Source organism: Ostrea edulis, chromosome 4 (assembly GCF_947568905.1).
Source record: "Ostrea edulis chromosome 4, xbOstEdul1.1, whole genome shotgun sequence".
NCBI classification, from domain to species: Eukaryota; Metazoa; Mollusca; class Bivalvia; order Ostreida; family Ostreidae; genus Ostrea; species Ostrea edulis.
Window position 1 is genome coordinate 52,640,888 of NC_079167.1, and position 51,093 is coordinate 52,691,980.

The following is a 51,093-nucleotide window of genomic DNA, read 5'->3' on the forward strand; positions in this document are numbered from 1 at the left end:
ACCCGCTGTGATCCCTATATCTTGATCAGGTAAACGGAGTTATCCGTAGTCAAAATCAGTGCGCCAAAAACGGCCTTACAATCGACATGAAACACGTCAGACAGCATTTGACCCAATGATAGGTCGTATTGGCAAACTAGATCGTTATAATAACCATATAATTTGCGAAATGCTGATTTTAAACGAGACTGTTGGAACCCCTACATCATCAACTTGTTTGCCCTGAGTAGCCTGCTACGATATTTTCATAAAATGAAAGACATTTCTTAAAGAAACGACCAAATGCAGCATTACAGAAAACAGACTCTGACGAGGAAAATCATGTGTCTGCAAAAATGCACTATAGTATCCCCTTTTCCTTGTCATTATCAGCCTCCGGGAGGCAGTCGATTATATCTGTTATGGTTTAGAAAGACGACCGTGACTTACTGCTGGCCTACGTTATGAAATAATAAACTTAATAATCATCCAAAGCCACCATCATTTGATTATTCTATTGAATTGAATTATCAAGTTTATGATGGTAATGCATTCAAAACTGCTACTGTAGTAAAAATAAAAAGTACAGCCAAATCACAGATATAACGTGAAAGTACGGTCATATTTCGTGCGAGTAACCAGGGGCGAGTTTTACAAAAGAACTTACGACCAAATTTACCAGTTTATTGTAAGATCATTCACTCCAAGTGCAATTTTTTTAAAACAAAAATGTTGAAAATTAAGCCTTAGAAAAGTTTTACTTCATTCATTCAAAGTAATAACTGTGTAATGAAATTTAAGACTTGCGACTTTGTCGTAAGTTGTTTTGTAAAACGGAATTTGGAGTCCCAGCACTTATCTAGTAGGCCTAGCATAGCTAAAGGTCTCAAAATGGATCCTGCTACGGGGGTTGAAAAAAAAAAGTAACAGAAGTAGGCTAGTTATGTTTTGAAAATGTCATCAAGATGATTGGATTCATCAATCCTGAGTTATCATGCAATAGACATGTCTGTTATTTTAATAATCCACTACCTGCAAAATTTCATACGGTATTTTATATTAAGCACCTTGCCACTGCCGCTTGTGTGATTAACTTACCTTGACAAGTTGAATATACTGACACTTCTCAATTCACTTTCTTTTGAAGTTAAACAAGTCCGCAGGTACCCGAGCCCGACTTCGCGGTATTCTAACGATTCGGCCCAATGACAATTCGGTCCGATACCAATAGTAATTACACCACAGGCGCTCGACGATTTAAATATCTATAATTAAAAAATTGTCTTCTTGTAAACATAATATTCACGTTTACAAGAAGACAATTTTTTTTTATTATAGATATTTAAAACGTCGAGTGCCTGTGAAACACACCCATGATGCTAAATGATAAATAAACAGAGAGCAAGCGTGAAGTGCATATAGTACGACCCGTGGTGTAACACCACCACCACCACCACCACCATCCTTCAATATCTTGACAAATGAAGTCTTAAAAGTTAATCAAATATACAAATTCTATTTCTTTCCTCTGATACAGAAAATGATGCCAGAGTTAAAATGCTATGAAAATCAAATCTCATAAAGTTCTATGTAAACTTTCGACGTCTGTCTGTTTGTGAACCTGTGTGGCCGACATCGTTTTTAGAATCGTGGACTTGGATGAAAGTACCCAGAAATGATTCCACGACAGGTCAAAATTAGGTCGTAACACAGGGTCAATATACAAGATAATTTTTTTTACAAAGCATCCGATTGGCAGCTAGAATTTTAATTATTCTAGACTATTTCCATGGAAACACTCAGAAATTGTGTAATATTGAGAACATTCTAAATTATGATAAACACACTATTTAAATTTTGAAGGAAAGCTATTTACATGTTATATTACTATACATAAATGCAGGTGGTTAGAAGTTCAAGTCATTTGTATGTAAAACTTATACGGTACCAATTTTGATGCACCAGATGCGCATTTCGACAAATAATGTCTCTTCAGTGATGCTCAACCAAAATGTTTGAAATCCGAAATAACAATGAAGTTTTAGAGCTAAATATAGCCAAAAACAGCGTGCCAAAAAAGTGGAGCCAAAAAAGTGGAGCCAAATTCGTCTAAGGATAAGAGCTATGCATGAGGGAGATAATCCTTAATTTTGAAACGAATTTCTAAATTTTATAACAGCAATTAAATATACATCCGTATTTTCAAGCTAGTAACACTGGGCTGTAGAGACCCTCGGGGACTAACAGTCCACCAGCAGAAGCCTCGACCCAGGGGTCATAATGTAAAACTTATACGGTACCAATTTTGATGCACGTGAAAATTAAAACATATCATCAAGAAACTTTGTATGTACTTTTTATAAACTTCAGGTCTCTTTGGTGTGCTTATCGCTGACGGGGATTTAATTAAAGGGACTGGTTCACGATTTTTGATAAAAATATTTTTCATTTTTGATGTTAAACATTAGAAATATAACTCATTTAATGTTGGCAGCCAAAATTTTGACCTTCTGAATGCAAGAATGAAAGCAATATTTTAGCCTTAAATATGTGTTATGTAAACAGTCTTTTTATGTAAACAAACAAGTGAAATATTGATTTTGTAATATAATGCATCTTAATTTAGCATAGTCACAAATTTTAACTTTTAGATGACACATTTCACCCCAAAAATTATTGAAATGTGAAAGATTGATATACTAATACTTAGATCGATATCCATTTCTTTTGAAAATTTCGTAAACAATAGCATACCGCAATCTTTGTTTACAAAACAAATAATAAACTCTCTAAAATGAGTTTCTGTGATGATGTATAACCTTAATTTTCATGTGAAATCTTTCAAACACATTAGACAGTAGATTTTGATCATTAAAAGTGAAAAACCAAATTTTGGATCAAATCGAGAATCAGTCCTTTTAAGGTGGGCCTAGGTGGCGCCCCCCCCCCCCCCCTAAAATTTTCAAGTGTTCCATGTAACATTTATCAGGATACAATTTCAATTCTCAGTTGGAATATGGAATAAATGCATTTAAATAACATAAATAATATCGATTATTTCTTCAAATCGAATTTTTCATCTCACCGGTTATATGTCGGTTTGGGTTTCAATATTGGTTATCGATGTGACCTGTTAAAACTTCAGCTGGACTTAAAATGAATCATTTTAAAGTCAGCAGGTATACCTTAAAAGATCTTTACACTTACAAATACTAGAACATGTATGTCGAGGGAGTTCAGCGAAAACATCAACACTGATAAAATTCATACATATACAGGGGCGGATCCAGGAATTGTGGTTACGGGGGGCGATGAGGCATTGGGTCCAGGGCGAAGCCCTGGTAGGGGTTCAGGGGGGGCGAATCCCCTGGATTTTTACAGATTTTATGGGGCTTGAAATATTTCTCCTTTCATTTGTACTATTTTCTATCAATTTAATAAGGTTAAATTAATAAAACGACACAAATTTTAAGGGTTTTTTTGGAAAAAATTAAGTTCTCCGAATAAAGTAATTCAAGAAATCAAAGGATTTTGTCATTTATTTTCCCGGGAGTCGAAGAAATCATTGCTTCTTTTATCGTTTAGTACATTTTCCGAAACAAGACCGCGATTTAACTTAAATTTGAAAATTTTAGGGGGGGGGGCGCCGGCTGCGCCCCCTCTAAATCCGCCACTGATGTACAAAGTAGCAGTCTCCATTAACATTCGTGCAGATGAACTAGCACTATGGGCCTATCTAGCTAGTGAACAAAATTGCTTGGATTGAGAAAAATCAACGACAACCTCCCATCCATCCCCAACCCCACTGCACTTGAGTCTGATCTGTGTTTGTCAATCATGCGTTCAACGTTTATTTTAACAGGTAGGCTACATATACATTTTACTTACGGGCTAGGGGAAAGAACCCAGAATGACATTCGCAAGTAAATCTGTCGAGTATTTGTCTCCGAAAAGTTATCGTGAAGACTGATGTAGATATCATGGCACACGGGTGAATACATTAATGAATATGATCACAAGATGTATGCGTCCATCCTCGATAACACTTTATTTGATGTCCATTAGAGAGATGCATAAATGGATTATTTTTCCTGTATTTTCAACCTTTCGGTATATCGGTAAAAATTTGGACGTCGTGCAAGTCTACATGTTTATGAAAAAGATGCTATACACAGAAAGCCTGCAGCGTTATCAAATATGGTTGGGTGAAATTTAAAAATTATTATTTATTCCCAAATTAGATTACGGCAAGTGTGCTTGAAAATTCTATTGGTTTTACGCCAGATTACGATAAAACACGGGACGTTGTGGAGCATGAATGGTGGGGTGATATACCCTTGTCTCACACCAGGTGTTATTAGAAACAAGTCAGATGTTGATCCTTCGTTTCTCACTGTGCATCGGAATCAATTATTCAGGTCTTTATGATGCCTATAATCTCTTTTTTTTGGTATTCCATTCCCTCCATTATTTACCACAGCGTGACCTGATGATGCTGTCAAACGCCTTTTCAAAGTCTATAAAATTAATGCACAATGGGGATAGCCATTCCAAACTCTGCTCAATGATCTTCCTCAGGCAAAAGATGCTGTCTACACATGACCTCTTCCTTCTGAATCGACTTTGCTCCTTCCTCAAGATGACATCTACTTCATTCTTAATTCCTCTACAGTATAATGCGGCATAGGACCTTCCCTGGGACAGGCAGTAAAGTAATTCCCCTCTAGTTGTTGCATAGCATAGGTCTCAATTCTTTGGTAATCTGATGATGGTTTCTTCTTTCCATTGTTTCAGAACCCTTCCTTCAGTCCATATCCTGTTGAACAGTGTGAATAGCACGTCAACAGTGGTGTTCTCGCACACCTTCATCATTCAGCCTGATGTTGTCAGTCCCTGCTGCCTTGTTGTTCTTCAGTTTCTTTATTGCAAGCCTGATATCATCCCTTGTAATGTCTAAAGTGTCGATATCCAGCTCCTGTTGTTGACCTCCTTCTACTTCCGTTATTTCTTCCGGGGTCTCTCTGTTTAATACATTACTGAAGTGCTCCTTCCACCCTTTTGCTTGTTCCTTCTCAGTATACAGGATGTTATCATTCCTGTCTTTAATGTGTGAATTACAGGTGACCATCTTCCCAAACAACTTCTTGGTGATGTTATGCAGAGTCCTTAAATCTCCGCTATACGATGCTGTTTCTGCCTTCTCTGCGTGTTCCTCAATGTATACCCTTTTTGTCCTCTTTTGCACTTGCCTTCACTTTCTTGTCTATTTCAGTGTGAATTCTTCCTCTCTATTCCCTATCTGCGTCGTCTCTACAAGCGTGTATTTGTTGTCACATCTCCATCCTTTCCTCAACAAGTTTCCACGTTCTGTTAGATACCCATTCTTTCCTTGTGGTGTTTCGGTATCCTAACACAGTCTGGGATGTGTCTGTGTATGCATCCCTGCTGTTCGTCCATTGTTCATACGCCTTCTCCTAGATTTCCTAACATCTGGAATCTATTCTGAAGCTCTACACAGAAAATTCTCTTCACATCTTCATCATCGAGTCTCCTGATGTCGAACATTTTCAGAGCTGACTTCCCTCTAGTCCTCCCCGTCTTCAGTCTGTTCTTACCAATCACAAGATAGTGGTCACTGTTCAAGTCTGGCCCTCGTATCACTTTAACACCCTGTAATGTTGTTCTCCACTCCATGTTTATCATGATATGATCTATCTGATTTTTAACTCTGCCATTTGGTGAGGTCCATGTTAAAGTATGAACTCCACCAAGGACGGCCCCAAGCCCGGCTGAAAAAGAAGGGTTGAGCATGGGGACAGGCACTCCACCTTGTAAAAGAAATTCAACAGAAACGCCTAAGAGAGACAAAGACACCTTATTCCTAAGAAGAAATGGTTTTTCATCAAGAAGAAGCATGATGCCGTGGGGTGCAAACCTAAAAGCTACAAGACGGACCATAATTCTCTCCACCAGAGCGACCAACATTGGAGCATGGAACGTGAGAACCATGTATGATGGAGGCAAGACAGCGCAAGTGGCTGTAGGGATGCGGAACTACACGCTAACCCTGCAAGGACTCAGCGAAACGCGATGGATAGAGTCCTGACAGAAAAGACTCGTGCGGGTGAAACGCTACTGTACTCAGGACATGAGGAAGAAGATGAACCACACACCCAAGGAGTTTCCCTGATGCTGTCAAAAAGAGCTCAGAGAGCATTAGTCGGAAGGGAAGCTCATGGCCCAAGGATCATTCGACATCTTTCTGGACAACGAAGAAAAAGATTAATGTACCGGTAGTGCAATGCTCCTACAAACGACAGCAGTGATGATGTTTAAGATCGGTTCTACATTATACTGCAGACCATTCTTGAAAGTTTCTCAGATAGACGTGTCAAAATCCGGATGGGAGACTTCAAAGCGAAAGTATGAAATGATAACACTGGGTGTGAAAAGGTGATGGGAGTTTGTAGACTTGGCGACATGAATGAAAATGGGGGAAGGTTTGCTAACATGTGCGCTCTCATCAATCTAATGATCGGAGGCAGCATCTAAGAACAAAGGAAGATACACAATGCAACTTGGGTTTCACTAGACGGCTGCACTGAAAACCATATATTCGGATTTCAAACATTTTGGTTGAGCATCACTGAAGAGACATTATTTGTCGAAATGCGCATCTGGTGCATCAAAATTGGTACCGTATACGTTTTACATTATGACCCCTAAGTCGAGGCCTCTGCTGGTGGACTATTAGTCTTGGGGGGTATCTACAGCCCAGTAGCTAAGTACTTCGTTATTAGCTTGAAAATACGGATGTATATTTAATTGCTGTGATAAAATCTAGAAATTCATTTCAAAATTAAGGATTATCTCCCTCACGCATAGCTCTTATCCTTAGACAAATTCGACTCCACTTTTTTGGCACTCTGTTTTCCCCTAAAATAGCTCTATAAGTTTATTGTTATTTCGGATTTCAAACATTTTGGTTGAGCATCACTGAAGAGACATTATTTGTCGAAATGCGCATCTGGTGCATCAAAATTGGTACCGCATAAGTTTTACATATACCATGTCTGTATTTTTAAGAAGTTCAGAAGGTCTCTACATGATGTCAGAGTGAAGCGAGGAGCTGACGTCGGATCAGAATACCACCTACTGGTAGCTCGTCTCAAACTAAAGCTAAAGAAGGATTGCATGGGACCAGCAATACAAAGACACAAGTACAACACGTTCTTTGAGGGATGTACAGAAGAGAGAGAGGAATACAAAGTGGTTCTGAAAAACAAGTTCCGGGTGCTGCATGAACTGATAGAAGAAGGAGAGACTATCGACAGCAAGTGGAATAAAGTAAATGAAACAGCGACAGAGACTTGTAGTGACATGCTAGGGTCCATTAGGTACCAGCATAAAGAATGGCTGTCAGCAGAGACGATGAAGAAGATCCAAGATAGAGGGAGAAGAAAACAATAGTAAATAACAGTAGAACCAGAGCTGAAAAAAACAACAACAAGAGCACAAGAGGAATGCACTCACGCAAATATGACAGTAAAGAAAAGCACAAGAGATGATAAAATAAGTTACATCGACAGTCTGGCATCAGAAGCAGCGAGAAACGGAAACATAAAGGACTTGTACAATACCACAAAGAAATTGACCGAAAAGTTTAGCAAGCCAGAAAGGCCAGTGAAAAGCAAAGATGGGAAGACATTTATAGGAGAGGAACAACAATGCAACCGATGGAAAGAACACTTTCAAGAGCTGCTGAATAGACCACCACCACCAAATTTGCCAGACATACCACCAACAGAGGAACATCTCCCCCATAGACAGCAACACGCCCACCAGACAGGAAAAGGCAATAAAGCAGACGAAGAACGGCAAAGCAGCAGGTCCTGACAACATTCCAACAGAAGCATTAAAGGCGGACCTAGACACCAACGTATATATGTTGTTTCCATTGTTAGAAAAGATGTAGTAGGAGGAGCAGATACCACCAGACTGGAAGGAGGGATACCTTATTAAAGGGACTGATTCACGATTTTCCTCAAAATTTAGTTTTTCACTTTAAATGATCAAAATCTACAGTCCAATATATGTAGGTTTCACACACAAAATTAAAGTTATTCATCATGACAGAGGCTCATTATAGAGAGTTTATTATTTGTTTTGAAAACAAAGATTGAGGTGTGTTATTGATTACGGTGTTTTCAAAATAAATGGATATTGGCCAAGTTTATATATATACATCACATCTCAAGTATACTTTAGGTAAAATGTGTCATTTAAAAGTTAAAATTTGTGATTGTACAAAATGAAGATGCTTTAAATAACAAAATTAACGTTTCACTGGTTTGTTTGTTTACATAAAAAGACTCGAGTCTTTGTTTATATAAAACAGAATCAAAGGCAAAATATTGCTCGTATCCTTGCATTCAGACGGTCCAAATTTTGGTTGTCAACATTAAATGAGCTATATTTTTAATTTTTAACATAAAAAATGAAAAACATTTCTTTTGAAAAACGTGAACCAGTCCCTTTAAAATAGCTAAGAAGGGTTCCTCTGTAAATGTACCAACTACGGAGGGATTACACTCCTGTATATACCGGGGAAAGTGTTCAAAAGGATAACCTTGAACAGAATTTAAGACCAAGTAGATGCTCACTCAAGGAACCAGCAAGCAGACTTCCGTAAAGACAGATCCGCACATATAAGATAGCTACCCTCCATATCATTGTTAGCAGTCCTTGGAATGGAATTCGCCGCTCTACATCAACTTTGTAGACTATGAGTTGTAAGGCTTTCAATAGTCTGGACAGGAAAACCCTCTGGAACCTACCCCGGCACTATGGGGTGCCATGTTAGATAGTTAACATAATCAAGAACTCGTATGAGAGGATGACCTGCAGAGTAGTCCATGGAGGCCAGTTTACAGAGGCCTTCGAGATGAAAACCGGAGTTTGTCAAAGGAGCTTGCTCTCCCCTTTTCTCTTCTTGCTTGCTATCGACTGGATAACGAAGACATCGACGGTTAACACAACAACAGGAATCTAGTGGACACCTTTTAAGCAGCTTGACGATCTCGACTTTGCAGACGACCTGGCACTACTGCCCCATACCCGACAACAAACATAGGAGAAGACCAACAACATGGCTTCCACCTCAGCGCAAGTAGGCCTAAACATCTACAAAGGGAAGACCAAGATCCCCAAGGTCAACACCGTCAGCAGCGAACCAATCAAGCTGGAAGACGAGGCACTAGAAGAGGTGGAGCCTTTCACATACGTGGGAAGTGTCATCGACAAACTGGATGGAACTGATGCTGATGTTAGAGCCAGAATAGGAAAATCTAGAGCAGCATTCCTACACCTGACGAACATATGTAATTCCAAAGAGCTGACTCTGCAAACCAAGATAAGGCTATTCAACTCAGACGTCAAGTTAGTTTTTCTCTACGTGGCTGAAGCCTGGAGGACAACAGTAAAAAAGGTCCAGACTTTTATAAATTCTTGTTTGCGAAGGATGCTCCAAATCCGCTGACCGAAAACTATCAGCAACAGAGACCTTTGGCGAACCAACCAACTCCCTGCAGAAGACGAGATTCTGGGACGATGCTGGAGATGAATTGGTCACACATTCCGTAAGCCAGCGTGAAACATCACAAGACAAGCACTGACCTGGAATCCCCAATGCAAGAGGAACAGAGGCCGACCGAGAAACACGTGGCGCCGAGACCTCGATGCCGACACCAAGAAAGTGGGATACACTTGGAGACAGCTTGAGCAGGAGGCCCAGGATCGAGATGCCTGGATATCTCTTGTCGGTGGCCTATGCCCCGGGAGGGGTAGCAGGCATATATGAAAGAAAAATGTTAAAGTATGAATTTCCTTATGCTTGAAAATTGTCCCTCCAATTACTAGACTATTGAGCATACAGAAATCTACCAGCCTCTCTCCGTTGTCATTCCTCACACCCTTGCCCTGACAACCATTAAGTATTTCATGCCGATGTTGTCCTCACATACTTTTGCATTCATGTCTCCCATCACGATCAAGGTATCATGCTTGGGATTAGATACTGTAATTCCATTTAATTTCTCACAAAACTCATCCTTTTCCTCCTCTTTGTCGTCGTTGATAGGTGAATAGCATTGCATCACTGTGAGGTAGCTATGATTGGATTTCAAGATCGTATTGATCGCTGATGGTCCCCTTTCCACAAGAGATTTGCTTGTTGTCTTGCTTAAGATAACTGCCACCCCTCCATGATGTAATCCATCATTTCTTCCGGACCAACACATCACTGCTCCTGTATTGTGAACGAGTTTTCCACCTCCTGTCCATCTACATTCAATGATGCCTAAATATTTATGCCACACTGGTCCATTTCACGTACCACTTGTGATAGCCTACCCATCCCTTACAATGTAAGTACATTCCAACATCCAAAAACGAACTGATGCACACATTGAATGAACTATTACTCTCTTCCATTGAATTATAGCGCTCAACAACTCAATTGTTGACAGCATCAATTCTTTTGAAGTGAGCAACAATTCAATATTATAGCGCTCATCAACTCAGTAAAATAGTTAATGCTTTCAACCATTCAATTAGAGCGCGCAATAGTTTCAGAATTGAAGATATCGTCAATCACTGGGAAGAGATCTTTAATTAAATCGTTGCGCGCAAATAATTAAAAATATCTTCAATTATTTGAGTTTATGTTAATTTGGTGCTCCGTATAAGTAAGCAAAGAATTTTGTAGATACGAGTTAAAAATTGAACTTCTGATCACAATCAAATCGTTTGTTTTGCTTCACAATGCACAAGATTGAGCGATATCGGCTGGGGAAAAAGTGCAGTAGAATATTCACGAGAAGATGGGGTGGGGGCGGGGTGTGTGTGTGTGTGTGCTACAGACATGTATGGAAATTATTTGAGAAAGATTTTATTTAACATTTAATTAATGCATAGCCTTTTAAAGTGATCATAAAAAAAACATGCAAATGTACAACGATATGAGAAGGAAATAGTTCCTATCTGTAAAATACAAAATGAATTTGTGATATCTGTATGTTGCTGTTCACGTTGGAAAAATCTACGTTTTTACATAGAAAATATAAATTAAAGATCTCTCTGGTCTTTATATACTTCCAAACTTAAAAACGTTCAGTGAATTTGACTACTGATAATTCCGTTTACCCGATCAAGATATAGGGCTCACGGAGGGTGAGGCCGGTTGGCAGGGGATGCTTACTCCTCCCAGGCACCTGATCCCACCTCTGGTATACCCAGGGGTCCGTGTTTCCCCAACTCTCTATTTTGTATTGCTTATAGGAGTTGTGAGATTGATCACTGTTCGTAATCGTCACCTTTCATCAAATCAGTGGAGGGGGTCTTTATTTCATAATTAGGTCAACTATATCAATGTTAGTAAGTATAGCTTCATTAAATAAAAAAACCCAACAACAATAACGTATAAAAAAGAATTGAAGTAGATCATTTGCTATGGAATGAAAATACTAGATAAATATTTAAACATCCCGGGTTGAAAAGAACATAGGGCGAAATCTATTACATTTAAATCTACCCAGAGTTGTCCTTCCTTTAAAACGCTAGCCACGCCATTTTGGATTTTGCAGTATTCTCTTTGCCAATTTGGAGTAAAAATATAGGTCCTTGGCGAATTTATGGTAAATGCGTCACTACAGATTTAGATATGAGTGAAAACGGCGAGGTAAGGATTATTTCAATCATATATTACTGAGTGAAAAATACTATAAAGACTACCAAAAGGCGTAATTTAGTATCTTCGGATATTTTGTGTGGGGCGGGAATTTCCCCGAAAGTTGTATCTCATTCTTAGAAATCTAAATTCGTACATGATATAGGGGTGGTACATGAGTAAGATATATTGTTTGTTATGACGGAAATATACGTTGATTGATTAGGTTTGAATTATTGCTGGAGCGAAACAATTAAATCGCAAGTGCTGCTAGGAAATAACTTGTATTCACATTTTGGTTGACCATTAGAAATACGTTTGTTAAGCATTGTAAACAATAAAAATGGAAAAATAGAATTTTCTGCTCAAATTGTGTCCATGTCCCTTTACATGTAAGATGACAGTACACAGATATAGTCTACTCCTCTTATATATTGAACTATCTGTTATTTAAGAAATAAACAACACTTTTGAGCTGTTCATGGTCAATATGAACGGATTTGGATTTGAGGCAAATTCTTTGTTTACATTGCTTCTATAAGTTGTTGCATAAAACAAACTCCTATAAAGATCCACCTATTTCACAGTCATATTTTGACGTACGTCAAAACATAGACATGACGTCACACTTTGTCTTAACCCGCCTTTTATCAACATTGCATGGTGCACTGTATTTTGGAGCTAGGAGACCACAAGATTGGGATGATAATCCTCATAACTTGATAAGATCAGTCTTCATCCGAGGTGTGACTTTGCGAGATCTTTATAACACGTATTTTTTCAAATCATTAAGCTGTTTTATAGTTCATAGTCAATATGAACAGATTGTGTTGTGTGCTGAAATTGGTTGGTGCATAGAGGGAAATGCGATTTGTAAGATAAATATATTGAAGTGAAAAATAAATCCCCAGTAACATTCAAATACTTCACAACAGTTACATTGAACTTTGGGTATAATGAACAATTGGCTCAGGTCAATCCCCCGAATTAAAATATATTCAGAGTAGACTATATTAGGCATTGAAGTGTTCTCTCACTCAATTCCAACAATAGTCAGAGATGAGATGTTCCACTGTGAAAATGGGTATTCAGGGCTCGAAATTAACATATGCCCATCAGTCGGTGACTGGTTAAAAGTCTGGCGGACTGACATAGTCATAAATTTGTTTTAGTCAGTCCAGTGGGACTGGTTAATTTTCTAAAGCATGAAAGGTGAAGACAACGAACAGTGATCAATTCCATAAATTCCATAAGTAATACAAAATAGATAATTGGGCAAACACTGACCTCTGGACACACCAGAGGTGGGATCAGGTGCTTAGGAGGAGTAAGCATCCCATGTCAACTGGTCACACCCGCCGTGAGCCCTATATCTTCATCAGGTAAACAGAGTTATCCGTAGTCACAATCAGTGTGCCAAGAATGGCCTAACAATCGGTATGAAACACGACAGACAGCATTTGACCCAATGATAGGTTGTATTGGCAGACTAGATTGTTATAACGACCATAGAATTTGCGAAATGCTGACTTCAATCGAGACTGTTGAAACCCCTGTACCATCAACTTGTTTGTCAGTAGCTTGCCTCAATTTAAAAACAGAACAAGCTCTTGCATATCAAATCAGTTGAGAGATATAAACACCATATGCAGTTGATAATGGAATATTGCTACATAGATAAGGGAAGTTGACGATTGACAATCATTTTGGAAAATATACTTATGGAATCTTATGTATGCATTTGGCATTCCTCTGTAAATATCAGAAACCCGCTTAGTAAATATAAATCTCACATAAATGTTACAATATTGTCTGAGGCATATTGAGTTGGATTTCATTTAATAACATTAACGAAAAATGCTTAATTACTTCTGGAAAACTCTGATGGACTGGTAAATAATTCTGCGAACTGGTTGAAATTATACCCTGTCAGTCTGGCTGGACTGGTGACATAAATAGTTAGTTTCAAGCCCTGGTATTGGTGGAGTAAAATATGAGGCCTATGTATTATCTCTATATTAAATTATGTTTCTTCTATTTTATAATTATCATGAATTTATGTTGTAACTACTCTTTTGCAGCTAAGAATGTCACGATCACATTCACGGGAGTCAGAGGGGTCTCGTAAGTCTGATGCCACTTACTCGCACTCTAGGTCACCATCTAATGACAAAGGTTCACCAAAATCCAGAGATTCCAGATCCAAATCAGGATCCAAGTCTCCATATCGACGCTCTTCACGACATTATTCTGCTTCCAGATCCAGGTCAAGATCACACTCAAGAGGCCATAAAAGGTCAATCCTTATTACTTGTACATGTATTTTAGTCCTGTACGTTAGGAAAGTACAAGATCATTAAATCTTGCCAGCCACTGAAACTTTAATCTGGCTAATAAATTTGCAAGTACTTTCCCTTCAGCCCCCATATTTAGCAGGTGTATCCTCGTTGATTAATACAGATGCCCCTGCATATTAAGCTCAGAGTGGTGTATTGCAAATTTCGAAATTGTATGTTTAAAGATTTAATATTTTTTGTCATTTGCTTTAATTAAGAGGTGCATATCTTGTAATTTAAATTTTTTGAATGCTAAAACTTATGATCAGACTGTTTCAATATATATTTATAATTATGATGCAGATGTGGGGCATATGTGCACATCACATTTCTGATTTGCTTTTACAAAACCCATTTTCTAGAATTAAAACAAGGATTTATGAAATCGGTCTGCTAACATAAAAGTCCTCATATTTTTTAGGCCGCAGATATTGCGAAATAAGTATGTATAGAGTATGTCTCAGTTTGAATGAGCCCTGCGTGAGTTGATATTAATTTTGGCAGTTTAAGCAAAGCTAGTTTGTTGTCTGTTTAGATTTACTTCTGTACACTGGGCATTTGATAGATGAGCTGCTATAAACAAATGAATTGCTATGAGGACTTTGTTCTTTGAAATACATACAACTGGAGCAGAAACAAATTCATAAATTGGAATTACTTTACTGGTTCCAAAGAACTAAAGTAGGGTGCTACCAAAGGCGACTTCTGTTTATATACATATATATATATAAATGAAATCATGTAATGGTTAGTGGTAATATTTGTTTTTGCATATGCAGTTCTCACTTGTATCATGCTTGCAATAATGAAATTAGAAATTTATGCTACATGTATGTGGAACTTTATTTAAAGAACACTGATGCACTTCATGGCAAAAAGAGTGTCAGTAGTAGAAATGAATGAAAGATGTTTTACAGTTTATATATATACGTATCTGTATTACAGGTCTAGAAGCAGGTCCTATCACAGAGATCGCTATTCCAGGTCACGATCCAGGAGCTACCACAAAAGATCTCGCTAGTAAGTTGATTCAGCTGATCGTGAAATATTAACATCCTGCAATTGTGTTTGCTTACTTTGTATGTAAAACAAAAATGTAGTAAATTTTAGTTTGATATTAATACTCAATTAATTTTGATATTTTTCAGTTCAAGAAGCAGAAGGTAAGGCTACAGCTGCAAAAAATATATGTAGAACTATTAAAGGTCTTCACTTTGAATGTCGAATTATCACAAAAAATCTATGTAGAACAACTAAAGGTCTTCACTTTGAATGTCAAATTATCACCAAAAAAATCTATTTAGAACTACTAAAGGTCTTCACTTTCAATGTCAAATTATCAGATATTCCTTCTTTTTTTATATAAAAAAGACAACTTGCAGATTTCATCTGTTTTACTCCAGTTTTCAATTTTGTATGTTTATTTTTTTACATGTTAGTCGTGGAAGGTCTCCGTATTACAAAGAAAGCCGGGATAATTACAGTCGTGAGAGCCGCAGCAGTCGATACAGAAGTCGCAGCAGGTCTCCAGGATATTCTAGACGGAGGAGGGGAAAGGTAAGGAACCAATCAGAATATCATTCTTTTTAAATAATTTGATTGGGTGAAACTTTCGATGTCCAACAGTAAGATAAGCCATCCTATTAGTCATGAATAAATAACACAATCACAAACTATCTAGCATGCAAAAAGTATGTCAAGCTTTTCCTTCTTGCAAAAAGTTAATACTGAATAACCAGCATTTGACTTTGAAGTTGATTAAGATGCATGCAATGTAAGATTCCTCGTTCATATTGTAGGAAACATCTCCTATGTCCAACAGACGCAGACACACTGGAAATAGAGTATGTGATCGAACTAGAATTAGATTGTTCTTGTCCAGGTAGTGTGAGTAGAAAATAGAGTATGTGATGGAACTAGAATTAGATTGTTCTTGTCCAGGCAGTGTGAGTAGAAAATAGAGTATGTGATCAAACTAGAATTAGATTGTTCTTGTCCAGGTAGTGTGAGTAGAAAATAGAGTATGTGATCAAACTAGAATTAGATTGTTCTTGTCCAGGTAGTGTGAGTAGAAAATAGAGTATGTGATCGAACTAGAATTAGATTGTTCTTGTCCAGGCAGTGTGAGTAGAAAATAGAGTATGTGATCGAACTAGAATTAGATTGTTCTTGTCCAGGCAGTGTGAGTAGAGAGGGTGCAGTTCAGTTTTACAAGCAGTTAACAAGTTCTTGTGCTACAGAATACAAATCCTTTTAAGAAATCCAGTGTGACTTATTTCACTGTGCACATTAAACATCTTGAGGCTTTCAAGAAGAGCCAGTAATATGACCCAACTCAAAATAGGATATAAGGTACAACCAAACTAGATTATGTTTTATTAGTTGTATATGATATAAATAGATGAACACTTACAACATTAAGTTTAAAATTTATTCTTTTTGAGACAGCAAACAAGTTTCGAATACAGTTTTTATTGATATCTCTTACCAGCTTGGATATTAGTGTGAAGAGGTAATAAATTAGCTTGGGAGGAAACTCATATATCCGAGTGCGCTATCGCGTTTCTCTATAATATACTGTGCAACCACTGCCAATCCTGAGGATTGAACATGGGTCACAGTATTGAGAAACAAGTGCATTAACGTGTCACTATGCCACACTGACACAAACAGGAATCACAACTGTTCTAAGCTTTGTTTATTCAGAGAGATCAAAACATCAGTGTGCAGAATGAAAGCAGAATTTGTCCTTGGTCTGTGATGTTTCTCATTTACATCATTTTAATTGTTGCATACTGGGTAATTTCCTGCGAGTTCTAACTGTTTGCACGCACCTAGATAAACAAATTATTCAAAACAATGATGGTATTATATATTAAAGCACATTCAATGCAAGAATAATAAGTAAATATTCAAGGTACTTCTGTAGATCGCTGCACCAAAATTTTATTTAATGAAGTATGATTTCAACATCAAAAAAGTGGTACAATATCTCAATAAATTTATACATATATAAATTTTTTGTGTTTGTTACGGAATAAAAAGTTGGTTAGCAAGTAAGAGGTTTTAAGGAGTCCAAAGTTTACTCTGATTTAATGCATGTTATGAATGTCTAAAAAAAAAAAAAAAAAAAAACATCTCTAAGACTCAAGATGGGTGCTCTGATTTCTATTCTAACACTGTAATTATGATATAACACAGTGACATAGAGAGTAATTGAAACCTGACATTCAAAGGATGTTTAATACATGTAACAGTGTACTAGAATCTAGTGTAGCTGTGATACAATACATGTAACAGTGTACTAGAATCTAGTGTAGCTGTGATACAATACATGTAACAGTTACTATAATCTAGTGTAGCTGTGATACAATACATGTAACAGTTACTAGAATCTAGTGTAGCTGTGATACAATACATGTAACAGTTACTATAATCTAGTGTAGCTGTGATACAATACATGTAACAGTTACTAGAATCTAGTGTAGCTGTGATACAATACATGTAACAGTGTACTAGAATCTAGTGTAGCTGTGATACAATACATGTAACAGTGTACTAGAATCTAGTGTAGCTGTGATACAATACATGTAACAGTTACTAGAATCTAGTGTAGCTGTGATACAATACATGTAACAAGTGTACTAGAATCTAGTGTAGCTGTGATACAATACGTGTAACAGTGTACTAGAATCTAGTGTAGCTGTGATACAATACATGTAAGTGTACTAGAATCTAGTGTAGCTGTGATACAATATCTTGAAAGCTTTCTACATACAGTTTTCATATTTTACAGAACAGTACAACTGTAGTTGTTTATTAAAGGAAGACACTTGTTGATTTTTGGGATCTGTCCATCAGTCTGTCCGTTGGTCTATCATCATTTTCATTTTGACTTGATATCATAAAACAGTTTTCAACAAAATGGTTTTCAAATTATATACAAAGGTAGTTGATCATTAAAGGAAGACACCAATGTGTCTATATTTTGATCATGAGATCAAAGGTGAAGGTTAAAGCAAAGCTTCCCATTAAGTTTACTACACTTGGATCTTTCATATGTGTATTTTATGTAAGGGTAGTTGATCCTGCTTAAACATGGAAATGCAAGCTTGGAAAAAAAACAACTTAATCACTCCAGTGTCATTATAAACCTTAATGGAATCTCCTACATGTGTACTAGTGTATTTAATATATACATACTGAGGCTGAGTCAGTTTTCTAGTTTAAAACTATATGCACAAATGCCAGTATCACATGAGGTTAATGCAATGTATCTGCATGTACTCTGCAATAGTGACAAGATGTTTCACTGTTTTAAATATTTTCTTTTTAAGGATAATCCAGAGCCAACCAAATGCCTTGGGATTTTTGGTTTAAGTTTGTATACACAGGAACGGGACCTCAGAGAAATCTTTGGTCGATTTGGACCAGTGGAAGATGTACAAGTTGTGTATGATAGACAGGTATATAGACATTTCATCTGTTCATTGTTGTCCTAATTATGTTATTCTTTTAACTGCAAACTATTTCTTCAGTAAGTAATGTGTGAAACATAAATGAATAAGTCTGGCAATTGTCACATCTGGCCCTAAAATTTAAACATTCTTTGATTTCTGTTAAATTCAGTCATTTCCATAGTAAAGATGTTAGAAACAAAGATTAAAATGATATCCTTCCAAAACCTATCCAACTTTTGGAATGTATCTCAAAGATGGTGAATGTTTGGTTTACCTTGGATATTGTCAAAAATGTCAACATTTCAATTAATCATTAGATCAGAAATTGTGGACCACACTCATCGATCAAAAATATGTTGCATATTTACAACATTAAGATATAAAGATTAACGTGTCAGTTTTATCATGATCGAATTGACGTATCTTGCTTTTTAAAGAACAAATTTATGCAAAGTGTATTACTTTTCTGATCAGAGTTTGTCCATTGTCTTCTCTGTGCAAACCTTTTATATCTCAGTCTTGTTCTTCAGACCAAAATGTATCATTGGGTAAAGGGAGTTCAGGTATAATCAAATGAAGGGCAATGATGCCCACTTTTAAGGGGAGTTAATTAAGAAGAAGTGATGATAAGTTTGGGTGTTTAAAAGATATTTAGAACCACAGAACCAGAAAGTCAAAAACTTATTTGAAATCTCTTATATAATGAAGATTCATATTTATTCAAACTATGACTCCTTGGGTCATGGTGGACTGTAATAGAAATTGAAAGTTTTACATAGGAGCATATCAGAAAAATTCTTAAAAATCTTTTTAAGAATCATAAGGTTACTATTTGTCAAATTGATATTCAAATATCCTTTAATGTGTAATGAAGATTTAGTTCATAGGGTTGGGCCACAACACAGGTTCAAAGTTTTACATAGGAATATATAGTAAAATTCCTTAAAGATCTTAACAGCCACAAAGAAGGATATCTATAGTTAAATTTCTAGTATTCTCATTAGTGTAGATTCAACTTTGTTCACACAATGACTATTGGGGCCATGCTCAGTCACAGATGGAATTTTATATGGGGGGGGGGGGGGAAACCTAGTTGCTCAGGTGATCTATCTGCCCATGGGGCTGGGCCTCTGTTATTTCTGTAAGAAATAAATTAATTCACATCATGAAGTATGCTGATATGAAGCATTGCAGTTTATACCCATATGTATTTTCAAAATTAAACTTTTATTATTTGCATTTTACTTTTATTTCATTCCCATCTATTAAAGCTGTATGGTCCGAATTACAATATCTTTTTTCCATCATGTAAAAACGCTTTTAAATCATTGCATGTATGTACGGTATATACTCGCCTATAAGTCGGTTTTTTTGGTAGTCAATTTTTGGTCCAAAACTCTATGTCCGACATATAGACGCGTCCTAAGAAGATTGGTATTTTTCAGGGCGGCGTAATGTAGTGTTTTTTAAATATCTAGACGTATTGTTTATGTATTTTAAAATCATGTATAAAATACAAGTATTTACATATTTTTATCTAGTTTAAAATTATTTACATACCCGTAACTAGCTGCAATAATGTAGCCCTCTGATTTTTTTTTTTTTTTTTTTTTTTTTTTTTTTTTATTATTATTATTATAGGGAGAGAGCTACAACTCCTTAGAATCTCCGTAATGGTGCAAATGTGGGAGTGATTCACTCCCGCAACATTTGCGCTCATTCTAAACATTTCGCTGACTTTCTTTACGTATATAAAATGATATTCTATGTTTCTTAGTCTATAGATAAATTTACAACCTGCAACTTTAGATTTGTGAGGCTCTATTCTACCGTTTTCAACAATTTCGATAAATTCCAATTCCTCGATTCATATTCGTGCGCCATGTTTGATGTACTGAAGTTTCAACTTTCGATTGTCAAGTCATTTGCATATGCCATATAAGGTTGTATTTACATCAATGGACAAGTATGGAGGCGAAAGCTATTTCGTCGGTATTGAAAAGGTTTGAATTAGATATCAAGTTAAAAACTGAACAGCAGAGTGTAAATTCTTTCTGCAACAATATGATTTTCCTTTCTTTGTCGAAGTTGCTCGAGTAACTATATTTTCGCGCTGATTGTCAATGTTTAGGCTTTCATTAGATCCACCTACGAGATCTCGCGATAACAAGCATGGCGGAGCAGACGAAGAATTTTGCATGCTGTACATTATATTTAATGAAAAACACCTTTATTAGACATGCCCGAGCACAAAGTTGGTACTCCTTTTGGTGTAAACAACATTTGGGACTAATACACAGAGTTTATTATCGGGTTATTCATAAAATTATTTTGCACCATTACGGAGATCCTATGGAATTGTAGCCCTATCCCGAAAACGTCAGAATAAAAAAAAATTGGATAGGGCTACATTATTGCAGCTAACCCGTAACTAATACTTTCAATTCAATTTCAATTCGTTTATCGGTAAAATTGAATTACGAACCCGATTTAATATTGAAATATTCATATATATACCGGCTGAAATATATTTCTTAAAAGATTGAATATTGTTAACAGATAATTTAGATCATCATTCTTGACTCTTAAAAACTCTATTGTTGATACAATGAATTATACCGGAATCCCACAATAACAGTTTTCGCGACTAATTAAACACAGTGTCAGGTACTGGTCATTAGGAGACCATAATTGCTTAGGTAATCAAGGGATCATGGTCCATAATAGATCAAGGGATGCATTTAAACCCCAAACGGATATGGCTTGGATATTTAGCACCTCGTAATTATTAATTTCTCAAAATATTTTTTGAAACATAGGTAAAAACACTAGAGCATTGACTTGAAATTGTCAACCTATTCTGACAAAAATTTGTACCGACTTGTAGCGGGTCAATGACAAATTCCTACAAAATAACCTTAAAAAATACAACCGACTTATAGGCGGACCGACTTATAGGCGAGTATATACGGTAGTTATGAGGCTGTATGACATATCATACATTATTTCACCTGTTTTAACCAAAATTATTTGATTTTAAATCAAATGTTTACAAATAACTGCTCCACTCAAGTGACTGTCAAGTGACCAGTTCAAACTTTCAGATCATCGGTGGTCTTATCTGTGTAAAGCTGTGTATTTTGTTTCAACAGTACAGTGCCATAAGTTTAATAGAAATAAAAATATCAAATACCTCTTAGTAATTCATTGTTTTACGCTCTTTCAGCCTTAAAACTAGACAGTTGTGTATGAGTTAATACACCATGTTGGGATTCCCCTGACGCGCGTGGATCTATTTATAGACGTCTAACACTGCAAAATTTATGGGATAATTTAAATATGTACCACACTATATTTACTTTCTAAATGATATTCTCACTGTTTTCTTTTACATGCTGATGTTTTCAAGCATGTAATTAAGGGAATGTTAATAACTTTATAAAGTAATTATTCTGCTTTAAGGTAAGTATGTACAAAAATTATATATGAACATCGGGTCATACAGCTTTAAAGTAGATGTACTATATTTATCAGGATTCATATGTGCATTAATATTGCTGCACAGTTCATGAGGAAATGGCTATCATTACAATTTGTAAAGAAGTCAGATGTGTAAAAAAAAAAAAAATAAATAAATAAAATTCAAATAAGGGCTAAATTAGACTTAAAGAAGAGTAATTGAATAACAAATTTAAGCACGTTTTATATATTATTAGGATTGGAAACTTATTTCAGCAACTTATTAGGTCTAATTTATTTTTTCAGACTGGAAGATCAAGAGGCTTTGCTTTCATCCATTTCAGAAATATTGAAGATTCAATTGAGGTAATATAAGAATTGATTTTACAGAAATGTACATCACTCATAGCTGTCAACCTTTTAGTACTGCAATGAGGGAATTTCACTTTCCATCTGTCATGAGTGCTTTATCAAATTGAAAATTCTCATAAAAGAAACTTTGATTTTACACCTAGAGTAATGTGCAACAGTGCTGAAGTTTTCAATACTTATAAATGTTAAAGTTAAGCAACTGATCCAAGATTGAAAAGATACACATATGATAAGGATGTAATTTTATGATAACAAATATGTGAAAATTTTCAAGATTTAAATTAGGATGAAATCCTAATTCTTGTTTGACAAAACCTTGAAAAATATTCATGCCTAGTTTTGTGTCGTTTCTTGTCGCATTACAATATTGTCTACTGTGGTCATTATCAATAAAATCGTCACTCTTTGTGCTTGTTCTGATTTCAAAATCATGGAGAACATGTATTTTTCTTCCATTTTTCTATCTTGAGAGACGTGGATAAACAATGTAAATTGTTCTCCATTACTTTTTATACGCCCGTCTTAAGACGGGACGTATTATGGTATGGCGTTCATGTCCGTCCGTCTGTTAGCTTTTTCGTGTCCGACTCGTAACTTAAATACTACAAGGCTTAGAATCATCAAACTTTGTCTGTAGATACATCTTGGGTAGAAGGTGTGTCGCACATTAAAACCAGGTCACTGTGACTTTTCATTAAGAAGATATGGCCATATATGGCAAAAACTTGTCCGGCTCATAACTTGAAAACTATTAGACCTAGAATCACCAAAATTGGTCAACTAATGCATCTTAGGTAGAAGGTGTGTCGCATCCTACTTTAAGGTCACTGTGACATTTAATTAAGGTGATATAAAAAAAAATGTTTTAATGGGTACAATCTATACTGTTAACAATATGTGACGGGCGTATCATGTGCCGTGGCGGTGCACTTTATTGAGAAAAGGAAGGGAAATAGGACAGGGCAATAATATCAATATTCTGGTGTATTGCAATGTTGTCCTAAATATATTGCATCACAATATTTTGCAATATTGGTTAGGATCATGGTCAGACTGTTTTGACCCTAAACCAAGATCATTTGGTCATCATGAAGGACACTGGTTAAAATGTTGGACATATTTGTTGCATAACAGCATTCCATAACTTCATAATGCAGAGACTTTGAAAGTTTGTATTTAACAATAAGATTGCCCCTATCCTTAAGTTACAGATATTTGTTTAATCCACAAGTTTGTAATGGAGAAACATCAGAGGAATTGGATATCCTTTTTGACTTGAAAATTCTGCCAGAGGACACTCATTCCATCTAATTGATGTTCTATATTGGTGTGAAAATGAGTTGACTGTTAAAGCTCATGGGCAGGCCTCTTGTTTCATGTATTGTGCATACAATTTTCATCAAAATCAAGTAACTTTGCTTGAAAAAATTTAATGACATTTTAGTAGGTTATATTAGGCTTATATTGTTCATAGTCCTTTTTGTTTCATAAAATGCATTTATTATTATAATAAGGGAATGATTGAATTGTTTGCAGGCAAAAGACAGGGGTCCTGGGATGGAGATAGATGGGAGAAGAATAAGAGTGGATTTCTCCATCACAACCCGAGCACACACTCCTACACCTGGAATATATCTCGGCAAACCTACCACGTATGTGACATAATGTCTGTTAATCACTAATATCTCATTATTAAATGCTTCTCATGTCTGACAGTACAAGAGATAGCATGTCTATGTGTTGCATACCGTAATGTGTTCTGTGCTGTTCTTTAGCTAGATCAGCGAGTTTTCTGATTGAAGTTTGTCTGTGTGAAGGATGTTTGCCATGGTCCTCTAGTTTTAATTAATTCACTAGTTCTTTTAAAACTATGTATGATTAACAAATTTAATAAAAGTCAGAATTCTGTGTCATTTATAAAAAAATATTAGAAGATAAAGTTTAGTTAAGTTATCTCTTCTAACAATAAGCAGTGATATCCCAGTACAAGAAGAACATGCAACTTTGCTTCATGAATACAAGACAATAGGCTGCAAGGAAGGCTGTTCTCATAATAAGAATGTAAAATGTTATCTGAACAAATTGATATATAATTTAATACAACTGCATTTGATAAAGAAATGCAAAAATTTAAATGTTCTTAATCGCTGTCAAATTCTAGCACACCATCATCTACTTTAAAGCATTCGTATTTTGGACATCTAAGTAGTCACCTAACATCAGCAGTTAATTATCGTCATGTTGTAATCCAGGAAGGTTTTTCAATGAAATTTCTATGCCATAAAAGTTACCTTCTTTCCTTCCAATCACCATGTTACACCACATACTCCTTTGTTCAAGTTTCATTTCTAAATATATCGTTTTCTTTACTTTTTAGCTCAAGTGAGCTTTCTGATCAGCTGTTGTCCGTCGTCTGTCTGTCTAAACTTTTCACATTTTCGACTTCTTCTCCAGAACCACTGGACCAATTTCAACTAAACTTAGCAAAAAGCATCCTTAGGTGAAGGGCGTTCAAGTTTTTTCAAATGAAATTTAAAGGGGAGATAATCACAAAAATGCAAAAATAGGATGGGGTCACTTAAAAATCTTCTCAAGAACCATTGGATCAGAAGAACTGAAATTTACATGAAAGCTTCCTGACATAGTGGAAATTCAAGTTTAATAAAATCATGGCCCCCAGGGGTAGGATGGGGCCAAAATAGGGGATCAAAGTTTTACATGTGAATATATAGGGAAAATCTTTAAAAATCTTCTCAAGAACCATTGGGCTAGGAAAGTACAAATTTACATGAAAGCTTCCTGACATAGTGCAGATTCAAGTTTGTAAATATCATGGCCCCTGGGGGTAGGTTGGGGCCACAATAGGGGATCAAAGTTTTACATAGAAATATATAGGGAAAATCTTTAAAACTCTTCTTCTCAAGAACCACTGGGCCAGAAAAGTTTACATTTACGTGAAAGCTTCCTGGCATAGTGCAGATTCAAGTTTGTAAAATTCATAACCCTGGGGGTAGGTTGGGGCTACAATAGGGATCAAAGTTTACATGCGAATATATAGGAAAAATCTTTAAAAATGGGCCAAGGTGACTCAGATTAGCAATGTGGCCCATGGGCCTCTTGTTTTTATCACATTTTGTCTGCCATATTTGGCAATGGATATAGATCAGATATCTCTCAATGCAGTTCTATCCAACAAGACTGAAAAAATTCTTATATGTAATGGAATATTAAAGTAAAGACATTTTTCTTAGCGGACCAATGTACTGGTCTGTCTTGTCGTAAGGGTTAGATCATAAGTGGTCACTATTGTCTCCTAAATGTTTCAATTTAGCTTTAATACTGTAGACGTTGTATATTTGAGTTTTATTTTATAGGTCCAGTTACAGAAGGAGATCTGCATCACCTTACAATAAAGGGAGTTACAGCCGTGGCAGCCGATATTCCAGATCCCGGTCAAGGTCAAGGTCATACAGCCCCAGTAAGTAGTTTCGAAACTCCGAGACCTACTGCTGCTTAATAGTTCCCTCCTGCTTCATGTCAATATGGGTTCATATCATTCATTGAATTCATTAACAATTATATTTCCTATAGACTTTGAACCCCAATTGTGGCCCAAGGGGTGAAGGTAGACACTAAACATTTTAAAATTTAATTTGAGCTAAAAAAGAAAAGAAAAACAACACCTTATATTGATAAGCCGGTAACCAAATCCGAGCAAATTTTATTCATCATGTGCATAAAATGATTTTTGTAAATACTTAAATTCATTGCAATTTTGCTATGTACATGTTCTGTTTTAATTGCAATTTGTGACTAAAAATGCAAGTTCTATTCTCAGAGAAAATCATGTTAAATGTGAATCAAGCATAGAAAAACAGAGTTGCAAATAAGCTCAATAACTTTAGTAGCCAAGAGGGCTACTGAAATTGTAACATTCAGGAGCTTACACTTGTTTTCAGAAGCTTCTATGACACAATTTAAGAATTTTAACAAGTAAGAAATGTAATTGTTGTTATTGACAGTTACTGATACTTTTAACAAAATATGACTTGTTTCCATCCATTTCTTTGAAAAACTTCTCAAACATTTGCTTTCGTAGTTATGAAAATAATCACTTTTGAAGTGCTTTTGTTGGGGTTTGTTCCCCCAGATATGTAACATCACCAAAACTATGATTTGTAATGGATAATTCCAAATAAAAAATCTGCTTGTTAAGTGGGTGGGAGAAATTAGACTTTTGATCACCCACTGCCAAATTTAGTAGCATTGGCGAGTGCTTATTTGCAACCCTGAAAAAAACCCAGATTTCTCTATTTAGGACATCATTTTAGTATAAAACCATGACTAGTCTTTGTGTGAAGTGCCATTCATTTGAGATATTTGAATGATAGATTGAAAAGGCATATTAAAATTGAAAACCTAGTTCTTATCGGCCTGTCATTCTAAATTTTGTTACTTTGTACATACCTATTGCTTAATTTTTTTTTATAACATACCTATAGCTCAAAATGTTTACAAGGATTGGGAAAATTGACAAAAATGTATACTGGAATGTTAAACTAGCATGTTTTTGTGAATCCTATTTCATGGTTTTGTCTGGAGTATACCTAAGTTCACATTACAGGTATTATTTTGTCTCTCATTTTTAATTTACAAACATGTTTCATGCAGGTCACTTTCTTCATGATTTCATTTTATCATTCATGTCATTATATCATATTCTAGAAGGGATTCATTTCCTGCTACAATGTTAAATGTTGGTGTTTTGTTCTTTTGCCAGGGGGAGGAGGTTATTATTGAGGAGGTATACTGGAGAGTCAAAAAATGATCAAATATGGAGATGTTCAAGTAGATAAATGCAATTAGCATCTTGCAAATTGCTTCATCAAACAATAGAATTTATTTAAAAAAAGAAAAAAGAAAAAAATAAATAAAAGAGAGAGGAAAAAGAAATTGAATCTTTAAACTTTGATCCTACATGTTGCTTTTACTTTTGTATGGTGTTGAACATTTGATAATTTCGAGGCTACATACACTTATTGAATAGTCTATGATTTCTAAGGCGACATATTTGAAATTTGAAGAAAATCAGATATGCATAAATAGGTACATATACTATTGAAAAGTTTATATTGTGTATGAAGTCTCAACTTTTGTGTGGAAAAATACGAGTTCTTGGATTGTAAATATGTATATAGAGTGTACACACATTGCATTGATTTTAAATGATGGTTTAACAATGTACATGTAGCTACATTGTGCATTCAGCCAACAGCTGAAGATGATTAAATGCTGTAACATTCATCAGTGTGAACATTTTTATTGGAACTTGTATGTGCTGTTAAAAGTTATGTGACAATATACCATAATTTTCACACAGTAATCTTCATATTGTTTTTGAGTTTTATTGTAACATTTCATCTGCAAATCTTTTGTACATGTGGTTGTCAATAAATGGCCATGCATCTGTATTTAACAGTATTCTTTACATTTATAAGGGTTTGAAGAAAGAAAAATGAAGAGAAGTATGGGTAACTTCAGTTATGAAGAGTAATTGAAGATTTGAAAAATGAAGAAAGAAAAATTGAGAAGTAGGAATGAAGAGTTGATCAGAAATGAAGAAAATTTAGCAAATAGGGATGAAGATTGAAAATTGAAAATTTAGGGAATATGAAGAAAATAGGTATTTATGAAGATAGAAAAAATTGGATTTGAAAATGGGAGAGACTGGTGGATGTTAAAAGTAGAAGACAAAGGGTAAGATATTACATTTCCAGTCAATGAAAACATTATGATTCAGGAAGTTGAATGATAATGCTAGTAAGTGAAAACTGGGTCTGCAAATAAACTTGGGCACATATCTGAGGTTTGTACATAGAAATTATTCTGAAAACACTTCATAGCATGAACAAAAATGTCAGTAGTTTCACTTCTGATGCTAAGGATTATAGACCCTATATTGATTGTCCCCTTGCCGCAGGGTAGCAAAGGATTTGTGCTATAAGTGGTTTTGTGGGCGAGGTACGAGTGCCATGATACACATGTGGATGGACTAGTGTATTTTAGGTAATTTTAAACTTCATGCATGTGTATATATTGTTAGCCGAGTTGCAACGAAGTTGAACTCGGCTATTGGTTTGGTGATGCGGGGGGATGGGTGGGCATCAACAATTGGTTTCCGGATGATAACTCAGAAAGTTTAAATCCAAATCAAATGAAACTTAAAGATATTGTTATGTACCAGATAAGGAAGACCCCTATTGATTTTGGAGAAAATAGGTCAAAGGTCAAGGTCACAGTGACCGAAAATAGATTTAGAATTCCAAAAAAAAATTGGTTTCAGGAGGATAACTCAAAATTTTTGAACTTGGATATATTGTTGCATACCAGCAAAGCAAGGCCCCTATTGATTTTGGAGAACAAAGGTCAAGGTCACAGTGACCGAAAATAGATTGAAAACTTCAGTCAAATATGGTTTCTAGACAGTAAACTCGAAAAGTTTAAAACTGAATCAAATGAAACTTGGTTATATTGTAGGATAGCAGGTTAGGAAGACCCCATGCAACTCAGCTCATGCACCCTTGGGTGTATATATTGATTTTTAAAAGTTCATTTTCCACTTGGACTTCATTGAACAGATTTTAGTTTGTTGTCTTTTGTTCCATTTGAGAATTTTGACTTGTGCAAGGCACTGAAGGCTGTAGTAGTGAGGGTTCTTTGTTTATTTTTAAAGTCGTATCTGCCAGAGCCATGAATTTCACTTCTGATCATTTAAATGATATTCTCGGTGTTGGTGGGTAAATTCAGAAATGCAAGTACACTGAAGACCACACAATCCTGAATAAAGGGTGCAGCATCAAAACTAAGATGGTACCAAGTGACTGTTTCTTCACTAAGCGCTGAGTATTGGTACATACCAAGTGACTACCTTCACTAAGTGCTGAGAATTAGTACATACCAAGTGACAGATCCTTCACTAAGCACTGAGTATAAGTAACATACCAAGTGACTGTTCCTTCACTAAGCACTGAGTATTAGTACATACCAAGTGATTGTTCCTTCACTAAGTGCTGAGTATTAGTAACTTACCAAGTGACTGTTCCTTCACTAAGCACTGAGTATAAGTAACATACCAAGTGACTGTTCCTTCACTAAGTGCTGAGTATTAGTACATACCAAGTGACTGTTTCTTCACTAAGCACTGAGTATTAGTACATACCAAGTGATTGTTCCTTCACTAAGTGCTGAGTATTAGTAACTTACAAAGTGACTGTTTCTTCACTAAGCACTGAGTATTAGTAACTTACCAAGTGACTGTTCCTTCACTAAGCGCTGAGTATTAGCAGTGAAAGTGAAGGGTCTTTCGAATATGACATCTAAAATGGAGGTCCTATGTCATGGTAGGCATGGTTAGGAACCTTCACTCCTATGGCTTCGAGTCCTATGCATAGGTCACAATTTGTGGCATTTAACTTGAAGCTAGAGATGTCTCTGAGTGAAAGAATTCTCGAATGGGGCATAAAAGAACATGCAAACAACACAGTCTTTCATATATCAAGACTAAATATTGTAAGGAGTTCACAGAAATAATTCATTCCTTCTACTTGCACATCTAGATCAATTGTAATTTAATCATCAAAACATGCAGCAAGACTGGACACACATAAGAATTAAAAAGGTCTATCACAGTCAAGGATATAGAAATTTAAGGCAGGAGAGGACTTAGAAATAGCATCGACAGGTAATTAACACTGGAACCCTACCTAGAGACTAAACATAGTCTCCTCCAGTCCAAGGGGAGATCAGTGTATAAAACTGCAAAAACAATTGTAAATGCAAACTACAGTATAGAAAGATGACTCTAAATTAAATGATATGAAATGTTGGTAATATTCAGTTTTAGTGATACTGAAAGCTTCACGGTCATCATTGGGTCCTTAAACATTTGATTTGTACAGTAATGACTCGCATGTTTGCACAGTTTCTGTTTGTTGCAATAATTGCACAGATGTAAGACATAAGACACATTTCTATTCAGATTTATCTTTGTAGGATTGGTACATTATATAGTAATGTGCTTGATTCCTATTTGTTTTCAAAGTCAAGGTCACTGAAAGGGAAATTATTAAATTCCTTGTACAATTTCATATTATATTTTTCATTAAATTTCAATCTTTACTGTTCATAATGACCTGAAATCTGGGTTTACATTGCTTTTTAAGGACAAATATGGAAGGTTATGATCACGAAAAGTAAAATAACAAATTCCTTTGTGTACAAAATTTACATTTCTACTTGACATTTTGTATAAAGATCTGGCCTCCCATTCCTGTTCAAGTCAAATGTTAAAAGACAAGGTCACTGGAATTGAAACTCCAATGTTCAACTTAATATAAACTTTCAGGAATGTTTTTTTTACATGTCTGTTGCTTTTGAAGGTCTGGTCTCCGAAGGTAAATTCTTAATATATATAACTTTAAGTACATGTATGTGAGGTACCCAAGTTCAGTGACAAAGTCAGTTGCTCACTTTGGATCCTGCTTTGTGATGTTTGGAGGGTATATCCTGCTTTGTGAAGCCCTTGTTGCATGAAGGTTAATTTCTATTAAGTGAAGAGCTTATTATATATCTTTAACTGTATCACAGAATTTCATTGGTAAACTTGAGTGTTAAGTTTATTATTGATAGTTGGCTAAGATTTAAGAAACTGTAAGGTGCATGATATTTGGTATATACATTCTATATGTATTGAAAAAGGTAGTGGAACATTGCATGCATATACATGTATATTGGGGACTTTGGAACAACAGAATATCAACAACAAAAAATTTGACTTGACAGGATAACTGTTATAAGGAGAGCTGAAGTTATTGCCCTGGTGATGACCGTGTTCATTATAGACAGCAAGATTGAATTTATAATTATGTTTGCTTGAGATTTTAATTGATATTTAACTTTTTGACCTTGTAATCTTTCCATTAATACTTTTCAAAATCACAAACTGTGGCCATAATTTTGAACCTTGGGAGACTAGAATTCGATATTTAGCATATGAGTTGCATGTGACAAGTTCTCTTCAGATATACCAAAATCTTTAATCTCCTAAACATGATATTGAAATTTTGTCTTATTTTCAAAAACTTTGGCCAGGACATACACATTGCATACATGTTCCCATTGGAAATGTCTCTTCATTGATTTTTTGTCTTGACATTGGTATAGATTTATTCAGTTTTGCCCATTAAGGTAACTCCATACTCGCTTTATTATATTTTGTTTCCTTTTATTGGAGTTAAAACTATAAATGTATTATCAACTAAGATTTATAGGTTATCACCTATATATGTATGGGAGACTTACATAAACAGAATCATAGATCAACATCAGAAAATTGCAATTTTCCTTGTACATCATTATCAAAATTTGACAAAAACTGTTTTTAACGATATAATAGTATTCATAACAATTTCATGAAACTTTCTGAAAAAATAAAGGAAATCTATCGCATAATGGACTTGATAAAGAAATCTATAAACAAGAGTTGTTGCCCTTGGATTCAATCTGACTTGATATTTTATGATTTTTTGCAATAACTATTGGAAAAGACTCCCAAAACAAAATTTGTTAATGTATGCATAAATGTATAAAAATCATTGATTTTGCAAAATCTTATTATCTCACATGAGGGTGGGATTAAATCAATACAAGGTTATCACGTTTGAAATAAGGGTAAAAGTAGATTGGTCATTTTTATAATGAAAATGTTACTTGACACGCATCTTTCTGACAAAGCAGTCATTTAAATGAACTATCTCTGACAACTCTTATTTAAAGTTTTGAATTGCAAACCAATCAAATACTTAAAAGTATTCCTAGATTGAATTAAGCTATGTGTTTATACATGTAATATAAAATGATTGACTGTAAATGTGAATTTCTTCATATCTATGAGTGGTATATGCATGTGCATGAGAGAAAACAGTGTGGCCACCATGATAGTATATGAAATTGTGCACAATGATGCATTCTTCTGTAAAATTTCCTTGCAAGGTTTTCAAGAAAATTATTAACATATCCATTAACAATATGAAAATATCAAAGTGTTCCCAAATTGCAATCATTAGACTTTCTCCTCCTCCCATTAACAGTTTTTGTTGTGATACAGGTTCAGGGGTGTACTGGTAACCGATTAACTTCTGTTCCCAGAATAGACTATGGTTCATCATGCAGACATCTTATTATCAACAGAAAATGATGATGTACTAGATACTTGAATAAAATGATTATGAAATACATTGAACTTGTTGCTAATGTTTCTGTAAGGACATGTAGGAATGTTCAAGGCTTGGAAACCTTCATGCAGCTGTTTAGACACTGTTACTGGATTTCTGAGAAATTTAAGCAGATAGGGGAGGGGTTAATGTTAAAGGTTCTCAAAAAAATGAACCCACTCACAATTGGACCACCTTGAAGCTGGAAAAGTACATTATAGTATGTAAATGAGTATATTTTTTGTAAAGTATAAATGCATGAAATTTCTATATTGATTTTAATTACCCTAATTAGAGCATCAGGGATTCTGTTTCTCTGATTGGATATAAAAATTTGTTCTGTGGTGTACCTTTCAGTTCTTGAGAGATCTATTTTGGTTTTCACTATTGACCAACTAGAGGATAGCCTCAATCAAATTTCTTCGTTTCTCATAAATGTGCATAACGAGAATGACGTAATCCGTTATCAATAGAAGTAAAACAGCTATAATGGATGTGACAATGAACACGTGTTCTTTTTGTATCGAAATTATAGTATTCAAAAGTCCTATAGATTGATGACATCTGAACAGTTTCGCGGTATATATGTCCACTTTTTCCGGGGGGAGGGGGGTAATTACCAATACACAACACTCGTCGTCATTACACAGGCAAATCAAATGTGCCTCACGTGAATTTCATGTGAATCACTTTTCACGTGAAAGGTTCATGTGAATTTCACATGAACAGCTTTTCACGTGAGGCACATTTGCCTGTGCAGTCTCCGAATATTTCATTAGAAACACCCGGTGGTATAAAGACTTCTCACAGCCTGCTATTAGTGACAGAAAAACATCATTATGATGATAAAATTTTAATTATTAGTACTATTATTTATTATGATCCTCATAATTGCACTTTCTTAACTGCCAAACTGTTAAACACACTGTAGACAATGAATTTGCGTTTTAATAGCTCGGAAGCTCAGCGATTGGCCGAATCACGTCATGCATATTTATGAGAAACGAAATTGTCACGCAGAGAGCCGCGGGAAGAGGAGCATATGTTTCAGCCGTGGCTTGCGACAATGTGGCTAACGTAAACAAGAAACGAAGTGAAAATTTCTCACCTGAGGAGACACTGTTACTAGTGGAACAGGTTGAAGAAAATTTAAGTCTGAACGTTTAAACAGGTTGAAGAAAATTTAAAGCTGACATGAATTAATAAATATAGTACAATTGTATATGTCCGCCATATTTCTTTGCTAATCCGCCATATTAGTTGGATATTCTATTGTTATATGTATCAGGGTTCGCATGGTATATAAGGGGACGAGTTTTGCAACGCTTCACTTCACATCAGCATCTTCGATTTACCTGTGCGGGTAGCTTCGACAGGTAACACGTACATCTCCGATACTAATTTATAGGACAACAAGAAGAAATGAAATCACGTTTTGAAACACCATGCAGTGCTCAAAATTACAATAAACATATCGTACAGTAGTAAATCATTCTAAAAGCTTTGGATAAATAAATATAGAATGCCTTTTCTTTACGTGAATGTGCGTACATTTGCAATAAATATGTCAAAACTACAAAAACGCGGATAAATATTTCATCTATTATCAAGATCTATTGATGAAATGGAATAAGCAAAGGGTATAAAATCTATACCATTAACACTTACTTCAAGCAAAATGCAAATACATAAATGCTACTGTACGTATACAGAAGACATGGTCATGTATGCTCGCCATGAAAAAGCATCGAATGCGGATGACTATTTACCTGGGTCTACTCGTAATATCTGTAAAGGACTGAAAATGTACCTGACTTGTCGAAAATACTCAAAGTAGTAGTAAAACTCCCTTTATTAGCATAATCCATGAAACAAAACGGCACACTGCATTTGTATTCCAACAGTAAACAACATTGTCCATTGTACAGACTGCGACACACTTAGCCCGTGCCGATCAGCTATCTTCAATCAGGGGAAGTATCAGAGTAGAATATTTACCCTGTATTGTGCATGAATCCTTATACCGTATGATTTACTTGTCAGAGTATTGCAGATTTATAAATCAGGGAATCACTTAGGTACATAAATTGTTTGTGCAGAGATAATTTGCATATACATCACTGCACGAGTGTATTGGATGAGAGCGAGAGAGAGAGAGAGAGGGGGGGGGGGATTCAAACGATGAACTTGTAATAATCGCGTTCTTATTAAGACAAATGATATCGTTAATTCAATATAAGAGAACAGTAACTCAATATTGCTCTTATTAATTGATGATACAAATTTATTTGATTCATTTAAAGCACGCAATAATTAAACATATCTTTAACAGGGGTCGAAATTAACTTTTTCTTCCACAGGCTAATTTTAGCCTGTGGGTAAAAGATCCACAGGCTAAAATGAAAACCTACAAGCTAAAATAAAAATAATGAAGTAGTGCTCTTTTTTCATTTTTTTTTTTTTAAATCAATGATTTTCCCCACCATTACTGAGCCTAGTGGGTCAACAGGCTTCGTTTGGACAAAACACTAATTTACGTAAGTCATATCATGCAATGTTTAGGTCTCTTGACCATCGCACCTCTAATATTCACAACCTGTTTACTGCAGGTATAGATCCAATGTCTTCCAATTTCATGCCACGTCAGGGTTGTCACGAGTAATTTTTCAAAGTGAATCCCAGACTCGTGGTTTATAAGCAGCACGATCACGAGTCCCATGATTTTTTTGTTTTTTTTTTGTTTTGGGTAATCGCCTACACGGTGAGCAGTGCACTCGTGCCGTGACTACAACCCGACCTCAATATGAAAATGAATTAATGTAGATAGAAAATTCTGATTAAATTAACTACCAGAAGACTTGAATTCCAAGTATGAGCTTTTTGTTATTCATTTATCTAACAAGAAATCGGAATTTATGTTTTACCAAGTCAATTTAATCACCCCTATAAGTAAATAGGTCTATATTTTTCATTATAATGCGATGTCCGACCTCTAAAGCATTTGTTTGACGCCGAGTTTCTTAAAAAATCATAAAAGAAAATCCGGATAGAAACGGTTGTTGAAATCATTCGTTCATGTAAGCGTTTGTATGATTTTGAGTGCAAGTTTAAGAAAAGCGAATGGCGCATCGCGGCTTAAAACGGATACGATACGATCATGGTTTGTAAATCCCCACTCGCTAAGATTTGCGAGTGTCCACTATTTTTACTCGCTATTTTTCAAATCTACTCGCAATTTGCGAGTATTTCTCGCTAATTTCGAGCCCTGCTTTAAATAATGTTATTTTCAATTACTTCATTTTATGCTAATTCGGCGCTCAATAAATCTTATATATCGATGCCATTTTGCTTTATTACATTCTGCGTTGAACTCGACGCAAATTGTAATAATGCAAAATATAATAATTGAGTTTATCATATGCGTAGTTATCAAGCACATATAATTTTATTTTTTATTTAAACATATTTTATTGAGAAACTCAACAGGATTGGGCAACAGGCATAGCCTATGTAGGCTCTCTCCCAAATACAAAGGTCAAGTACAAAGGTACATAGAATCAAGGGGAGGGGACAAGAGTGTCTGTCCCCCACCTTTGATAACAATATCCATTTTTTTGTTTCTTTGTTTTTTGGTTTTTTTTTTATGTTTTCCGCCACACTCAACAATTTTTCAGTTATCTGGTGGCGCCCAGTTTTTGTTGGTGGAAGAGAGAAACCAGATACAATGTACCTGGGAAGAGACCACCAACCTTCCGAAAGTAAACTGGGAAACTTTCTCACTTACCGGGTTTCGAACCCGCGCCGACAGAAGTGAGAGGCCGTTATTTTGTAATGCAAGTAAAAATTATATTGGGTGACACCCCCCCCCCCCCCCCCCCCGAAACTTGACCCCAGCTTGAAAGTTCTGCTATAATAGTAGAAGACACACACCACCACCAATTAAGAAAATGAAGATATTATGAGGCACTAATAGTAAATGACTCTAACCACCCCATCCCACCCCCAGCGATGGAAGAAAATGAAGTCCAGGGGGAAATTATTGAGGCAGTCAAAGTAAAAGATTCTTTTAACCCTTCACCCCCACATTAGGACTTTGAATATCGGATGAAACATCTTGGTTTGTTTGGGTCTTTTGTTCTATTTTATTGCTGTTATCGTTCATCTTTTTTAATTATTATTTTGAATGGCAAGAAATTTTGAAGAAGCCAATTTTCCATCCTGTTGTACCCCCCCCCCCCCCTGAAAAATGACGATACATGTCTGGTTATTACATGTACATTTTACTTTTCAACACATACATGCATACTAATTGTATGGTGTAGAATTGCACCCTTTATCAAGTTTTCCTTCATTTACACAGTGTAAGGAATGGTAAACCAAAATTACAAAACAAAATGCATAAAGGCCAAGATAGTTTTAAGCGTAGGAACTTCATTCACGAATACATAAATACATGTATTCAGAAAAATCGCATGCATGCATTGCAGGACTATAGCATATGTGTGTTTTAACGTTTCCATAATGATTAATTTCATTTCGTAGATCTGACGCAATGGATATATTCTGAAAATAGACATACCGCTGTACGTCGAAATTTCGAATTCAAATGTATTCGATAAGATGTTAGTATTCATAAATCAGTAAAATTCGTGTTGAGGTTTTATTTGATATGATACAGTGTCAATCTACTGTAATGCATTAGTAGGATATGCAAAAGGCAAGAGTATAAACATTTTCTAGTGTCGATATCTATATAATCACGAAAAAACATGATATAATTTATATCCGGATTCATATGCCGATTTAGATATCAATAAGCTGCATAGTTTGGGGGAGGGGTTTTTAATGAGTCTTGTGAAATCAAAAGAAGGAACCCCACATTTGCATTCAAACTAGATGTACTTCAAAATGAATTCATTTCTGCTCTGACTGAAAACATGATTCTAAATCCGGGAACGAATCTTGCATACAAAATAATTAATAGGGGAACACATAAATTCGAGCTCCTTTGGAATTTAATGAAATGCAGGAATGCACCTTTCTTTCATCACGAATTGATATGTTGTTTCAGGCACGTATACAGGGGGTTGGGATGGGCAGGGAGGCTGGGCTAGTCTGTTCTCCCCACTTTTTTGACAATTTACTTTTTTTCGTTATTCTAGCATACAAAATCAGTATTTTCTACATACAGTTTAAACTGATTTTTTTTTTTTAAATTTGTAATGAATTCAATTATAAGCATCAACTCCTGTAAGTTTTTAATATATTGTCAATAACAAATTTTTAAATAGCTGGAATTTTTTAATGCTTGTAAGCTTACCATTATATCAGTGATCAATTTTTTTTCCTTCTGTGAAATGGTATATTGTACATCGAAGTAGGACTCTCTCTCTCTCTCTCTCTCTCTCTCTCTCTCTCCTGTTCAATCAATGAATATGGTCACACAGGGACCGTAAATAATTATGTGGTTCCCAAAGAAACAATAAAACTATACTTTCGTTTATACATTTCCTTTTATATGTGTCTTTGTGTAATCAACTGTTTATTATGGATTGCAAATGTAATACCCGCATTTTTAAACAGATGTATATTTTCGATCATTATTCCCTTATTTGTATATCCAAATTTGTATATGATCATCGATAAATTTTGAATTGAGCACGCAATATATCCAACCAGATGCTCAGTGTATATGATTAGATTCCCGATCCATAAACTGCAAAACCTCGACCAGACAAGCATTCAATACAAGAAAATTTTTCGACTCTGACATCTCCTCTGATTGAAGACACCCTATTTGACACGGGTGAAGTGGGTCGCAGTCTGTATAATGGAAGAACAACGTGTTGTAAAGTTCTAACGAGATACAAATGGAGTTTATCATTTTGTTTCGTGGATTTATCAGAATAAAGAGAATCTAATATTTTCGGTAAGTGCACATCTCCGATACCTGTTGAATAGACGTCCGTATTTGATACGGTTTTTATTTTTGGCGAATATGCCATGTGCATTACATATTATGCATATGGCATGGACCTGTATTTTGCAAGAATTGATATAAATAATATATTTTATGCTCTTTGCTTATTCCATTCTATCAGTATGTAATTGGCAAATGATTTCTCTGCATTTATTTCATAAGAAACTGCAAATACTTGCATGCACTTGCAAGTATGCAAGAAAAGCTTTTCTTTTGCATTTTTTCCCCTAAATTATCTAAACTTTCGGAATGTTGCATTGGTAAACAATAAATATTTTGTAATTTTGAGCAAAGCATAATGTTTTAAAATGTGATTTTATTTGTTTCGCATTCCCTATATATTACAATCGGAGATGTGCACTGGTCGAGTCCACCTAGAGAAATCACCCAGGTGTGACAATCACATTTGGGGTATATACGGGTAGAGTAAATTAGGCTACCTGAAAGAAATATGGCGGATAAGATGAGAAAGGTGTACGTATTTATTAATTCATGTCAGCTTTAAGTCTGCTTAAGTCAACGTTTAAACCAACCAGGTGACTAATGCTAAAAAGGCTGCTGTGTGGCGACAGATTACAGACGCTGTCAATTCCAGGGGGTCGGAGGGGTAGTGGGATCGATAGAGCAGGTGAAGGAGAAATATAGGAAGGCAAACGGGGAGAAACATCTCCAGAAGGCTTACCGTGTTAAAACCGGAGGCGGTCCGCCTCCTCAGCCGATTGATCTTCATATTCAGAGGACAATGGTCAGGAAGGCACTTTTACATTGAGATTCTGGTTTGATCATATTTTTGAGAAGGGAACAAAAGCAGAATTTTGTACTGGATCTTTTGGATGTAGGAGCATTAGGTCAACTGACTTGATTGACCTTTTTGTCGGCTGCTTTTCTGTGCTAAGTAATGGCTGCGGACAACGTCACAATACATATTTTCAGAATGCTGCTATAACGGTATTCTCTGCGTCACATCCATGTTTTCACTGTGTGTGTGTGTGTGTGTATATATATATATATATATATATATATATATATATATATATATATATATATATTTGTTGCATGATAGTGAGGGAGTTAAATTTAAGAAAAATGCCTGAGGCTGCCCAATGGGTGAAATATGATGTTAGAAAGGGAGATATGAAGTTTTATCATCCCTGGCACGTGAATGTCTAAACCAATCAGATTACGTGTTGCATAGAATTATCATAAATATATTTGAATATATATTGCAAAAAATGATACGAAAGCCAATTAAGATCACTTAAAAACAAAATATGTTTCGAAATGTGTAATGCGAATCAAAGGCGATATAGCGCAAAATAAAGATATAACACGAAGCAAATACGTCGTAACGCGAAAGAAAGGCGTTATTTACGCGAAAAAAAAAAGCGTAATGATGCGAATCAATGGCGTAATAACGGGTATTAAAAACACGCTCACACTCCTTTCGGAGCTAGCGTAATAACGCGATTCAAAAGGCAAAAGAACGCATTTGAAAGGAAGTGAAAACATGTAATAACGCTGAAAAAGCGTTATGACGCGAATCAAATGGCGTTATTGCGCCTTTGAAAAGCATTTTAAACGCAAAGTGAAAAGGCGTAATAACGCAAAAATGCAGACAAGATAGATAATCCCACAGGACTATCGTTTTCCGCCTTCAGTAGGGGGCTGTAGGGGTACCACCTGGGGTTTCCCGAGGGTAAAACTACTTCAGACATCTCTAATGATTGAATATGGAGTCATCGAATGAAACAAAACTGATAAAGGGATATAGAACAATGAAGTCAAACATATAGAACCCTTGAAAGGGGTCACATAGTCATTTAAGGGTAATTGACAGGGGCGGATCCAGGAATTGTGGTTACGGGGGGCGCCACTTTATGAGGCAGTGGGGCCAGGGCGAAGCTCTGGTGGGTCCAGTGGGCGAAGCCCTCGGAAGCTCCTAGATTTTATGGGGCTTGAAATATTTCTCCTTTTAAGTCATTTGTTCTATTTTCTATCATTTCAATCAGGTGAAATTAATAAAATGACCAAAATTTTGAGAGGTTTTTGGAAAAAATTAAGTTCTCCCAATAAAGTAATTCAAGAAATCAAAAAATTTTGTCATTTATTTTTCCGGGAGTGGAAGAAATTATTGCTTCTTTTATCGTTTAGTACATTTTCCGAAACAAGATACCGCGATTTACCTTAAATTTGAAAATTTTAAGGGGGGGGTGGGTGGGCGCCGGCTGCGCCCCCTCTAAATCTGCCACTGATTGAGCTTAACTGAAAGTACCCAATTTTATATAATGTAGGTCATATTGAAGGTTAATAGCAAATTAATTGTTGAAGAGTCAACAAACGGAGTATTTAGGCAAGATAGGGAACCCCTAGGAAGATCGTTTTCTGCCTTCACCTTTTCAATGTAGAAATGCTATTATCGCTAAAATTTCTTTGTTGCTAAATATGGCTTTATTAATCGTTTGTATCGAACATTCTGCACAATATACTATAATATTCAACGTACACTGTTTATATACCTTGTCATTCGCATTGTTACGCCGTCCTCTCGCGTTATAACACCTTCAGAATCCGCGTTAATACGCCTTTGTATCACATTATTACGCCTTTAATTTGCATTAATACGCCTTTGATTCGCATTATCACGCCTTTCTTTCTCCTCATTACGCCTTTGATTCGCGTTATTACGCTTTTTTAGGTCAACTGAGTAAACTCCGGTGACCTATTGCAATTGGTTTTCGTCCGTCGTGCGTTAACATATTGAACATTTTTAACTTCTTAATAACTGCGTGTCCAATTCTTTTCAAATTTGGTATTAAGCATCATTGGGACAAGGGGGGCATAAATTGTAAATTTCAGGACTCCAACACCCCTAGGGGCGGGGCAAAAACTGCCCAAAATTGACCAATTTTCAAAAAAAAAATTCAAGAACCACACACATGTAAGAAAAACTAAATGTATAGTGATGTAGAGCAGGAAGGCTCTACCAAAATTGTAAATTTCATGATCCCCGGGGTAGGGGTTCTGACCCCAAGTTGGGGCCAAACTTGTTCATGTGTAAAACATTTAAATAACATTTTCTTTAGTGCTATTGATACTAAATTGAAACTAAATGGATAGAGCAGTTAGTCTTTTACCAAAATTTCCCCAGAGTAAGGGTTTTGACCCCAGGGTGGGGCCAAACTTAGTATATATAGTATTTATGTGTAAGTTTGCTGATTCTGTATGAAATCTAAATGCATACTTAGAAATAGCAGAAAAGTATGTACAAAAAAATGGTAAATTTCACAACCCAGGCCTGGATTATGACTTTAGGATGAGTCCAAATTAGTCATATATTTTGATGTTTTAATGTTTAAATTTTTTCTAGATTTCATAGCCCATGGATACTTTTTCATTAGTATTCAGGAGCCCGATAAGGCCTATGGGCTTCTTGTTTCGCGTTAATACGCCATTTCAATCCGGGTCAATATATATGCACTTATTTTGCATTGCGCATTTGTTTTGCGTTATACTTTTCATTTGCGTTAATGACGCCTTTGCTTCGCGTTATTATGCCTCTATGTTGTGTTATAAAGCATCATTACACCTTTAGAAATATTTTTGTTTTAGAAGTGATCCTAATCGGTTTTCTTATAGAATGGAGCTAATAAACTGGTTTGGGGCAGATAAAAACCGGCAATGAACTGTTATTAGGCTAGTAGCTGCTCCAGGAAATCCATGTAGGGTAGATAAAAGCTGACATGAAATCTTAAATGTTTTACCCACCTTATTTCTTTCAGATAGTCTGTTTTACTTTACCCTTATTATATCCCAATTGGTACACTTTACTGATTTTCTAGCTCGACTCAACCGGTGCTCATTCGATAGAAAAATACCGGGAATGAGAGAGAAATAGAATCATGTTGTAAAACTTGCGCAGTGCCCAAAATTTCAATTAAGATATCGTAAATTAGTTAAACATTCTGGAAGTTTTAGATAGTATAAAATGAGTAATATTTCGGCAAATGTAAAAGTATATCAGATCTCCGACTTGTTTCAGGATCACCCCAGGTAATATCGTCCGCATTCGATGCGTTCTCATGGCGTGTATGAATGCCAAGAACAGTACTTCAGTAGTATTTATGCATTTTGCTAAAAGTGGATGTGAAATTATTAAATGAATGATATAATGGTTATTCCATTCTATCAATAGATAATTAGTAAACGATTTCTCCATATCTTTATTACATAATTTTGACATGTTTACTGTAAATAATTGCAGACACGGTACATGCATGAAAATTATATTTTTCTACTTAATCATCCCAAAACAGAATGCTTTACTAATTTACGATGGTTTTATTGTGATCTTGTGCACCGCGTGGTGTTTTTATGATTTATTTGTTTCCTATATCCTGTACTTTACTTTTGGAGGTGCATGTCGAGGCTATCCTCACAGGTAAATTGGAAATCTTGATGTGAAGAACTCGTCCTCTTGTATACACGTATACCATGTAAATCCATGTACACGCAACATAGAATATTCAACTGACACACACACATAGGATTGATTGAATATTGTTTAACGCCCCTCTCGAGAATATTTCACTCATATGAAAACGTCACCACTGCCGGTGAAGGGTTGCAAAATTTGGGCCTAAGCTCGGCGCTTATGGCCATTGAGCAGGGAGGGATCTTTATCGTGCAACACCTACTGTGACACGGGACGTCGATTTTTGCGGTCTTTTCCGAAGGACCGCCCAATTTAGTCACCCCTTACGACAAGCAAGGAGGTACTGAGGACCTATTCTAACCCGAATCCCCACGGGATTATATATATATATATATATATATATATATATATATATATATGGATTCCACTTGCGCTGAACATGGTATCCAACTATTAAAGCTGACATGAATTCATATATATATATATATATATATATATATATATATATATATATATTAATGTCCGCTTTAATAGTTGGATACCATGCTCCGCGCAAGCATACACGGACCCCTGGACACACTGAGGTGCCTAGAAGGAGCAAGCATCGCCTGTCGATCGGTCACGTCCGATCTTGATAAGGTAAATGGGTAATCCGTAGTCAAATTAGTATGTAAAGAACGATCCAACAATTGGTATGAAACACGTCATACAGTATTCATTTGACCCAATAACAGGTTGTCAAGGGCGTCGACAAAGGGGCGGCGGTCGCCACCCTAATACTTCTGCAAAAATTAAAAACGAATTGCAAAGAATTTGTAAAGGCGATATCTGCTCATTGGATCAAGGGAAGTGTGCTGTTATTGAAACGACAGTACCTGTACCTGACCCACGTGTAAACAATAAACATAGAGGCGACAGGTACTTAGAACATTTCGGCAGTCGCTAACGACTGTGAGTCAGCACGGAATGGACAGAGATTCATATTGGACACTTAACGTACAAAAAAAAAAAACAACAACAAAAAACCAATGTATCTGATTTAATGAGACTTTTTGAATAGTTATCTGCCATTCGTAAAAATAAGAAAAATCTAATTTACTACAAATCTTTGTGGAAAATCATTAATTTCATTTTATATTTTCATAAAGAGAAAGTGTATGTAACTTTTCACCATGAGGTTTGTATGAAAATATAATTTTTTGGATAAAATATGCTCGTCCCATAGACTTCAATATAAAAGTCTAGATGAAATAAATCAAACAGAAATTAAAATTTTCTTAATTCCTATACAATGTAGTGGATTTTTAGCTCACCTGAGCTGAAAGCTCAAGTGATCTTTTCTGATCACCCGTATTCCGGCGTCCGTCCGTCTGTCCGTCCGTCCGTCTGTAAACTTTTCACATTTTCAACTTCTTCTCAACAACCACTGGGCCAATTTCAACCAAAGTTGGCACAAAACATCCTTAGGTAAAGGGAATTCTAAATTGTTAAAATAAAGGGCCAGGCCACCTTCCAAGGGGAGATAATCAAGAAAAGGTAAAAATAGGGTAGGGTCATTAAAAAATCTTCTTCTCAAGAACCACTGGGCCAGAAAAGATGAAATTTATAGATAAGCTTTATTAGGTAGTGCATATTCTAAATTGTTAAAATCATAGCCCCCGGGGTTCGAATGGGGCCACAATAGGGGATCAAAGTTTTACATACAAATATATAGGGAAAATCTTTAAAAATCTTCTTCTCAAGAACCACTGAGCCAGAAAAGCTGAGATTTATATGAAAACTTCCTGATATAGTACAGATTCTAAATTGTTAAAATCACGGCCCCCGGGGATCGGATGGGGCCACAATAGGCGGTCAAAGTTGGTGTTTTTTTTTCGTTTTTTTGTTTTGTTGTTGTTTTTTTTTGGTTTTTTTTTTTTGATATAGTGCAGATTCAAGTTTGTTAAAATCATGGACCCCGGGGATTGGATGGGGCCTCAAGGGGGGCATCAGAGTTTTACATACAAATTTATAGGAAAAATCTTTTAAAATCTTCTTCTCAAGAACCACTGAGCCAGAAAAGCTGAGGTTTATATGAAAGCTTCCTGATATAGTGCAGATTATAAATTGTTAAGATCATGGCCCCCGGGGGTCGGATGGGGCCACAATAGGGGGTCAAAGTTTTACATACAAATATATAGGAAAAATCTTCTTCCCAGAACCACTACGCCAGAAAAGCTGAGATTTATATGAAAGCTTTCTCATATAGTGCAGATTCAGGTTTGTTAAAACCATGCCCCCCTGAGGTAGGATGGGGCCACAATAGGGGATCAAAGTTTTACATACAAATATATAGGAAAAATCTTTAAAAATCTTCTTCTCAAGAACCATTGGACCAAAGAAGTTCACATTTACATGAAAGCTTTCTGACATAGTGTAGATTCAAGTTTGCAAAAACTATGGCCTCCGGGGGTAGGTTTGGGGCCATAATAGGGACTACGGTTTTACATGCAAATATATATGGAAAATCTTCTGATATGGACCAAGGTGACTCAGGTGAGCTATGTGGCCCATGGGCCTCTTGTTTTAAATTTGATGAACCTTTCAAAATGCTACCATGAACACAAAAGTCCCACCATCCATTTACTAGATATGAAATATGGTCGTTATACATTGAATATCTAAGTCAAAACACAGGGATACCATATATTATAGGGTTACTGAATCAGTTGAAAGATAAATTATTTTTTAAAAAAATCCTGGCTAATATTTTGTAATGCATTGATGCAAAAATTTCGTACTTGATAAGATTTGAAACAAACAAACAACCAACAATTTAAAAGTCGGCTGCCATTGAGGTACTGACAAAGTATTGAAGGGGCTAGATATGCTTTGCAAAAGAAGGATGGACAACTTTGTTATGTTTTCTTTCAATAACATCCATCGAAGATTGATTAAGAAAAAACTTGGAAGGATATACAATTCTTACAATGAAGACGATTTCCAATCTTACTATTAACATATTGCGTTGGGGAGGGTCTTAGAATGCAACTAGCTACAATAATGGAGCCCTCCCCAACCTTTTTTAATTTTTGGGGGAGAGGGCTACAACTCCTTAGAATATCTGTAATGGTGCAGAAGTGGGGGTGATTATATTCCAATTTCTCTATTCAATTTGTGCGCCATGTTTGATGGAGCTTCCGGTCAAGTTATTTGCATATGGCGAGTACGGAGGAGAAAGCGATTTTGTCGGTATTGAAAAGGATTAAATTTGATATCAAGTTCAAAACCGAACAGCAGAGTGCAAATTGTTTCAGCCACCACATGATTTTCCTTCCTTTGTCGGAATGGCTCGAGTAAAGTACATTTACGCGTTGATTGTCAATGTGTAGGTTTTTCCAGTAGATCCACCTACGAGATCTCGCGATAACAAGCAAGGCGGAGCAGATGAAGAACTTTGCATGTTGTACATGCTAATCAATGAAAAACACCTTTATTAGGCATATCCAAGCGCAAACTTGGCACTTTTTTGTGTGTAAACAACATTGGAGATAAATACACGAAGCTTGTTACAAGTTATTCATAAGATTATTTTGCACCATTACGAAGATCCTATGGAAATGTAGCCCCCTCCCGAAAACGTCTGATTTTTAAAAAAAAAATGGAAAAGCTAAGTATGCAACATACAGGTACATATAGATATTTTAAATCTCGCAAAATTATAGTAAAAAGTGACAATATTATAGAAGTGAGACTGCATGTAACATCCTGTTGTAATCACGGGCACTGGAAGTTAATGTAAATATGTAGTATGTGCATGTATAAAAAAGGAAGGGTAGGACACTCTTTTTGAGGCAAATTCGGGTTTGGGTTATTGTGGGCGTTTTTCAAACGGCCTGACGCGATGAATCGTTCACATATACCTTACTTTCAATATATGTACGGTTTCTTTCCGTTCCAATGCCGTTCATTCGAAGAAAAATATGTTTTTACACCTCCAAGTGCCTAAGAATTTCGCTAGACTGTCTTACTTCCGGTTTAATCGCACTGAATCGAAAGGTAAGTTCTGATAGGTCAATAATAAAATTTAAGTCTGAATTGACACACGTTATCTAATCCATAAATACATATGTAGAGAAAATAATTCTCAGGATTATTACTTCATGATGGTGTTAGAGACTAGTGGTTAAGTACATGAGCCATGTTTGTTTTTATAGTTCAAATATTCTTATCATTATTTCACAACCAATAAGAATATGACATAAACTTATAAATGTTTATCACATTGACCAATCAGAACTTACCTTTCGATTCAGTGCGATTAAACCAAGTATGGAGGCGAAAGCTATTTCGTCAGTATTGAAAAGGTTTGAATTTAATATCAAGTTAAAAACCGAACAGCAGAGTGTAAATTCTTTCTGCAACAATATGATTTTCCTTTCTTTGTAGAAGTGGCTCGAGTAACTACATTTTCGCGCTGATTGTCAATGTTTAGGGTTGTCATTAGATCCACCTACGAGATCTCGCGATAACAAGCATGGCGGAGCAGACGAAGAATTTTGCATGCTGTACATTATATTTAATGAAAAACACCTTTATTAGACATGCCCGAGCACAAAGTTGGTACTCCTTTTGGTGTAAACAACATTTGGGACTAATACACAGAGTTTATTATCGGTTATTCATAAAATTATTTTGCACCATTACGGAGATCCTATGGAATTGCAACCCTATCCCGAAAACGTCAGAATAAAAAAAATTGGATAGGGCTACATTATTGCAGCTAGTAGGTATGTAGAGATACGATGTATCAGTAACTAGATAAAACAGACTATAGGAACTCTTCAATTCCAGGAGATAAAATATTGTGCCATGGAAATCTTCATTTGAACGGAAAATGTAGTGCCTGTTTTCATTTTGGGATTTTTATACCTAAATGGTAGGTAATACAGCATTAATAGTGATAGAGAGTTAGTTTAACAGTCAAATCACTTATTTGAAGCGAACAGCAGTATCACCTAAGTGCACATTAATTGCTAGAACTCGCTGAAGCTGAAAGTAAATTTCCAGACATGAATTATCTGCTCCGAGATTCGGTGAAGGCGTCAGTCCAAATATTCAGCCAAGCCGAATCTCAACCGAGATTAAATCCTCCTAGGCACCTGATCCCACCTCTGGTATACCCAGGGGTCCGTGTTTGCCCAACCTCTATTTTGTATTCCATATAGGTGTTATGAGATTAACCACCGTTCGTTATCTTCACCTTTCATATATAAGAGCATGGACATCCAACAACACCCTACTTTCTTAAAGTGTCGGATCTGAAATGATACAAGGCCAATAAAAAATTTAAAGAAGCACTGAAAAGGCCACGAAACTGTTAGTTATTTCACAGGTATCTGAATTTTAATAAATGAATATAAATAGAAGAAAAAAATTTCTACATATAAATACACCAAGTGTGCAGCGACATTTTGACCTCTTCCTCGATTTGGGTCCGATTTTATTACTAGATTCGCCGAAACAAACCTATTTTCTGGCACGGTGAAGCTCAGAAATGAGTTTCTCTCCAAGGCCTGATCACCATGCCGTGACGTCACGAAACCACACCTCCACACCACCACTCCAGGGATTTCTCAATAATGATGCGCATTGTAGCGATGTGGTCTGTGGAGGATCTATTTTTCTGAAAGCCTGCCTGCTCGTCCTGGAGTGTCTTGTTCAGTGCTGTCTTCAGATAATTTTCGCCAGTATACAGGGATATACAGCAGCATGACCCTCTCCAGTTGATGCAGAATGACAGGTTCCATTTTATCTGCCCGATTCAAGAGGTGACTTTTTCAGTCTTCTGACATTTTTTTGCTTCCAGATCTTGTGTAGGAGTGAGTGTAGCATGTCATTTGAAGTTTGGATGTCTGCTTTTAGTACTTCAGGTGGCATGCCTCACTTCAAATTTATTGTAACATGCTAAATTTATATTTTTCACGCATGCCATAAATATTGAATATGAATCATCTGTTTGATGCTATATATTGTATATGAATCAGCTGTTTGATGCTATATATTGTATATAAATCAGCTGTTTGATGCTATATATTGTATATGAATCAGCTGTTTGATACTATATATTGTATATAAATCAGCTGTTTGATGCTATATATTGTATATGAATCAGTTGTTTGATGCTATATGGAAGTCTCTGTGCACTGTTGTAAAATGGTGATGAAATTCAAATATATAAACTAGATACTGTCATAAGACAGTAATACCCGCACACAAGTGTTTGCCTTTAAATACTATTATACTCTTCGTCATATTGGTGTTACTGGCAAAGAAGCCACAATCGTTATTTTATAATTAATTAATGCATAAATTGTAAGAGGAGTTCTGGGAACCAAGGTTTTTTTTGTACAAAAATCATCATTTTCGACCCCCATTTGGCCCCCAGGGCAAAAATAAAAATTCCAAAACCTTATTGCTCATCTACGGGACACCAGCAACCAGTTTCCTAAAGATTATTAGGATACTGCTTAAAACGTAAAAAGAGTTCTGGGGACCTGAGTGTTCTTTTGTGCAAAAATGTCATTTTTCAACCCTCATTTGACCCCAGGGGTGAAAATAAAAATTCCAAAACCTTTTTGCACATCTACAGGACACCAGCAATCATTTTCCAAAAGATTATTAGGCTACTATGTAAAATGTAAGAGGAATTCTGGGAACCAGGGTTTTTTTGGTACAAAATCATCATTTTTCGACCCCAATTTGATCCCTAGGGTGAAAATGAAGATTCCAAAACCTTATTGCACATCTACAGGACACCAGCAATCATTTTCCAAAAGATTATTAGGCTACTGTGTAAATTGTAAAAGGAGTTCTGGGAACCAGGGTTGTGTTAAAAAGCATCATTTACGACCCCCATTTGGCCCCCAGGGTGAAAATGAAAATTCCGAAACCTTATTGCACATCTTCCAAAAGATGATTGGGCTACTGTATGAAATGTAGGAGGAGTTCTGGGAACCAGGTTTTTGTTGGAAAAAAAACCGTCATTGTTTTACCCTCGTTTTGCCCCCAGGGTAAAATTGAATATTCTAAAACCTTATCATATATCTACAGTACACCACCTATCATATTCCAAAAGATCAATTGGTTACCACTTGAAATAAAAGAGCAGTTTGAGGAAGAAGAAAGTGTGACAGACGGACGGACCAGGGTAACAACAATATATCCGAACTTTCTTTAGAAAGTGCGGGTATAATAAATACAAACGTAACATCACTTGAGTGACTTGATGGCTTTGTAGACCAGGTTAGCTGGGTGGTTGTTTTTTTTTTTTTTTAGAGAGGGTCCTTGAGATCTCGAACAGTATCTTCATGTTTCCTTGATCCGCAGAAATCACTCTGTTTGCCTGCGCAATGGTGCACGGGATTTGTAGAAAGTAAAGGCCACTGGGAGAAAGTCTTAAGTTAGTTGGACAGTCCTGGCTTCATTGCACGAGTAATATCCCGTGGGTCTCTCATTTCTCTGTCTCGCCTCTTGTTTCTCTGTCATGTTTCCTGAAAGTTGAATTTTAACCGTACCCTCATAAACAAAAGCTGAGGTTTTAGTTCTTCCGCCCAACCATAACTTTAATTTTTTTTCAACTATTGCTACATAAAAATTGATAATGGTTTCAGTTTCTAAAAGACAAAACCAACCAACAAAAATCGTATTTTGCAACTGATCTAGATGAATTCTTGAATGTTTGTCTTTCATATACATGTATATCATTATGATACAGAATCCACACATTTTAGTCCCTTTGCTTTAACATTTCCATTTTTGTTCCTTCTTCACTTCATTCCAAAGTCTTCCCGTTGGGATCCGGGTTAGAATAGGTCCTCAGTACCCCTTGCTTGTCGTAAGAAGCTACTAAATGGGACGGTTCTTCGGGTGAGAACTAAAAAACCTAGGCCGTGTCACAGCAAATGTGGCACGATCAAGTTCTCTCCCTACTCAAAGGCCATAAGCGCCAAGCATAAGACTAAATTTTGCAGCACTTCACCGTCAATGGTAACGTCTCCATATGAGTGATTTTTTTGGTCTTACTTGTGTATAGGGATT

The 51,093-nt window shown here is 35.9% G+C and overlaps 2 protein-coding genes across 16 annotated transcripts in view; one reads left to right on the top strand and one right to left on the bottom strand.

The window, feature by feature from the left end:
• Positions 1-1,183, bottom strand: part of LOC125669765 (protogenin-like) — a 92,315-nt gene extending 91,132 nt beyond the window's left edge. For all 11 annotated transcript variants that reach the window (XR_008802480.1, XM_056162917.1, XM_048904514.2 and 8 more), the window contains exon 1: positions 1,078-1,183. The gene's annotated coding sequence lies outside the window, so the exon portion shown is untranslated. The remainder of the gene's footprint in view (positions 1-1,077) is intronic.
• A 10,402-nt stretch (positions 1,184-11,585) lies between these two features.
• On the top strand, positions 11,586-32,626 carry LOC125669772 (transformer-2 protein homolog alpha-like). Of its 5 annotated transcripts, XR_007368020.1 has the most exons (13): positions 11,586-11,716; positions 13,786-14,000; positions 14,986-15,060; positions 15,189-15,203; positions 15,480-15,597; positions 15,840-15,884; positions 18,378-18,506; positions 22,266-22,325; positions 23,868-23,983; positions 25,706-25,809; positions 27,830-28,088; positions 30,770-30,784; positions 32,497-32,626. XR_007368020.1 is itself a non-coding variant. In XM_048904531.1 (12 exons), exons 1-12 carry the CDS (start codon positions 11,699-11,701, stop codon positions 32,514-32,516), a joined length of 930 nt encoding a protein of 309 aa, XP_048760488.1. In that variant the 5' UTR covers positions 11,586-11,698; the 3' UTR covers positions 32,517-32,626. The 5 variants fall into 5 exon arrangements, 3 of the variants coding, with proteins under 3 accessions (XP_048760488.1, XP_048760487.1, XP_048760489.1); XR_007368019.1 differs by lacking the exon at positions 30,770-30,784; XM_048904531.1 differs by lacking the exon at positions 27,830-28,088.
• The last annotated feature ends 18,467 nt before the right edge of the window (positions 32,627-51,093 follow it).

What these genes read in the sequence shown, in the direction of transcription:
- LOC125669772 (XM_048904530.2), top strand. An exon ending in CACTCAAGAGGCCATAAAAG is followed by an intron (nt 14,001 to 14,985) that starts GTCAATCCTTAT and finishes TCTGTATTACAG; the next exon opens with GTCTAGAAGCAGGTCCTATC. An exon ending in AAGTTGTGTATGATAGACAG is followed by an intron (nt 18,507 to 22,265) that starts GTATATAGACAT and finishes TTATTTTTTCAG; the next exon opens with ACTGGAAGATCAAGAGGCTT.